The sequence below is a fragment of the Astatotilapia calliptera genome, chromosome 20 (genome assembly GCF_900246225.1).
Source record: "Astatotilapia calliptera chromosome 20, fAstCal1.2, whole genome shotgun sequence".
Taxonomy (NCBI): Eukaryota; Metazoa; Chordata; class Actinopteri; order Cichliformes; family Cichlidae; genus Astatotilapia; species Astatotilapia calliptera.
The window spans coordinates 10,635,644-10,707,732 of record NC_039321.1 but is presented as its reverse complement, the minus strand read 5'-3'; the positions used below and the strand labels follow the sequence as shown (position 1 = coordinate 10,707,732).

Below are 72,089 nucleotides of genomic sequence, written 5' to 3'. Positions count from 1 at the left end.
TATGTAGGTGATACCCAACTTTATCTATCCATGAAGCCAGATAATACACACCAATTGGTTAAACTGCAGCAGTGTTTTAAGACATAAGACCTGGATGACCTCTAATTTTCTGATTCTAAATTTTAATAAAACTGAGGATTTTGTAAATGGCCCTCAAAATCTTAGAAATACAGTGGCTAACCAGATTCTTACTCTGGAGGGCATTTTCTTGGCTTGCAGTAACACTGTGAGGAACCTATCAGACCACGTGTGTTTTGTAACATGTATTTGTTGTAAAATTTCAATATTCCTTTGTTCTGCGGCTGGTGTGCACTTACAAGCTCTTGGCCCGAGGTAGTGAATGCCAGGTGCTGGATCAGTAAAGTGTGTGGTGCTGATATTATATGCAAAATCAAAAACTGCTACAGTGTCTCGGTGTCATCCAGGTGAGTAAATCCCAAAAAGTTGATTCTGTGCATCTAGCATATATTGCAAGTGATTTCTTTGCACAGTGACTGAAGCAAACCTACTGATTAAACAATGGGCTGTGAGGTCAGTTTCTTGATCATTAATATGCAAATTGTCATGACTATTGATCAACAGCCACTGATTAACCACTGATTTTGTTCAAATAAAATATGAAACTCTCATATGAGAAGGATGAAGTAAATATACAAATGTTGATACATACAGTGGGGCAAAAAAGTATTTAGTCAGCCACCGATTGTGCAAGTTCCCCCACCTAAAATGATGACAGAGGTCAGTAATTTGCACCAGCGGTACACTTCACCTGTGAGAGACAGAATGTGAAAAAAAAATCCATGAATCCACATGGTAGGATTTGTAAAGAATTTATTCTTAAATTGGGGTGGAAAATAAGTATTTGGTCACCTCAAACAAGGAAAATCTCTGGCTCTCACAGACCTGTAACGTCTTCTGTAAGAAGCTTTTCTGTCCCCCACTCGTTACCTGTATGAATGGCACCTGTTTGAACTCATCATCTGTATAAAAGACACCTGTCCACAGCCTCAAACAGTCAGACTCCAAACTCTGCCATGGCCAAGACCAAAGAGCTTTCGAAGGACACCAGGAAAAGTATTGTAGACCTGCACCAGACTGGGAAGAGTGAATCTACAATAGGCAAGCAGCTTGGTGTGAAAAAATCAACTGTGGGAGCAATCATCAGAAAATGGAAGACATACAAGACCACTGATAATTTCCCTCGATCTGGGGCTCCACGCAAGATCTCATCCCGTGGGGTCAAAATGATCATGAGAACGGTGAGCAAAGATCCCAGAACCACACGGGGGGACCTGGTGAATGACCTGCAGAGAGCTGGGACCACAGTAACAAAGGTCACCATCAGTAACACACTACAACGGCAGGGAATCAAATCCCGCAGTGCCAGACGTGTTCCGCTGCTGAAGCCAGTGCATGTCCAGGCCCGTCTGAAGTTTGCCAGAGAGCACATGGATGATACAGCAGAGGATTGGGAGAATGTCATGTGGTCAGATGAAACCAAAGTAGAACTTTTTGGTATAAACTCAACTCGTCGTGTTTGGAGGAAGAAGAATACTGAGTTGCATCCCAAGAACACCATACCTACTGTGAAGCATGGGGGTGGAAACATCATGCTATGGGGCTGTTTTTCTGCCAAGGGGACAGGACGACTGATCCGTGTTAAGGACAGAATGAATGGGGCCATGTATCGTGAGATTTTGAGCCAAAACCTCCTTCCATCAGTGAGAACTTTGAAGATGAAACGAGGCTGGGTCTTCCAACATGACAATGATCCAAAACACACCGCCCGGGCAACAAAGGAGTGGCTCCGTAAGAAGAATTTGAAAGTCCTGGAGTGGCCTAGCCAGTCTCCAGACCTCAACCCCATAGAAAATCTGTGGCGGGAGTTGAAAGTCCGTGTTGCTCGGCGACAGCCCCAAAACATCACTGCTCTCGAGAAGATCTGCATGGAGGAATGGGCCAAAATACCAGCTACTGTGTGTGCAAACCTGGTAAAGACCTATAGTAAACGTTTGAACTCTGTTATTGCCAACAAAGGTTATGTTACAAAGTATTGAGTTGTATTTTTGTTATTGACCAAATACTTATTTTCCACCCTGATTTACGAATAAATTCTTTACAAATCCTACCATGTGGATTCATGGATTTTTTTTTTTTCACATTCTGTCTCTCACAGTTGAAGTGTACCTCTGGTGCAAATTACTGACCTCTGTCATCATTTTAAGTGGGGGAACTTGCACAATCGGTGGCTGACTAAATACTTTTTTGCCCCACTGTAAATATGCAGTAAGTCCAAGCATCAAGTTAAGTGTACACATGACTTGTTTAAAACACGTGTATGAGCTCAAACAATTGGTAAAACAAGTCTGAACAACGTTGGACACGCCTAATGCATGAACATAAATAGCAGTTAAAAACTGGAAACACAGGACGAACACAACACAACGGACCTTGAGTGATTGTTCCACAAGTATTTCTTGTTTTATACTCAAGTCTTCCTGATCATCATGTTTTCTGTTTCCTTTTTGTTGTGAAATCAGACACAACTTAAAGATGCTCAGGAGAATATTTTCATAGCCATTTAATCAGGTGAAGAAACTGCAGAAAGCTGAAGTAAATATTGGTTTGAAAGAGTAAAAGGTAAGGCAGACTGATTACAGCTAGCAACAAATAGTTTTTCAGTGATTATTTTGTACTGTTGAAAAAACAGAATTGAACAAAGTTGGACACCTAATGCATGAACCAAAAAATGATGTAGAAAAACTGGACACACAGTATTAATACAACACTTAAATATTCAGGCACTGAAGACACCAAGTGAAGTGTTTTAGGTGTAATTTTGTCCCATTCTTACTGTAAACAAGTCTTAAGGTGGGTAACAGTACGGGGTCTTCGTTGTGGCATTTTTCACCTCAAAATACGCCACACATTCTCTATTCGAGACAGGTCGGGATAAACTTTTACATGATGGCTCAGGACAAGTTTAGCTCTTTTTAAATTACTGTTAATCTCCACAAACTCAAGAATTCAAGTCAATTTCCACAGCTATGGGCCAGTTATTTTTACAGTTGACATTTTTATTCATTGATTCAGCACACAACCATTAGGCTGGGCTATTTAGATGCTTTTCTCTTTACTTATTAGTAAAATGATCAGGGGAAACTACTGCACTTTTGCCTAACAACAATTTTTATGACAGCTATATTTAACTGTACTTTCATACACTGACACTCAATTCTCTGTCTAGAGGACACTGGTAAGCTAATGCTGTCGTAAACAAACAGCAAGATCCTGCTGGCAGGCAAAACCCTAAAATGAGTTCTATTTTTAAAAGTGTTGACAAGAGAAAGACAATGAGCTGCCTAGTTAGTTAGGACTATAGTATGATATAATATAATACGCTCAAGTTATTCCTGTCCAGTTATTTACAAATCACTATCTATTACCCACTCCATATTGTTTTCATTTTTTTCATAGTATTGGGTTAATGTGCTGTCCCCAGTATTTCTAGTACATTTTGTTTGTTCATACATCCTGCAGTGATATTGATGCTGTCTGTTGTGGTAAAGGGAGAGCTGAGTGTAAAACTGAAGCTCTGAATTTACCATTACCTATGGTCATGAGCACTGGATAGTGACCGAAAGAACAAGATCGCAGATATAAGCAGCTTTGTCCGAAGGGTGGCTGGCAGACAACTGTCAGGTGTTTGGCCATCTGGGAGGGCCTCAGAGTAGAACCGCTGCTCCTCCACATCGAAAGGAGCCAAATGAGGTGGTTCAGCATCTCATTATGATGCCTCCTGGGTGGGGTATTCTGGGCATGTCCCAGCGAGAAGAGGCCCCGGGGCAGACCCAGGACAAACTCAAGAGAATCTATCTTTTGGCTGGCCTGGGAACACCTTGGTGTTCCCCCGGAAAGGCTGGAGGAAGTGGCCCAGGAGCGGGAGGTCTGGGTTTTCTCTGGTTAGGCTGCTGCCCCTGCGACTTGGCCCAGGCAGGCAGAAGGAAATGGATGGATGTCCAAACAGGGACTCAGAAATACGCCCTATCTAGGTGGACTGCTGCATCTAAACTTTCTCCCAGACTTCTCTTTCTTTCTTGCCTTCACAAACCATATTTAATGTCCTGTTCAATATCTAATCCAAAGTTTATTCAGCATACAGACTGGAAAATCTGGGATTGATCCACTGACTTTTCAATTTGTAGGCGCTACTACCTGAGCCACAGCCCTCACAGACGCTGCAGGAATTTAGAAACTCCTCTTAAGTCTGCAGGATACCAATGACCAATGATGTTGTAGACAAGTGAATAAGGAACTGCATTTTCATTTCATCCTAAAGCACATTAGGCCCGACATCTGTTTTGAACACATGGGAAATGTGTTTGTTTATGTGGTAAACAAAAAAGTGTGAAACAACTCAAAACATATTTTAGATTTTTCAAATAACCAGGCTTTGCTTTGAATACAGCTTTGCACACTCTTGGCATTCTCTTGATGAGCTTCATGAGGTAGTCACCTGAAAAGGTTTTCCAGCAACCTTGAAAGAGTTCCCAGAGATGCCGAGCACTTGTTTGACCTTTGGCCCTTACTCGGTCGGTCTCATCCCAAACCATCTCTATTGTGTTTAGATCAGGTGACTGTGGAGTCCAGGAAACCAAATACTAAACATACTAAACCAACTACAGGCAATCTAGAAATAATGGCATGTCGCTGTTGGTGCTGCTTCAGTGTGCCATTTTGCAACTTCCTGCAATTTTAAAATTACATTGATTGATTAAAGTCATATTTAGTTTTGTTTTATAAATTCTCTATTGTTTGGAGGAAATAATCCTTTTGCTTGGAAAATGGAACAAATGTACAGACCTATTTGAACTGGAAGACACTCACCTTCTATCAGTGTTTGCACAGTGTACCTTATGATTGCACAGTTCTGTGTTTCTCTGTCTCTGTTTTTGTATCCAAGGGTGTGGTGCTCCTCCCTCCCAGCTACCTGTTTGCACACCTGTCACCCACAAGGAAGAGATACACAGAAGTGCGTGATAATAAGGCACACTGTGCAAACACTGGTAAAAGGTGAGTGTTCCAGTTCAAATAGGTCTCTACATTTGTTCCATTTTCCAAGCAAAATGGTCCAGAAACAATTGTAACTTGAGCCTATAATGTTTAACCCTTTAAGACCTACCATAGAACCAAGTCCACCAGAGCTTATATTATATTTTTACATGTTGTAGAGCCATTTTTGGGAGCATTTCAAGTTGCTATACATCAATACAACCATTATAGCCCAGATTTTAATAATATGTATGCATTAAGTGCATAGTAATTACATAAATTGCAAAAAAGTGCAATAAACTACAAAAAAATTGAAAATCGTTTTTGTTTTTTAACATATATTTCTAGTTAGAGAAATTTAAGAGGCTTATCCCTCAAAACTGTAAATACAAAAAAGTTGCACAAAATAGTTTCCCACCACAGGAAATTTATTTTGACTGTCTTCATAGTTTTATTTTTGAAATACACCAATTTCTATACACTGCAGGAAAAACGAAAATAAATATTATAGTGCAAATTTGCAAAAAAAGCAGCATATGCATCAAAATAAACTATTTCCAGCAGTGCAATATGACTTCTAAGCATCCCAGAAACGACACAGAAAGTCATAAAGTCAAAGATAACTTTTAAAAACACCAGTATAAGCTCATGAGGCCCTGATCGTAAAAAAAAACTACATTTCCGCGAAAATGACGTCACTTCCGGTTTCGGGCAGGTCATGGCGGACATGCAAAAGTTCGCGCTGACGTCTATTCCAACATAGGAAGTGTTATGAACAGCTGATCGGATCGGCAAAGCGTGTTTCTGGAATATTATGTTTTTGTTGCTGCAAGCGCTGCAAAGCTATATGTGGAAGGAAACTGTGACCATGGACAAGCTGATGGCATAAGATGTAAGTACAACTCCTCCGGTTTCATATGCAAAAAAAATTATTGCGCTAGCTTACGTGGTTGCAGAGCTACCGGGATTTAAAAATAGTTACGCAAAACAGAGCGTGCCCGCTCCGACCGGCTTTAAAGGGTTAACACACTTTGCACTGCATTGTCCATCCTCAGGATGTTTAAAGTAGTCATTTTTTTGCTTAAAATTCCTTCAAATATTAGGTTTGGGCAATCTAATCCAGTGAATAATATTCTGGCATTGTAGCAATTTCCCCTAAACAATTAGCTTAAATAGAGGATTTATAAAAACAAAGCAAGATGTGACTTTTATCAATTTATTTGTAAAAGTGCAAAAAAAGTCACAAAATGTACTGCAAGACATTATAATTTAAAAATATTGTGTCACAATTTTTAGCACTACAGAAAGAAAATTGTTGAATGATTCAACAGTTTGCTCCTCCTTGAATCGCTACCTTTTTGTGGTGGAGGGGTTTGTGTGTCCCAGGGATCCCAGGGGCTATGTTGTCTGGGGGCTTTTGCCCCCTGGTAGGGTCTCCCATGGCAAATTGGTCCTGGGTGAGGGACCAGACAAAGAGCGATTCAGAAGACCCTTATGAAAAAAACATCGAGGGAACAGTTTACCCTGCCCGGGATAGGGTTACCGGGGCCCCGCCCTGGAGCCAGGCCTGAGGAGGGTGCCCGAGGGCGAGCGTCTGGTGGCCGGGCACAGCCCGAAGAGGAGACATAGGCCCATCTTCCCCCAGGCCCACCACCCGCAGGAGGCGCCATAGGGGTCAGGTGCATTGTGTGCCGGGTGGCGGCCAGGAGCGGAGGCCCTGGTGGACTGACCCTCAGCTGCCAAGACTGGCAATAGGGACATGGAATGTCACCTCTCTGGTAGGGAAGGAGCCTGACTTAGTGTGTGAGGTTGAGAGGTACCGGCTAGATATAGTCGGGCTCACCTCTACGCATGGCTTGGGCTCTGGAACCAGTCTCCTGGAGAGGGGCTGGACTCTGTCTCAGTCTGGAGTTGCCCCTGGTGAGAGGCGGCAGGCTGGGGTGGGTATTCTAACATCCCCTCGGCTTGCTGCCGGTACGTTGGGGTTTCTCCTGGTGGATGAGAGGGTTTGTTCCCTGCGCCTTAGGGTCGGGGAACGGGTCCTGACTGTCATCTGCGCTTATGCGCCGAGTGGCAGTTCGGAGTACCCAGCCTTCTTAGAGCGGTGCTTTGTTATTGGACTTCTGTGCTAATCACAGTTTGGCCATAACGAACACCCTGTTCGAACATAAGAGTGTCCATAAGTGCACGTGGCACCAGGACGCTGGACAGACCTGGTGCACCTAAACGTGTAGTGAGGGTGTGCTGGGAACGTCTAGCAGAGGCCCCAGTCCGCGAGATCTTCAATGCACACCTCCGGCAGAGCTTCAACAGCATTCCGAGGGAGACTGGGGACATTGAGTCCGAATGGACCATGTTCAGCGTCTCCATTGCCGAAGCTGCTGCATTGAGATGCGGCCGCAAGGCGGTTGGTGCCTGCCGTGGTGGTAATCCCCGAACCAAATGGTGGACACCAGAGGTGAAGGGAGCCACCAGGCTGAAGAAGGAGTCCTATCGGGCTTGGTTAGCCTGTGGGACTCCGGAGGCAGCCGACAGGTATTGACAGGCCAAGCGGAATGCGGCTCGGTCAGTGGCTGAAGCAAAAACTTGGGAGGAGTTCGGAGAGGCCATGGAAAAAGACTTTTGGACTGCCTCGAAGAGATTCTGGCAAACCGTCAGGCGTCTCAGGAGGGGAAAGCGGTGCTCTACCTGCACTGTGTATAGTGCTGGCGGAGCGCTGCTGACGTCGACTGAGAAAATTGTCAGGCGGTGGAAGGAATACTTTGAGGACCTCCTTAATCCCACTGACACGTCTTCCGAGGAGGAAGCAGAGTCTGGGGAGGAGGAATGACCCGCCAATTTCCGGGGGCGAGGTCACTGAGGCAGTTAAACAACTCCTTGGTGGCAGAGCCCCTGGTGTTGATGAGGTCCACCCCGAGTTCCTGAAGGCTCTGGACGTTGTAGGGCTGTCCTGGTTGACACGCCTCTGCAATGTTGCATGGAGATCAGGGGCAGTACCCGTGGACTCGCAGACCAGGGTGGTGGTCCCCATCTTTAAGAAAGGGGACCGGAGGGTGTGTTCCAACTACAGGGGGATCACACTCCTCAGCCTCCCTGGGAAAGTCTATGCCAGGGTGCTGGAAAGGAGAGTTCGTCCGCTAGTCAAACCTCGGATACAGGAGGAACAATGCGGTTTTCGTCCTGGTCGCGGAACACTGGACCAGCTCTTTATCCTCTCGAGGATACTTGAGAGTGCATGGGAGTTTGCCCAACATGTGTTTTGTGTACTTGGAGAAGGCATTCGACCGTGTCCCTCGGGGTGTCCTGTGGGAGGTGTTGCGGGAGTATGGGGTGTCTGGCCCATTGCTACGGGCCATTCGATCCCTATACAACCGTTGCAAGAGCTTGGTTCACATTGCCGGCAATAAGTCGGACTCGTTCCCGGTGGGTGATGGGCTCCACCAGGGCTGCCCTTTGTCTCCGGTTCTGTTCATAATTTTTATGGACAGGATTTCTAGGCGCAGCCAAGTGGTGGAGGGCTTTCGCTTTGGTGGCCTCAGAATCTCATCTCTGATTTTTGCGGATGATGTGGTTCTGTTGGCTTCATCGGGTGAGGGCCTCCAGCTCGCACTGGAACGGTTCGCAGCCGAGTGTGAAGCAGCGGGAATGAGGATCAGCACCTCCAAATCTGAGGCCATGGTTCTCAGCCGGAAAAGGGTGGAGTGCCCACTCCGGGTCGGGGATGAGTTCCTGCCCCAAGTGGAGGAGTTCAAGTATCTCGGGGTCTTGTTCGTGAGTGATGGGAGAAGGGAGCCGGAGATCGACAGACGGATTGGGGCTGCAGCTGCAGTAATGCAGACACTGCACTGGTCCGTTGTGGTGAAGAGGGAGTTCAGTGTAAAAGCGAAGCTCTCAATTTACCGGTCGATCTACGTCCCTACCCTCACCTATGGCCACGAGCTGTGGGTAGTGACCAAAAGAACGAGATCGCGGACACAAGCGGCAGAAATGAGCTTCCTCCGAAGGGTGGCTGGCCTCTCCCTTAGAGATAGGGTGAGAAGTTTGGCCATCCGGGAGGGGCTCAGAGTAGAGCCGCTGCTGCTACACATTGAAAGGAGCCAGCTGAGGTGGTTCGGGCATCTGACAAGGATGCCCCCTGGGCGCCTCCTGGATGAGGTGTTCCAGGCATGTCCCACCGGGAGGAGGCCCCGGGGCAGACCCAAGACACGCTGGAGAGATTATATCTCTCGGCTGGCCTGGGAACGCCTTGGTGTTCCCCCGGATAAGCTGGAGGAGGTGACTGGGGAGAGGGAGGTCTGGGCCTCTTTGCTTAGGCTGCTGCACCCGTGACCCGGCCTCGGATAAAGCGGATGAAGATGGATGGATGGATGGATGGATTCAACAGTTTAGTAAACTTAATAACTTACCTAGAATTAAATTGAATGAAATTTAAGATTCCCTTGTTACTCCCTGTGGCACTTATAGTGTTTTCAGTTATTATTTTTAATAAATGTGTCCAAATCAAAGATGAGTTACTCACAGTAAGCAGTACAAAGGCCTCTAACGTTGTGTTGTTTCCGGGCGCTTGTGAAGTGCAGTTAGCTTCTTTAACCTGTAGATGTGAATCAGGTCAGTGCCTGATGCTGTGCAGTTCTTCATAGTGGAGACTTTCTTGCATGTCTCCCACTGTGATGGTTACTGGATCTTGTTCAGTGAGGTTGCTATGCTCTGCTTTTAGATCCACTAGCCACTGAATATTGTTGTTGTGTTTCCTCCATTTCCCACATGCTCTTCCAGAATTGCGAGCCTTGGTGGAGTTGTTCTCATATTGTTCCCCTGCCAATGAGTGTACACTGTGGATCATTAAATGGAAAACACCTGATTTAAACAGTTCTGTTTAGTTTTCCGGAAAGTTCATGCTAATGCAGCAAGTTGAAGATTTTAGCTAGCCTTACTGTGAAACAAACGCCTGTTTCATTTGGATTTAGCAGCTAAAGCTCCTGGGCAATCTCAGTCCACGAGGGCCGGTGTCCCTGCAGGTTTTAGATGTGTCCTCGAACCAACACAGCTGATTTAAATGGCTAAATTAGCTCCTCAACATGTCCTGAAGTTCTCCAGAGGCCTGGTAACAAACTAATCATGTGATTCAGGTGTGTTGAAACAAGGTGAGATCTAAAACCTGCAGGGACACCGGCCCTCGTGGACTGAGATCAGTGAAGTCACTGAGGGGTTATGTATTTCACTGCGACCTGCTTCTGCCATCCTGACCATTGTAGAGGAAATTTTAAAAAAATACACGAGTTGGGTCAGTCATACTCTGAATAAGCTCACTACACTTCTTAAAACTGAAACAACATTATCTGATGAGGGTATTGCCAAGCTTTGTGAGGCGGTCAAGGGATCCAGGCTGTTTTCTGTATGTCATAAAGGGCCACTGAGGACAACATACTCCAGAACACAGACCTTCATACACATGTTGAAGTATGTGGAGTCCAAGAAATTTTTTTTAGGATAAAGTAAGAATAGAACAGATCATTTTGCATACTATGTACCTCTAAGAGAGACTCTGAAATATTTGTGGCAGAGATGTGTAACAGGTGAGCTATCAGCTGAGTCTTCATCAGATGTACAGTGTGACATTAGTGATGGTCAGATATTCAAAAGTTGTAATTTTTTTTTTTTTTTACCAAAATCCATTATGTTTCAAATTACTGCTATACCAAGATGCCTTTGAAGTTGTTAATCCTGTAGGTAATGGAAATAAATAGATAAAACTATAGTTAAAGGAACCTTGTTTTGCATGCTGGAGATAATTCGGGCTCACATTGCACTGGTGGCTTCTCCTTTAGTCATACACATCATTTCTGTAGATACTGTTTAATGACACAATCTGTTTTTCAGGGTGGTGATCCAAATCAGTGTGGAGCAGAATGCACCATAGAGATGTACAACTCTCCGGTTGAACACCTCAAGACTTAAGGTACACCAGAAGGAGTAAAGTTTGAGTCAGTTTTCAACTGTTTAAAATATTTTCACATTTGTCAGCCTGGTTTGCCATTTTGATTAGGGCACAAGATTTTTATGGCATGTCATATGATGTTGTGCTGTTTCTTAAATTTTTTGGTGAAAAAAAATAATGGTTTTTGGAGTTATGTAATAACGACAGGAGAGGTCTCAGTGTCTCACTCCAACTTCATTAACTGACTCAAAATTTGTCTGAACACAAACTGCACTTGTTGGTCCACTGTGATGTATGTGGCTGAAAAAAACAAATTGCTGTTATTTTTAGGTTGTACAGTCCTGATCAAAAGTTTTAGACCATTTGAAAAATGGCAAAAAATCATATTTTGCATGGTTGGATCTTAACAAGGTTCCAAGTAGAGCTTCAACATGCAACAAGAAGAAATAGGAGTGAGGTAAAACATTTTTTGAGCACGCAATTTATTAAAAACAACGCTTAAACTGAAAAAGGCTGTTTTACAGCTGATCAAAAGTTTAGGACCACACATCCAAAAAACATGGGTATACCCCCAAAACAGAAAGTTCCAAACTTGAACTCAGTAATTAATTGGTCCGCTGTTCTTGTTGATCACTTCATGCAAGCGTTTCCATGAGGCGAGTGGGAACATTTCTCCAAGTGGTGAAGACGGCCACACAAAGGGCGTCTACTGTCTGGAACTGTTGTCCATTCTCAGTTGGATTTAGATCAGGGAAAAACACAGGATGGTCCAAAAGAGTGATGTTATTCTCCTGGAAGAAGTCCCTTGTCCTACGGGCATTGTGAATTGTAGCGTTGTCCTGTTGAAAGAGCTCCTTCAGTGACAGACTGCTGCATCCTAGATGCATGAAGGAGCGTTTCCGCAGGTCCTTCCTCCCTGCAGCTGTCAGACTGTACAATCAAAACTGCTCCCAACAAACATAGATGTTTACATCTGCGCTGTAACTGCAATAATTTAATCAACCGATTCGCACTACAACCTGGTTTGCCTCTTATCTGTAGGCATTTGTATTTAATTTAATAACTGTACAGTACTCTGTTTATAGTAACCATTGTCCTTAATGTAAATATGTAAGAAAAATTGTGTATGTTTCTGCTCTGTGTCCTGTGTACTGTTTGTTGTATGTGTGTCTTCCTGGCTGCTGTTACAACCAAATTTCCCCTTGTGGGACAATTAAAGGATTATTCTATTCTATTCTGAAAAACCCAGTCGTTACCACACAAATGAGGGCCTTCAGTCATGAGGGATGCTCTCTGCAACATCTGGACATAGCCAGCAGCTTCATTGTTCCACTGAAGGAAAAAGCATCTCCCCAATCATTGTGGCGCCCCCTCGTCTGCAGGGCGAAGAAAACATCTCAGGTGGGACCTGTTTGTCATGTCAGTAAGGTTGGAAACCATCAGGACCATCAAGGTTGCATTTTTTTACAGGAGAAAAAAAAAGGTTATATTTTTTTCTCATCAGAGAATTGGTTTTTGAAGCCCTTCAGTCTCAGATGCCGTGTGATGCTTATGGGGTGCAGTTGGCACCACTAATGGCCTTAATTCAGGTTGAAGATTTTTTAGGTCTTCCACTTCACGTTTTTGTTCCATAACCCCCAGGATTATTTAAGAAATGACCGTCTTAACTGCATCCCACCTCAGCAGCGATGGCGCGCTGTGAGCGACCCTGCTTATGCAGTTCAACGAGCCGACCATGTTCAAAAAGAAATGTTTTTTTGCTTTTGCCATCAGAACATCCTGACAGTCTGACTACCTGACAGAAAATGACAATGAATCCACAGTTTTGCACAGATTTGGCCTTTTAAAGGCATGTGGTCCTAAATATTTGATCAGCTGTAAAACAGCCTGTCCCAGTTTAAGTTTGTGAAATGTAAGTTAAATGTTTTGTCTCACTCCCATTTCTGCTTGTTGCATGTTGTTGGAACCTTGTTAAGATAATATAATAATTTTGTGTAAATATGAACTTTTGAAAAATAAGGCATGTTTTGTATTATACAGCTCTTCTGTGCTTTGTCAATAGGAGATGTTAAACAAGCTTATTAAAATGTATTTTAACTGGTTTACTTTATATTAGTTTTTTATTTCAATGTAATAATTGTACAAAAACCAAAGTTCACTGTGAATTTTACATTTATACCGTTATGTATTCTGCATTATCACTATATTTCCCACGGTGAAATTCTGGCAACCACAGCTGCCAGTATTTTACTGTAAAATTAAACTTTTTAATATTTATTTTATACAGTTTCACTGTATTTTACAATGCAAAACTGTAATCAGGTTAATGGAGTGTTTGTTGCTTTTACATGAGTTACCATGAACAAGTTTATCATTCTTCATTGTGAATTTTACCGTTATATATTCTACTTTATCACTATATTTTCCACAGTGAAATTCTGGCAACCACAGTTGCCAGTAATTTACCGTAATATTCAACTTTTTAGGTATGCTACCGTATTATTTTATACAGTTTCACTATATTTAACAAAAACTGTAATCAGGTTAACGGAATGTCTGTTGTTTTCACATCAATTTATGTTTAAATTCAGTCATTTAATGTAAAAAAATAATTATTATTTAATGTGAAATTTGAGGTTACCAAAATAGGATACCGTTTTGTGTTCTACATTTACAATTTATTTTTCACGGTGAAATTCTGGCAACCACAGCTGCCAGTAATTCACCGTAAATTCTACAATATTTTTTTTTACAGTGTACTACAAAACATGCTTCTTAGACACAAGGTATTTTTACCTGTTGTTTAACACAGGTCAAAATAAAGGACAAACAATGCATATGCTTAAGCAGTGTTACATCCCCCAGGAGGATGTCTCTTCTCCCTTCTAACCCTTTGTTTTGTCTAGGCTCCACCTCCTCTGTCCTGATTGGATGCTGCGCAGAGTCTGGCTAATTGGTAATCAGCAGAGCACTACTTAAGGCCTGTGGAGCTGTGCTTCTGTGCCCTCTGGCCATTTTGGTTGCCATACCTGTGCAGGCTTGCATGCCTTTGTAACTTGTATGAGCATGTTCAGACTGCTTGTAGGGGAGAGCTGCCTTTTGCTTTAACACCCTGTTTTCTCCTGTTCATGTGTTGTTAGGTAGGTTATGGTTATAGGTTGCATATTTTGTTTCATTGAATTCAATTCAATTTTATTTATATAGCGCCAAATCACAACAAAAGTCGCCTCAAGGCGCTTCATAGATACAGAGAAAAACCCAACAATCATATGACCCCCTATGAGCAAGCACTTTGGCGACAGTGGGAAGGAAAAACTCCCTTTTAACAGGAAGAAACCTCCGGCAGAACCAGGCTCAGGGAGGGGCGGGGCCATCTGCTGCGACCGGTTGGGGTGAGAGAAGGAAGACAGGATAAAAGACATGCTGTGGAAAAGAGACAGAGGTTAATAACAGATATGATTCAATGCAGAGAGGTCTATTAACACATAGTGAGTGAGAAAGGTGACTGGAAAGGAAAAACTCAATGCATCATGGGAATCCCCCGGCAGCCTACGTCTATTGCAGCATAACTAAGGGAGGATTCAGGGTCACCTGGTCCAGCCCTAACTATATGCTTTAGCAAAAAGGAAAGTTTTAAGCCTAATCTTAAAAGTAGAGACAGTGTCTGTCTCCTGAATCCAAACTGGAAGCTGGTTCCACAGAAGAGGGGCCTGAAAACTGAAGGCTCTCCCTCCCATTCTACTTTTAAATGCTCTAGGAACAACAAGTAGGCCTGCAGAGCGAGAGCGAAGTGCTCTAATAGAGTGATATGGTACTACAAGGTCATTAAGATAAGATGGGGCCTGATTATTTAAGACCTTGTATGTGAGGAGCAGGATTTTGAATTCAATTCTGGATTTAACAGGGAGCCAATGAAGGGAAGCCAAAACAGGAGAAATATGCTCTCTCTTTCTAGTCCCTGTCAGTACTCTTGCTGCAGCATTTTGGATTAGCTGAAGGCTTTTCAGTGAGTTTTTTGGACATCCTGATAATAATGAATTACAGTAGTCCAGCCTGGAAGTAATAAAAGCATGAACTAGTTTTTCAGCGTCACTCTGAGACAGGATATTTCTACTTTTAGAGATGTTGCGCAAATGGAAGAATGCACTCTTACATATTTGTTTAATATGTGCGTTGAAGGACATCCTGGTCAAAAATGACTCCAAGGTTCCTCACAGCGTTACTGGAGGCCAAGGTAATGCAGTCCAGGGTAAGAATCTGGTTAGATACCATATTTCTAAGCTTTTCAGGGCCGAGTACAATAACCTCAGTTTTATCTGAATGAAGAAGCAGAAAGTTAGCGGCCATCCAGGTCTTTATGTCTTTAAGACATTCCTGCAGTTTAAATAATTGGTGTGTGTTATCTGGCTTCATGGACAGATAGAGCTGGGTGTCATCAGCATAGCAGTGAAAATGTATGCTATGTCTTCTAATGATGCTGCCTAAGGGAAGCATGTATAATGTAAACAGAATTGGTCCTAGCACTGAACCCTGTGGAACTCCATAATTAACCTCAGTGTGTGAAGAGGACTCTCCATTTACATGTACAAATTGGAGTCTATTAGATAGATATGATACAAACCACTGCAGTGCAGTACCTGTAATACCTACAGCATGTTCTAATCGCTCTAATAGGATATTATGGTCGACAGTATCGAAAGCTGCACTGAGGTCTAGCAGGACAAGCACAGAGATGAGTCCACTGTCAGAGGCCATAAGAAGATCATTTGTAACCTTCACTAAAGCTGTTTCTGTGCTGTGATGAGCTCTGAAACCTGACTGAAACTCTTCAAATAAACCATTCCTCTGCAGATGATCTGTTAGCTGTTTGACAACTACTCTTTCAAGGATTTTTGATATGAAAGGAAGGTTGGAGATTGGCCTGTAATTAGCTAAGACTGCTGGGTCTAGAGATGGCTTTTTGAGTAAAGGTTTAACTACAGCCAGCTTGAAGGCCTGTGGTACATAGCCGATTATTAGAGATAGGTTGATCATATTTAAGATTGAAGCATTAATTAATGGCAGGACTTCTTTGAGCAGTTTTGTAGGAATGGGGTCTAAAAGACACGTTGATGGTTTGGAGGAAGTAATTATTGAAGTTAACTCAGAAAGACCAATTGGAGAAAAAGAGTCTAACTTAACATCAATGGTACTAAGAGTAGCTGTAGATAATATTACATCTGTGGGATGATTATTGGTAATTTTTTCTCTAATGATAAAAATTTTATTTGTGAAGAAGTTCATGAAGTCATTACTAGTTAACGTTAAAGGGATGGTTGGCTCAATAGAGCTCTGACTTTTTGTCAGCCTGGCTACAGTGCTGAAGAGAAACCTGGGGTTGTTCTTATTTTCTTCAATCAGTGACGAATAGTAAGATGTTCTGGCTTTCCGGAGGGCTTTCTTATAAAGCAGCAAACTATTTATCCAGGCTAAATGATGATCCTCTAAATTTGTGACACGCCATTTCCTCTCCAGATTACGAGTCATCTGCTTTAGGGTACGTGTTTGAGAATTATACCACGGAGTCAGGTACTTCTGATTAGAGACCTTGGTTTTCACAGGAGCTACAGTATCCAGAGTCGTACGTAGTGAGGAGGTGAAATTATTAACAAGATAATCGACCTCTGTTGGGGTAGCGTTCAGATAGCTGCTCTGCTCTGTGTTGGTACAGGGCATTGAAGATGATAACAGTGGGTGGATTATATTCTTAAACTTAGTTACAGCGCTTTCAGAAAGACATCTACTTTGATAAAGTCTACTCTCCACCGCTGTGTAATCAATTATTGTAAATGTTATCAGGAAATGAGCAGACAGGAGAGGGTTTTCAGGAAACACTGTTAAATGTTCAGTTTCTATGCCATATGTTAAAACAAGATCTAGAGTGTGATTTAAGTGGTGGGTGGGTTCTTTTACATTTTGAGAGAAACCAATTGAGTCTAATAACAGATTAAATGCCATGTTGAGGATGTCATTTTTAGCATCTACATGGATGTTAAAATCACCCACAATAATTATTTTATCTGAGCTCAGAACTAAATTAGATATAAAGTCTGAGAAATCAGACAGAGACTCTGTATAAGGCCGAGGTGGACGATAGATGATAACAAGTAAGACTGGTTTCTGAGTTAAGTAAGTTTCTTTTATTTCTACATCAGGGATGTTTTGTTTGTTATGTTGGCCTTGGCTCTCCCTGACGTTATACCTCAGTCTGAACCCCAAATCTCATCACCAGCACTAAATAAACCTTCTACACTTACCATCTTGGCTCCTCCTTCTCTATCCACCTTTATGTTCGTCCCTTCAACCCCCTAGACTAGCCAGGGGACGAAACAAGCAGCATTTTTCTATTTGTTGGTTCTTCCTTAAGTTGCAGTGCATTTGACCTCACAGGCCCACTGTAGAAAGTACTACAAATACCTATATAATGATATCACTGTAAAAATACAACAAAGGAAGCACCAAAGGTCCTTTCTTTATTATTTGGAGAATTGGAACAGCTCTTACAATGGCTACCACACAGGTTACCTGTCTTATTTAGTAATGAAAAAAATGAACTATTTGAACACACCTTTTGTCTTTTATTGTTGATTAGATTTTGTTTTGTTGATTTCTTTAATTGCTTTCTGGTTTGTTTCGTGTTGGGCCAAAAAGGTATGTTGAAACACACATTCATTTCTAAATAAGTTTTGTTTGCATTGGAAATAATTTCAGAGAATCATGTAGGGCTGTGATCCAAAGTTGTTCCACAAACTCAGTGTCTTACGCTTTCATTTATTTGGTTGAATGCAAAATGCTGGGTATTGACTATATATTTGGGTTTCAAAGTACACATGTAAATGTTTCCACATTCAAATCCATTTTCCCTATTTGCTCCCTTTCAACACGCAAGATAACCTACACACACACAGAGTTTGTAGGGTGTGTGTGTGTGTGTGTGTGTGTGTACTCTCTCTGGCAGTTGATGAGATAACATGACACTTGAAGAACATGAAGAAGGTTCTCCCCAAATACTATCAGCACATCTCCTTCCCCACAAGAGGTAATCAAACACTGGACCACTGTTACACTCCATTCAAAGACTAAAACAGGAAAAACCCAGCTTCCAGGGTTATTTACAAATGGGACAGTGAGGCTGAGGAGGTCCTGCAGGACTGCTTTGACACAACTGACTGGCAGATATTTGTGGATGCAGCTGATGGCAACATCAATGAACTCACAGACTCTGTCATTGGATATATTGGAAAGTGCATGGATGATACCATCACAAAAACCACTGTCCGCATATATCCAAATCAGAAACCCTGGGTAAATAAAGACGTTCACGCCAAGCTAAAAGTGCGGACCTCTGCCTTTAACTCCGGGGATGCTGATGCATGTAAAGCAGCCAGGTATGACCTCCGAAAGTCCATAAAAAAGGCCAGAAAGGACTACAGGGACAAAATGGAGTCCAGCTACCACAGCTTTGACACCAAGCGACTGTGGAATGAACTGCGCTGCATCACTGACTACAAGAAGGACAACACAGGCAGTGTTCAGCCCACTGCATCTCTCGCAGATGAGCTCAACAACTTCTATGCTCGTTTTGACGCAGACAACAGAGACAACATCCTCTACCCTCAGGAGGACAGGGAAGCTGTAACTTTAACTCTGAAAACAGAAGCTGTGAGATGGACTTTTAAAAAGGTCAATCCTCACAAAGCTCCAGGACCAGACGGCATCCCAGGCCGGCTTCTCAGAGTGTGTGCCGACCAGCTGGCAGAGGTGTTCACCAACATCTTCAACATCTCCCTGAGGAAGTCAGTTGTCCCCACGTCCCTCAAAGCATCCACCATCATTCCCGTTCCCAAAAAATCAGTGGTCTCCTGTCTGAATGACTACCGTCCTGTTGCACTGACATCCGTCATCATGAAGTGCCTCGAGCGGCTGGTCAAAGGTCACATCTGCTCCTCCCTCCCTGACACACTGGACCCTCTTCAGTTTGCCTATCGAACAAACAGAGCCACAGAGGATGCCATCGCCCTGGCAACGCACACCACCCTCACTCACCTGGAGAAAGGGAATACATATGCAAGGATGCTCTTCATCGACTACAGCTCGGCATTTCACACCATCATCCCCTCAAAACTTGCCACGAAGCTCGTCGACTTTGGGCTGGGAACACCGATCTGCAGATGGATTCTAAACTTCCTCACAAACAGGCCCCAGGTGGTGAGAGTTGGTAAGCACACCTCCTCATCACTCATCCTAAACACAGGTACGCCACAGGCTTGTGTGCTTAGCCCCCTCCTATATTCCCTGTTCACACACGACTGTGTTGCTAAACACGTGTCCAACATCATCATCAAGTTTGCGGATGACACAATCATAGGCCTCATCACAGGCAATGATGAGACGGCCTATAGAGAGGAGGTGACGGCACTGTACGAGTGGTGTCTGGAAAATAACCTGACTCTCAACATCAGCAAAACTAGAGAAATGATAGTGGACTACCGGAAACGACCAGTCAGGGAACACCAGCCCATCCACATCAACGGTGTCAAGGTCGAAAGGGTCAGCAGCTTTATCTTTATCTTCAGCGATGCCTCCGTAAAGCACACAGCATCATCAGCTGTTCTCCTTGTTACCATCTGGCAGACGTTACAGGAGTCTGTCTGCTCGGACTACAAGACTTAAAAAAACAGTTTCTACCATCAAGCCATACGACACCTCAATCGCAACACTTAAACACACACACACACACACACTCCACAGGACGCACTCAGAAGCTACCCTGCAGCTTCACAAGTACTCTGTATAATTTGCACTAGTCACTCCACTTTATTGATATTTATATTTAAAAAAAAGTGCACTACTGTAACAACTGCCACAAAAAACAAAAACTTTTGTACTGTTTAGTTTGTACTGCTGCTCATTCCTGCGCAATATCCCATCTGCCCCCCTCCCCCCCTCACATTCCTATTTAAGATTTTCTTTATTTAATCACTAGTGTGTGTGTGTGTGTGTGTGTGTGTGTGTGTGTGTATGTATGTGTGTATGTGTGTGTATATATATATATTAGGGGTGCAACAATACACAAAATTCACGGTTCGGTTCGATACTTTGGTGTCACGGTTTGATATTTTTTCGATACAAAAAAAATGTTCATGCCTTTTTAATTTGTCATTTATTAAATTTTCACGGCACATTCCGCACCACATCTCTGTGCGTTCATCATTTGTTTGAAGCCAGCTCACCTCCTGCAACTACTTTTCCGAGAATACATGCTTCTTTTGTGGTTCGGACTCCTTCTGACATTTCTTTGGAGGTGGAGGAACATCACAGTAATTGCTTAAAGGAGCTTGCTTCTTCGACATCTTTAACGCTGTGTTCACACCGAACGCGATGGACGCGAATAGAGCGTCAGGTTTACATGTAAAGTCAATGGAAAGGCGCGATGACGCGCGATTGCGGGTCCCGCGAAAATTCGGAAGCAGATTTGCGTCGCGAAAACGCCAAAACGCGTGAAACGCGCGTCAGTGTAGCGCGTCAGGCGCGTTTGACGCGCGAATAAAACCACGCGCGTGAGTTTTTGTGTTGCACTTTGTGCATACGCGCGTTTCGCGTCTACCGCTCGAGTTGGAAAAATCTGAACTCCAGCGTCAAATCGCGCCGCGACAACCAATCAGGAGCCTGGTGACGTGGCTGTTACCTAGGTCAAAGGGGCAGATCCAGCCAAAGCCTTTCATACTTCAATGGAGGGGAAGGCTAATCAATGCGGTAGCAAACAACTCGGAGCTGTACAACACCAGCTGCTTTCAGTACCGAGACAGGAATAAAAAGGACCGAGCTTGGAGGAAGATATGTGAAGAGATCGGGCAACCTGGTAAGTTCATTCATTTCTCTTTTGAAAGTTTTCACTGACCCGGGGAAGCCGCACAAAAGCTAGCAAGCCACCGCTATTTTCCCACTTACGTACAAATACCGTTCTGCTTTTATGCATGTTGTCATTTAGGAATATATTTTATTGTTTATTAATAAACAGTACACAGTGGTCCCGCTGTTCATCCGTCACTGCTTTGCTTTTTCGCTGATTTTTTATTGCACAGTACAGCATTGCATTCTGCAGCCTGATTGACAAATCTCCTGCGCTTGCCAAATTTATCACGTTTGGTTTTGATAACCATCGCGTCCAATAGAAAAAACAGCACAAAAACACCCATAACTATGAGCCTCATTCGGAAATAGACACCTGCACCGTGAGGGAAAAAGGCGCACGAAAGTGGCGGGCAGATGAAGACAAACCGCGGCATAATAATACTTTTACGTTTTGCAATCTACAAAGGTTTGCACTTTGAGAATCAATTGTGAGAACTGTGACCAGGGGCTAGTTATTCTGAGAACCCCTGCAATAAATGAGGGACCACTGTCTACTCTACGATTATTATATCCAACCTGTTAACATTTAATACTGTATTGATAGAACCAACTGATTCTGCAGCAGAGCATCCCCAGTCCCTGAGCTCCTGCTGCTGCACCCACAGATATGTACAGCAAGCACTGATACCTTTTTAGTCGGTGGGATTCCCTTGTGATCACCTTTACTAAATATCTACAACCAATCTGATTATATCCTGTTATTGTTTTTGTTCTTTTTTCAATGTTGAAATTAAAATCTAGTAGCAGCCTTCTCATTTCTTTGTGTTTTGTGCTGTTTTACAGGCCCACAGAGGAGGACGGCTCCGAGGCAGATGAGGGACGGGTCCCAGGACGGTCCATCGGCGGTGGAGCTGGCCATCCTGGAGTCCCTGAAGAGGCCACACCAGTCTCCAATGGAGCATTTCCTCCTCAGCCTTGTTCCTGCTCTGGAGAGCAGCTGGTCCTTTTTATTCCTGTCTCTCTGTAAATTCTTATATTTTATATATTTATGTTTAATGTTTTTCTGTTTGAGACTTTTAATATTATTTCAAATAAATGTTTATAATGACTAATGTCTCAGTTCTACTACACAGCAAATGTTGGCACACAACTTGACACATGTAGAATTTATTTCATATTATACTAATGACAAAATATACTGATACAGTGGGATGCAGAAGTTTGGGCAACCTTGTTAATAGCCATCATTGTCCTGTATAAATCGTTGGTTGTTACAATAAAAAATGTCAGTTAAATATCATACAGGAGACACACACAGTGATATTTGAGAAGTGAAAAGAAGTTTACTGGATTTACAGAAAGTGTGCAATAATTGTTTAAACAAAATCAAGCAGGTGCATCAATTTGGGCACCACAAAAAAGAAATGAAATGAATATTTAGTGTATATCAATGTGTGTGTCTCCTATATGATATATGGGGTGCCTTTGTCTGGATGTGCTTCCCATCCAGAGCTGCACAGCACAGAGGAAAGTTCCAGCGCTCCTGGAATCCCTCTGTGATGGAGCGCCAGTCTCCAGGTGAAGGCACAGCCATGAAGTCGTCCACTAGACAGTCCCAGATGGACGTCGCTGCCTGGGGGGTGATCTGGCTCACCGTGGACACACCGACTCTGAAACTGAACGCGATGGTCCTGAAGGAGTCCCCGGTGACAAGGAACCTGGACAAAATTGTTCAAAATCAGTATTATGTGTACTGCAGTTACAAAATACATTATTCAAATTCCAAAATACTTTTGTGATGTCAGATATAAATCACAAAACTTAAATCTTACATAAAACATTTTGTAATTATAAGGATAATTACAAAATGTATATTAGATAATATCTAAAACAGTTGTGTTTTGTTTTAACTTTAACATATCATAATTTGATTGGTAGCAACTTTCACTACAGTGAGCCAATCACTCATAATTCCTAAACATGTCAATCAGGTAGGAATGAAGTGAGACATTAATAGAAATAAAGAGTTGTGTGTTGACATGTAGCCCTTTCCTTGCTTAAATCATTAATATTTTTGAGAAATTAATCTGTGATAAGACAGCTTATCAAGATAGAACCATGTAACTAGAGATGAACCAAACTGTTCAGTTTTATCTAACTCTGTTTTAATAAAGGCTGTGACCCCTGCTATAGAGTCTGACAGCTGCAGGGATTATATACAAATATTCAACTATCCCAGAATTAAACCAGGTCTAAATAAAAAGGAGTGAGTATCACTACAAGGTTAACTCAGTGGTGCTAATGCTACAGTTTGATATCAGCAAACACCGAGCGCATACATTGATGTGACACCACAGCCATGCTATCATTCAAACACTGATAACAGCATAAATCGAATTAAATCGGGACTTGATGAGAGCTTCTGAGTATCACTAGAAATATTATAAACAGTCGTCTTTGTACCACAGTTTGCTTTCAGTAAACACCGAGAGCATTCACTGTTAGCATAGCACATCCATGTTAGCAGTGTATAACTGGATGGATTAGCATATTAGCACAGATATCAATAAAGGACTACCGTATTAAATAGTTTTACTAACCTCAGGCAGACGGACAGGCGCTCTGCAGGTGGGATTGAGCGCCTGTAGTTGGTGTTTAAGCGGGCGATGCTGGGACCGACGAGGGAAAGCAGGTCCTCAAACTGGCCGACGGTGATAGCGCTGGAATCGGCCGTCATCCAGGCGCAGCTCCTGGAGCAAGTGGTGAAACTCACCAAACTGCTCATGCCTCTGGAGGACCTGATGGACCCAGGTACGGCGAGGACGTCTTTTACGCCGCTGCTCTGCTCTCCACAGTACATAGAGAAGGGAGACTCTCTCTTCAAGCGCTAGCTCGATAGCTGCCATCTTGCAAAGATACCAGTCTGGCACAACTCCCTCCCACATTCCTCCCACATTTCCGGTTCACGCGCGTCAAAATATCATATTTTGACGCGCGATGGATTTTTCTTGGACACGCGTTGAGACGCGAATGTACACGCGTCAAATTAGGGGCGTTTGGGGCGTTTTATTCGCGTCCATCGCGTTCGGTGTGAACACAGCGTAAGAGTTCTAAACAAATGTCTGTCCTCCTCCTGAAAATCTTATGTATGTAAACACGCGTTGCAACTTCTTATCTTGTGCCCGTTTTTTATTTTGACAGCGAATGCGCACCTGCGGACCACTTATGTGCAACCCTGGTTATTTCGCTTGTGATATTGCAGCCACAGAAATTCTTTTGTCCATGAAACCATAAAGCTGCGCTTTCTTTTTGCCTTATAGTCTGATTTGTCATAACTTTTCCGTTTTGTGGTAAGCTTTTCTTTGGCTGTCACTTCTTCACCCTGACCTGTCTTATTTGGTCTTGCTTCCCGTGAGCTAGCCAGGGAGCACAGCCGTTTATTGACATCTGCAGAAGAACACTGCCGCTAGCTAACTGCTCAGCGCAGCAACAGCACAGCAACAACAACAACACCACACAGGGCGCCCTCTGACCCCGGAAGGACACACCGTCGCAGTGATAGGGTGTCACCCGTCACTATGGCAACATAAACAAAACATAACTGTACAAACAGAACCCCGAACAGCCCTGACCCGCTACATAGCCCCCACCTAAGGGGTCAGTCGTCCCCGACGACCCCATTACGCCACAAAGTCCTGCAAATGTCCAGGTGCCTTCTTTTGGCGCACTGGCCGCTCACGACCGGCGGGGGAAAAGTCACTCGGGTCAGAACATGGGGTGCCACCATCATCCCACTTCTGACACCAATGTGGCGAGCTCAGACAAGGAGGAGACGGAGGTATCGTTTGGTCTTGCTTCCCGTGAGCTAGCCAGGGAGCACAGCCATTTATTGACATCTGCAGAAGAACACTGCCACTAGCTAACTGCTCAGCGCGGCAACAGCACAGCAACAACAACAACACACAGGGCGCCCTCTGACCCCGGAAGGACACACCGTCGCAGCGAGAGGGCGTCACCCGTCACTATGGCAACATAAACAAAACATAACTGTACAAACAGAACCCCGAACAGCCCTGACCCGCTACAATATATATCCTGCTGCTTTTACACACGCACTCACATAACGCTCAGCGATTCTCTGCGCGATCAACCTCTCATATGTTTAAGCTTGCTGCGGGAGATTTCACTTGTCATGTTTGCATAGTAAGCTAAAGATTGATAAGACGATGTCAGAGGAATTGGTGCGCAAATTATCACCACTCACCAATCCGTGCTGTCGCTCTCTATACACAGTGCGCGATTGCAAAGTGAAAGCAAAAAACAAGCGCAAATTCAAACGCGATTTCAATATGTCACATATTGACAGTGGCTCACCGATGCCAATGACATAATTACCCAGCTACATTTCCGAAAGAATGCAAAAGCATTGACATATATTTTTCCTTCCTACGATAGGCCGACGGGCAGGGCAGAGATAGATTTTGGTAGCCCGACTGGAAAAATCGCTAGCCCAACGTCCCGGGGCTAGCGATATTGCAAGCCCTGTATCTGATTGAGGAATCACTCATCTTTGGAAAAGAGAGTTTATTACAGAGAAATGTCTCTTTCCAAAATAAAAGCTATACTATCCGCTTCTTCTGGGCTATATTCTCAGCAGCATATTAAACAGCTGTCTAAATGACTCGGCTAAAGTTAGTAGCATGCTTGCTTGTTTTTTTTTCTGCTTCCACTTGTCTTTGCACTAGGATGATGTCGGCGTAAATGTGCAGTCATATTCGTTGTCGACTGGGGCAAAGAGGCAGGGACAGAGAGGACCTTCAAGGCAACACTGTGTAGACTGGTGAAACGCTCTTTGTTTTTTGACCAAAAGGTGAGTTCATCACAGTCACGGTCATTTATGCTGTCTAGGTACTTGCTTATTTGTGCATCAGTGCTTATTTGTGCATCAGTGCTTGAGTCCTGGCTTGTGCTGCGTTGCAACCTAAATGCTTTGTAGCGTGAAAGAAGATGTTGTTTTGGGGGTGGCGCTGAGTCACTATCTGATAATTCTGTGTCTTCTTCTGTTGGTGCTGCCAGTGCATCTCTGTCTACCTCTGTGATCAAAGCACAGTAATTTTAAACCTATCAATGAGGGCAAGTCTTTGCATACAAAATAACCTAATCCAATCCAGTGTGACACATTTATAGATCATTAGGCACAACTAGTAATAATGAGAATACTGGAGTGTTCAGGGTTGCAAGACCTTAAATAACAAGAACAGAAAAACAGTTGAATGAAATCTACAAAAGACTAAATGTCTGTGCATTAACTTTGCATATTGCATTAAGCCTCCTCATGTCAGTCAGCTATCAGACACAGTTGTATTGACAAGAAACGAACTACTCAATAAAGTCTGAAGTTACACCAATACAAAATAACTGTGTCTAATAAAGACATGCTATAGTAGCCCCTACACACTAGACTGGTTCAGTAGGGCAACATAGTAGAAAACACCTAAACCGTGATAACTAGGGGTGCAACGATACACAAAATTCACGGTTCGGTTCGATACTTTGGTGTCACGGTTCGATATTTTTTCGATACAAAATAAAATGTTCATGCCTTTTTAATTTGTCATTTATTAAAATTATAAATATATATTTTAACTCAAAAGTACAGTTTTTAAATTTAACCCTAACCCTTGTGCGTGTTTTTTATTTTGACAGCGAATGCGCACCTGCGGACCACTTATGTGCACCCCTGGTTATTTAGCTCATCATATCGCAGCCACAGAAATTATTTTGTCCATGAAACCATAAAGCTGCACTTTCTTTTGGCCTTATAGTCTGATTTGTCATAACTTTTCCGTTTTGCGGTAAGCTTTTCTTTGGCTGTCACTTCTTCACCCTGACCTGTCTTATTTGGCTCAGCAGAACTAAAATATATATCCTGCTGCTTTTACACACACACATAACGGTCAGCGATTCTCTGCGCGATCAACCTCTCACATGTTTAAGCTTGCTGCGGGAGATTTCACTTGTCATGTTTGCGTAGTAAGCTAACGATTAATAAGACAATGTCAGAGGAATTGGTGCACAAATTATCATCACTCACCAATCAGTACTGTCGCTCTCTATACACAGTTCACGCGATTGCAAAGTGAAAGCAAAAAAACAAGCGCAAATTCAAACGCGATTTCAATATGTCACATATTGACAGTGGCTCACCAATGCCAATGACATAATTACCCAGCTACATTTCCGAAAGAATGCAAAAGCATTGACATATATTTTTCCTTCCTACGATAGGCCGACGGGCAGGGCAGAGATAGATTTTGGTAGTCCGACTGGAAAAATCGCTAGCCCCAGGACGTCGGGTTAGCAATTTTGCGAGCCCTGTATCTGATTGAGGAATCACTCATCTTTGGAAAAGAGAGTTTATTACAGAGAAATGGCTCTTTCCAAAATAAAAGCTATACTATATGCTTCTTCTGGGCTACATTCTCAGCAGCATATTAAACATACCCCATAAGAAGGAGAATCATGTGCTAACGGCTGGCTAAATGACTCGGGTAAAGTTTGTAGCATGCATGCTTGTTGTTTTTGTCTTTGCACTAGGATGCTGTCAGCGTAAATGTGCAGTCATATTCGTTGTGTTCCCACTAGTGCTTTCAGGTTAACCTCGTTAAAATGACCTTAACGCCACAACACGGCAAATCTCCGTTAACGAGCTACCCCTGATAGCCCCGTGCATGGGGCTAGACGGCCAACACGTTAACGAGCTAACTGCGCTAACACACTAGCTCCCACCCATGTAATTGAGCATTGCGTGGCACATCCAACATACTGTTTTACTTTAGTCCATGACGCGCTTACCTTCAGGGTCATACGTCACATGAAAACCAAAATAATTCCAAACGCCAGATCTGAATGAGGGTGGGGGAGGTTCAATTTGCCATGTTGCAAGGAGAGCTTAACTTCTGTCTCGCTAGCTTGCCCTGCGCTCTTCCTTCTGACTATGCTGTCTGTGTGGAGCGCTCAGTGGATCTGCGCTCGACAGTGCAGCCTAGGCGGAGTAGTTGAACGCAGATTCACTGAGCACACAGACAGCATCGTCAGAAGGAAAGTTGATAAAATAAATTACAAATGTTGTATTGTTCGATACATATGCGTACCGAACCGAAAGCACTGTATCGAACGGTTCAATATCGATACGAATATCGTTGCACCCCTAGTGATAACCACATCAAACATGATAATTTTGTTGAATCAGTCAAAGATAGTCATAGTCAAAGATCTTTAAGTTCGATTTTAGAACTTTATGTCATGGTCCTGGGTCGGTGACCCAGCGCTTTTAGTTTATTATCATTTTCTAGTTTATTATGATGATGATTATTATTGTTTGAGTTCTATGTGTTATATTCAGTCTGCCTCTGAGTCTGCGTCTGTCTATGGTGTCACCCGTCTGTTTGTGAATCTGTCTGTTTAGTTCTGTGTCTTGTTTGGTTCCACGTGTCTGAGTTTCCTGTTTTATTGTGAAGGTCTCTGTCTGATGTGAGTGTGTTCAGTTTACGTTTCCCCTGTCCCGTCAGCTCTGATTCCTCCCAGCTGTGTTGCCCTCGTGTCGCTCATCCGCTGATTACTGGTGTGTGTATTTAAGCCTTGTGTGTTCTCCTGCCTGTTGCCGGTTTGTCTGCGTCAATCTGCATTACTCTGTGGTCCTCGGCATTACTCTGTGGTCCTCGGTGTCCTGCTCTTTTTCTATCTCGCATCCCTTTGTCGTATGCTCCTAGGTCTGTTATTTTAGTTCTCCCAGTTTAGGTGTCTTCAGTTATTTTGTCATGCCCCACTGCTCGTTTGCCACTACACCAACTTGTAAATAAACTTCACTAGCATTTTCATCCACTGCTTGCATCTTGGGTCCTCCTTCCTCCACACCACACGGCTCGCCTCCTCAGCCGTGACACTTTAGGACTCAGTTTTGCCATCCGTGCTATATGGACCAGAGCCATAGACCGCTCTGATCTGGGCTTCACTGTCAAGAATGCCACAGTTAGCCTAGCAATGTTATAGGGACACTCTTGAAACACCTGTCCTTCCTTACGAGTCAGCAACCACATAAATATGCCCATTAAAGTCGATAACAAATCACACCATACCAGCCCTTAAATTGCTCACTGAAATGGTTTCGATATACTTCTGCTCAATGAATATGCCAAAATACCTAAAGTTAGTGAAAACTGTTTAAGTAGCTGATAGCCACTGCTAGCGGTAGCTACCTGTACTTAGCATGGAACGTTAGTTACAATCTTCACAAGAAAAGTTAAGTCTGCAGAGACAGTTGCAAACAATCTGTCCCTAAATAATTTATACCGCGCGAAGAACACATTATAAATAACAATATTACATAAACATGACCTGGTCATCTGAGGTTGGAAAGAGTTTGAAGATGGAAAGATGGCTACTGGCTAGCTTACCTTTGAGGGTGTTTGCACTCCAGGTGCCTGGTGAAGGTTGAGGTAGTCCCGGCTGTCTCGGTCAAGGAGACTTTGCAAAATCTGCATTTTGCCGAATGCTTCTTTTTTGCACTTACCGAAAACTGTGTTCTATGAACGCAAACTTTATGAAAAAGTTGCTGACATTTCTGGAACTTACTGACTTGGTTTACTGCTCAATCTAACGGGTTGCATTTAGTTGTGTTCGAAGGGCACAAAAGGCAAAATAATAATATGCCACAATATGGAGGGATTTGAGCATAGCTGAGGCACTGTGTGCCACTGTGTGAAAGCTGATCAGCGAGAGGAGCCTGACTTAAAATTCCTGACTTAAAATTCTTGCTGATGCTACAGCAATAGGACAGTTTTTGTAAAAAAAATGCCTTTAAGTCAACAGACCCTGAATCGACAAAAAGCCCTAAGAGTGATCCCACAGCTGAGGATTCTTTTGGGATTGGTTTTACCTGTAGAGTGAAACCATTCCGAGAGTAAGTCTACCCTGTTGGACCAGGAGAGTATGTCTTGACAGGAGGTGCTAGTTGGTCCATGTAATGATGCTAAAAGCCAGCCTAACATTTTATATACACCTCCATTGTTATATAGGCTGTCCTCACCAAGCTAAAATTGCCAACAGTGTTTGCAGTGCAACATTATTGGTATTAAATAATATTCAAGTCATTTTTTGCTTTTTATATTTGAGCTAACTATTGCTATTCAAATAACCATGTTTACTATTCTGACCTAGGCTTTTCAAAGCTGGACAGATCACTGGATACTTTTGCCATATTGCCTACTGTCTATTGTTTTTTGTTTTTTTCAAAGGCTAAGAAAAGGTTACAGAATACTGAAAGAGGGAGGCTAGTAGCTGAGCAAGCTGAGACTAGAGGAAAATAAACTTAAAAGTACAAAAAGCCTTTTTTTAAGATTGTTTATTATGTTCGTACTAGGCCTGTAGAAATATGATAAAGGCAACTGGATTTGTAAGCCAGCCAATGTGCACTGATGCATTTTTGATATATTTAAGCCAGAAAAATTAAGGCCTTTTATTATTTTTCCAAACCTATTTTGAGTCCCGAGACTCGGGTGTTTGATGTCATTTTTTTGGTCATAGGTTTTCCTTTCTAATACATTCACAATTATTTCTAATAACAGGATTATAAATATTTGATTGAAAATAAATAATAATCCTACACACAGGTGTCACAGCAGTAATGTAACAATGTGGAATTGGGCAATCGAGAGGAGTGAAAGTGCCACATCTAAAAACAGAGAGACAGAAAAACAGGATGAGAGCAAGGGGTGGAGGAGAATGGTAAAACACTAAACAAATATACCAGTATATAGAGAGAGGAACTTGATGACACATGAAGACTGTTCAATCGCCATAGCCAAGGTAATTAAAACAGACTATATTACATTGTAGGTTGTAAGATCGTAGTTCAGTGGACTTCTTCGCTGGATCGTTGAGTAACCTCAATTCTCTGGACCTGGCTCTGTTTCCCGATGTTTTTTCTCAGAAGTGTAGCGAAATGGAGCAGAGCATGAGTGTCTGAGTGGAGTGTGGTGAGCCAGAGCATGGAGTGTGTGTTTTGGACCCCATTTCCTTCCCTTCCCTGGAGCCCTGAAAATCCCTATCCCCGCACTGTTTATAGTTTCACCTGGTGTTATTGTAAATAAACTTGTGACTTTCATTCTGAATTCAGCTGGTCTACGCCTGACTCTGTTCCTTGTGACACTTTATTTGTTTGAGTCTCCTAAACAAGCAGAGAGACACGCCAGCTGTTTTTTTTTTTTTTAACTTAAATAATTGTCTTCTGTCTAAAAAAAACCTCAAGCAAACACTGCAGCATCACTGAGAGTTAAAAACTGTCTGAATTCTTTCATTTTTAATAAGATGATCATTGTGGCTGCTCTACCAGTTGTAACAAAAAAGTTTAACATCCACGCATGTATAAGAAACGGGATTATGTTATGTTGTGACTGAGGCATTTCTTAAAAATTAAAACATGCAGCTCTGCTATCACATTGGACATGAATGAAGACAGAACACTAAACAACAGTGAAAACTGAAGGGTTACTGAAGTTGGGCCAACTGGCATATTTAAGCACAGGTTAGGATTTTTATTTAGATGCGCATGGCTCTTGTGGTTCTCCATATATAATGGTATGCTACATGAACTATGGTTAGAATAATATAAACAAATTAGCACAGTGAAACTGGAGGATGAAGAGTACATTTTTTCCCCTCAAAAGTTAAGGTGAGTGTCCCCAATGTGAAGAGACGAATGTAATTGCATGGCAAGAAAAAGATGCTGAAAACGGACCAAACTTACTAAAGTCAGGAGAACAACGGAGATATTCTATCCACAATACAAGGTTAGTCATTGAAACACTGCTGCATGGTTTAAGTTACTCGTTATGAAAAATTCCTGATCCTTTGATCCGTTGAGAGAGTCAAATGAAGTTATTGGAAAACGATCTGGAACAATATGGCACCTTCCGAAATGGGACTAGATCATGAGTTATGTGTGAAGGAAAGCAGAGTGATGAGCGGACATCTTCAAGAAGGTGCGGGCCTTTGAGCGAAAAAAAAAGTGAGAAGCTTCATGGTGAATTTCAACCACAGATGTTCACAACTTCTCACAGACTGTCAAGGAGATAGTCCTGTTCACACACTTGAATAAACGTCTTGTACTTTTTGTCATATCTTCTCTCATAGTAGCTACCAATCACAGCTATATTCACTTCTGCTTACAATCATGAGCTCTTCACAATTAAACAGGATACTTTTAAAAGTGAACCATATGTAATGCAAATTCTTTTAAAATTATTAAACACATTGTAGTCCTAAGCGGAATTCCAAAACACACTAACCGTTTTAATAGGAACTGCTTTGAAGAAGCTGTTTTCCTTACTACTCAAAAATCCCATTTAAGCTTTAAGACAATGTAAGGGAGAAAAAATGGCAACAGGGAAATCATCAAGTTGCCTGACCACTACCACTACTACCTGTGACCAGTGAAGGGAATAACGGTGTTACAAGTAACGGCGTTACTAACGGCGTTACTTTTTTCAGTAATGAGTAATCTAACTAATTACTATTTCTATTGTTATAACGCCGTTACCGTTACTAACACGAAAATGCATGGCGGCCGTGTTACTATTTTTCAACAAACAGACAGTTGAAGCTGTCTTCAGCTTTACGCACCTTATATAAGTTGCACGGAAGTAGCTGTAAGCAATCTGGGCACTACAACTTTAAGCAGCTGCGTGCGCTGCTGCAGATGGCAATCACTTTCTGGCAGATGATCACTTTTTGGCACAACACCCGGAGCTCAGGGGGCAAAACAATCGCACGAGTGCTGCTGTTTGACTGAGGAAGAATAAAGCAGTCGTGGTAAGCCAATCACATGACCACTTCAAGATGACAAAGTAACAAGGTGATATATATCAGTTTTAAATTGTGTTGATAGGCCATGTAAAACCAGATTCATGATAAACAATATATACCCCATGTTTTTTCCTGAATAGTTTCATCGTGTTTACTGTCTAAGGGGAGCGCTAGCAAGCACTCTCTGTTTATGACCAAAAAACCAAAAAACAGCACTTTCGTGTTGGTGGAAAAATGTACTATGTCGACCAATCAAAAAAATTATAAGGCAACATGACATTTGGTTGTTTAGGAAGAGGGGGAAGTTTTAGGAGTGATGGCGAGAGAGAGAGAGAAAGAGAGAGAAAGACAGCAGAAAAAGAGAGAGAGCGAGTTTGGAGATGTGAGAGATTTGTGACGTTTAGCGTGTTTGGAGTGTGTAGTTAATGTGTTGTCTTGTGTAGTTAGTGTGTAGTGTTGTGGATAGTTTCGTGTTGTGTGTCAGAACAATGAGGTGACTGCTGTCTGCAGGTATCAGGCTTGTGATGTTCTCCTTTATAGTGGACAAAAATATTTTTTTGGAGTGGCACAAATAGTTTGCGTGGCATCTTACTGAATGCAGAACAGCTGATTGTTCTGTAAATAATTTCAAATGGTTATAAAAAAAAAGGGTAAAAGGTAAATGGCTGCAAATAACTTTGCTGTTTGCAGAACTTTTGCATAGGATTTTAAAATTGACAATTTATATTTACATTTAAATATAAATGTAAATATATATTTAAATATATATTTAAATCGGCCCGGGGGCCGATGGCGCGATATGGCAGCCTGGCTTCTGTCAGTCTGCTCCAGGGCAGCTGTGGCTACAACCGTAGCTTGCCTCCACCAGTGTGTGAATGTGAGAGTGAATGAATAATGGCATTGTAAAGCGCTTTGGGTGCCTTGAAAAGCGCTATATAAAATCCAATCCATTATTATTATTATTATTAAAGTTATGAAATGTGATTCAGTAAACATGTTTGTGGTTGTTACAGTAAAAAAATATAACTTTCTACTCAGATTTGTGTTAATACAGTATGTCAAAATGAAAACATGACTGTAAATTCGGACACATGAGGTTGTGCTGAAAAGTATGATACCAAACAAGAAAAAATAAATAGTTTTTAAGGTGAAATGTAGAGGTAAAATCAAAAGTAGTTAAAAAATGGACAATTATACCCTGGACCCCAGAGGGTTAAACACTTCTTTTTAAGTAACGCAATAGTTACTTTTCAAGTAATTAATTACTTTTCTTGTAACTCAGTTACTAACTCAGTTACTTTTTTGAAGAAGTAACTAGTAACAACAATTAATTACTTTTTCAAAGTAACTTGCCCAACACTGCCTGTGACACAGGGCTTGGTCTTGTTTAAAGGCCAAAAACAAAAAGGGTTTCTAAAGTTTTTTATCTTAAGTGTCTCCCTGGACAAGTTCAATTTAAAAGAGGATTTTAGCAGTTTACAGGAAACTGACTTGTTTTTTAATAACTTTGTCAGCTCCTGTTTCTCATCTCCTCATTATACACTGTGTATTTAGTCGCCCTGTCTATCTCTGCCAGTTGTCAGATCGTCTGTTCATCTTCCCTCATGGTTTTAGGTCTCAGGTTTTCATGATCCAGCTTTTTTCTTGCTCCACATACCTTGTGTTTAGTTTGTTCCCAGATTAGTTTTTGTTAGTTTGATCTTTGTCTCCCTCTGTCTTCGCGTCACCTGGCCCTGCTCCGCCTCTGCCAGTGGTTTGTCCTCCCCCTGTTCTATCAGACGCAGATGATTTAAGAATCTATAATTTAGTATCAACACTCTTGATAAGACCTTGAGAGAGATTTAATTTGCATAAAAGGCAAAGAAAAGAAAAACAATCATATATTGGCCTCAAATGTGTTTCTCAAATGAGATGTAAAACTCTCATCTGAGAATGCTAATGTTAAAAAAAATGTATATACACACTAAGCATAGATACAGGGGACTTGCTTAAAAACACATGTATGGGATCGAACATTTGGAAAAACATAATTGAACAATGTTGGACATACCTAATCCATGAACTAAAAACAAAGCAGCAGAAAAACTGGACACACAGGATGAACACAACACAAGAACCTTGAGTGATTGTTCCACAAGTATTTCTTGTTTTATACTCAGTCTTCCTCATCATCATGTTTTCACTTTCCTTTCTTGTTGTGCCATCAGCTACAACATAATGATACTCTGTACAATATTTTTAAAGCCATGTAATCATGTAAGCAAAGAAGGAATAAAAAGAACTTCAGGAAACTAAAGTAAATAATTGACTGAAAGAAAATTTGGGAGGCATTCTTTCAACACCGGGGTGGGCAGTAGAATGATTACAATGACCAATAATTTCTTATTTTTAAAGTGATTATTTTGTATTGTTGAATACAGATTAAGTTGAAATGCTGTAAGATTTTACACTGGAGACTATATTTTGTTGTCAGTATTACTCAGTAGCGGTTTTAGATACGGGCGACACGGGCGGTTGCCCGGGGCGGCATCGTGGTGGGGGGCGACATCACGGGCATCGGCGTCAGTCAGCGCATATTGGGAATGACATACGCACCGATCGGTTTTCTATTGCCCATTTGCTGGGAGTAAGGGCGCCCTTTGTTTGCGAGGTGCGCCTGCTGCTTGCGGCGCAGGGAGGAGGGGGCGGCTGGGAATTCTCTGACCGGCTGGAGCAGCATCTAATAACCAACTCGCAAAATAAAAACAAACCAACAAACACGAAAAAAGCGGACATTATGATACAGACTTATAATTTGCACTGATGTTTTTTTTCGAAATTCCTTACGCAAAAAGTGAGCGGAAGAGCCCTTGATGCGCCTGCTTGCTGCCGAAGTCAAAGTAATCTTTATTGTCATCTCCGCCATATACAGTCCAGTATATAGAGAGACAAGACGACGAGGCTCCAGTTACAGCAGTGCAAGTAAACAAACAGTAAATATAAGAAGAGTAAGAAAATAAATATACACTTTAGGACTGGGGTAAAGGGATCAATAACAATTTAAATTTTATAATTTACAGTTTGATGATTTAAAGTCTCACACAACCCGTCGAAAGGGGAGGGGGTGGCTGCTTCCAAATAGAGCACATTTCATCATAATGTTGTAAATCCAAGCCCATTATGTATTCATGATTTGAATCCTGGGTTGTGTGAAATCTCAGAAATGCACCCTAGACAAAGTAATTCTGTGAGCTAAGGTGTAGGTCTATTAGGTTATGTTGTGGTGATCCTCGGGTTGAGGGATGGGTGTTCATACTGTAGTGCAAAATTAAAACCAATGAAAGATGGACAAGAAAAGTTCAGAGCCAGCAGGTCCTCAGTTTAGAAAAAAGAGAAAAGAAGAGGAGTTACAAAATATCATTCCATTCATTTGTTTGAAAAGGAGGCGGGTTTTCTAAACAAAAGCTTCAATAAGCATCTCGATCTTATCCTGAAGATTGTGGGATACTGTTTGTCCGTGATTTGAAGAGCCCAGTGCGTGCTCCTGATGAAGGGAAAACCAATTCTGCAGGGGAGACCTACCTTGGCACTTGTGCAGGTGAAACCAAAGGGCAGATATGCTTCACCATATTTTCTAGTGTTTGGCTTAGAATGAAGTTGGTTTGGAAACATATTCAGCGATGCTTCATCTTCTGATTTGCATTTGTGGAGGCGCCCCGTGCTAGCAGTGTCCAAGCATTGTTTTTTGGGTTTTTTTTTTTCCTTTTCATACCGCGCTCCCCCTGCAATGGCTCTGCGGGCCCCACACTTTGGAAAGGTCTGTCCAGTGTTGCCAACTCCTCAGTAAGGAAAACCGCTATTGGCTGTCCTAAAAGTCGCTAAATGATGTCATCGCCTAATTTGAATAATTGGTCACGCTGATATAATTGTAACCTATGTAGTTGGAGAGAGAAATAACATTGTGGAAGAGACATAAAGTGAGTAAAAAATGTCCTAAATGCATTTAGAGTTTATTTAGAACTACAGATTAATTGAGTTACTTTGTGTGTGTGTGTGTGTGTGTGTGTGTGTGTGTGTGTGTGTGTGTGTGTGTGTGTGTGTGTGTGTGTGTGTGTGTGTGTGTGTGTGTTTATAAGTAGTTTTAAACCTCGTGATCCACAAAACAGCATAACAGTAAACTGACTGCGTTACAGTCAGTGCGGGAGCAGCGGCTTCGCTCATGCGCGATTCATTTGCAGTTCGGATGCATAGGCGTGAACATCTTCTGCCCTGATAGCAGCTGGGGGAGGACTATCCTCCGCCCGTGAGCGCTTTGGAACGGGCGGCACCCGCTGCTTGTTGAGAGTAAAAGCGATACCCGCTTTCACATCAAAAAGTCGTCATAAATAAGTCTCCAATAACACCAGAAAAAGTCGCCAGATTTGTTGCTAGTCGCTTTTTAGAAAAAAAAAGTCGCTAAGGGAGTCTGAAAACTCGCTAAATATAGCAACAAAGTCACTAAGTTGGCAACACTGGGTCTGTCCTATGCACAGGTAAGTAGTCAGTGATGTGAGCACCACACCCATAGATACACATACACAAATAGAAAGACAGAAGACAGAGGGGAGGAGCATAAACACCAAATACATGTTAATATAAGGAGGAGAGCTTGATGTACATAGCAGTCAGAACTTGACATCAGCAACAGAGACATCCTTTTTGTGCAGACTGAAGTTCATCACCATGGCCAAGGTAATTAACACACACTTAAACAGTAACATAAGTCATGATATTATGAAGCAGGTGCTGGGTTGGGGGGACTCATAAGAATTATTTTTTAAATTTTATATTTTATTTGTTTTCATATTTCTATATTGTATATAGTTTTTTGTTCAAGATGAGTATGCTAAAGCCTTTTAACTACACTTCAGTCGGATTAGTGACGGTTAATTTTCCCCAAAAAACTCGATATATTGAAATATGTTTTTGTATTTGAGTTTTCTGTCCAAGTACCCCATTTTGTACTTGCTTCATTTTCCAAGAAAAGGAGTCTGTGAATGGATATTTTTTGGACACCAAATGCGCTTAGGTGGATGAATTTGGTTATTTTCAGATCTGCCCAATCAGACCACTGCATTTGGCAACAAGTTTGTTCGTAGCTCAAAACATGCAGTGGTACTGAATATACAATGATATGTAAATAGTAAAATAACTATTTTACCTTGGAGACACAGCTAGATGCTGCTTCAGGTCATTTAGCTCATTAAATGTGGTCCCAATTTTGGCAACAAGAGCTCAAAGTGCCCTACTAACATCCTGAAATCCTGAATCATCAGCATTTGCATTTTCTGTTGTACAGTTCATTTGCTGTTATAGTGTTCTTGTTATGGATAAAAAGTGTCTTTTTTGTTTCAAAATAGCTGATAACTATTCGCTTATACCTGCCAACATCTGCGAACAACTATAGTTCTATAAAGTTGTTCTATATAGTGTGTAACTGTTAATATAGAGCGTTATTAAATTTATTGCTAATGCAATCATATGTCACATTGACATCCCTGGAAATTTTAGATGGTACTTATCATCAGAAAGGTTGTCGACCCCTGATATAAACCGTTTTTAACTCTCAGTGATGCTGCAGTGTTCGTTTGACTTTGGGATATGAAGCCGGCGGTGTTTTGGACCCAGATTACTAGGGATGGGATTTCTGGCTCTTTTTAGAGAACCGGCTCTTTCAGCTCGGCTCCCAACCGGCTCCCAACCAGTTCTTCAGGTTTTTGTTGCTTTAATTTAATTATTAACAACAATATAAAATTATCTACAAAAAGGAATTACTAATGTAAAAAAAAAAAACATGGTTTTATTTATATATGTTTGTCAGGGGTTTTGACATTTTTCACAAGTAAGAGAAATAAGACACTGCAGACCAATTCAGAGATTTTTAAAACATGCGCATGGGTGTGTGGCTCTGAGCAGACACACACACAGAGTGCATGCCTTGTTCCTTTATTTATAGGGTAAGAAACTGATTACATAGTGCTTCCTCTTTTCAGTTACAGGAGGAGAGGTTAGACATTATCTCAACTTAATTGACCTTTCAGACTGGGGTAAAGAATACAGAAGTTTATCATGCTTATCTGACATCACAGACACTAAAAAAGAATGCATTGTGTTTGTGTTAACAAATAGACTCGGTTATGTGAAAATATATGAACACTAGAAAATAAAGCACACTTGATTATACTTGATTATATTATATTTCATAAAAATCCTCTGACAATGTTTATTTGTAAATATATACGGTGGCCCCTTGAGACACAGCACGTACAAACTCCAAAACACATTTCTAGCATTAACTGAACTTCCAAAACAGAGCTACCTAGATCACTTAAATTACACAATTGAAAGCATATGTGTATTGTTTGTGTCTTTATACACAAGCACTCATATATATTCAAATAATTTAAAAAAAAATGTTCATTTACCTGTTACTACCACACACCAAATCCGGTCGTTGGTACTTCCTGGCTTGTGTAGCCACTAGGTAACAAAAGCTCAACATTGCGCCTAGCGTCCTGGAGCACTTCTGTTGTGTTTTGTAGTGATGTGCGATACCACTGATTTCCTTTCCGATCCGATACCAAGTAATATTCAGGGTGGTATCGACGATACTGATCCGATACCGATACTTTATACAAAAAAACGTATTTTATTTATTGTATCTCAAATTATAGCGTCATAATGATTACAGGACAACAGATTACTTGTTCTTATCACTTAATAAGGCAGAGTTCATCATATAGAAATAAAAAAAACTGAAGTTGTGCTATTTGAACACCTTGCCTGCCTGCAGCACTAAAGGACTCCATGAGAGCATCAGCCTCAATGCTTACAGTATCAAAAATATTCAAAAGGACAAGGATAAAATATCAGTTAGATTTCCTCGTGGGAAAATACCTTATTTTTATTCAAACAAGTTGCCATTGCCACAGTAGAAGGCATGATCCTACAAGAACATTAGCCTAGCATCAGCCTCAATGCTTACTTGCCACTGTTTAAAAAACACTGAATTAAATATAAAAAGACTGAGACCTGCTACCTGTTCTTGGGTAAGAGTTGGAAATAGTCTAATTCTTTTTTGTCTTGTTGTAATGTTATGCCCTGTTCTTTTTATTCACTAAGGTGTTTAATGATCCCATCCATGGCCACATCGAGTTACATCCACTTCTTGTCAAAATCATAGACACCCCTCAATTCCAGAGACTACGAAACATCAAGCAACTTGGGGGGGTTTATTTTGTTTATCCAGGAGCATCTCACAATCGCTTTGAACACTCGATTGGGTATGTCCACTGGTTTGCACACATTTACACCTAATTATAATAAAAATCCAATTCAAGGGACAGACTGCTTTATCAACTTTATATACTTGACATCAGATTTTTTTTACTATTTTTAGCAGTGTAGTACTGTACCAACTGAAAACAATTAAGCCAACGTTCTAAAAAGTGTGTGTCCTACATTTTACTGTACAGGGAGTGCAGAATTATTAGGCAAGTTGTATTTTTGAGGAATAATTTTATTATTGAACAACAACCATGTTCTCAATGAACCCAAAAAACTCATTAATATCAAAGCTGAATGTTTTTGGAAGTAGTTTTTAGTTTGTTTTTAGTTTTAGCTATTTTAGGGGGATATCTGTGTGTGCAGGTGACTATTACTGTGCATAATTATTAGGCAACTTAACAAAAAACAAATATATACCCATTTCAATTATTTATTTTTACCAGTGACACCAATATAACATCTCCACATTCACAAATATACATGTCTGACATTCAAAAACAAAACAAAAACAAATCAGCCACCAATATAGCCACCTTTCTTTGCAAGGACACTCAAAAGCCTGCCATCCATGGATTCTGTCAGTGTTTTGATCTGTTCACCATCAACATTGCGTGCAGCAGCAACCACAGCCTCCCAGACACTGTTCAGAGAGGTGTACTGTTTTCCCTCCTTGTAAATCTCACATTTGATGATGGACCACAGGTTCTCAATGGGGTTCAGATCAGGTGAACAAGGAGGCCATGTCATTAGTTTTTCTTCTTTTATACCCTTTCTTGCCAGCCACGCTGTGGAGTACTTGGACGCGTGTGATGGAGCATTGTCCTCCATGAAAATCATGTTTTTCTTGAAGGATGCAGACTTCTTCCTGTAGCACTGCTTGAAGAAGGTGTCTTCCAGAAACTGACAGTAGGACTGGGAGTTGAGCTTGACTCCATCCTGAACCTGAAAAGGCCCCACAAGCTCATCTTTGATGATACCAGCCCAAACCAGTACTCCACCTCCACCTTGCTGGCGTCTGAGTCAGACTGGAGCTCTCTGCCCTTTACCAATCCAGCCACGGGCCCATCCATCTGGCCCATCAAGACTCACTCCCATTTCATCAGTCCATAAAACCTTAGAAAAACCAGTCTTGAGATATTTCTTGGCCCAGTCTTGACGTTTCAGCTTGTGTGTCTTGTTCAGTGGTGGTCGTCTTTCAGCCTTTCTTACCTTGGCCATGTCTCTGAGTATTGCACACCTTGTGCTTTTGGGCACTCCAGTGATGTTGCAGCTCTGAAATATGGCCAAACTGGTGGCAAGTGGCATCTTGGCAGCTGCACGCTTGACTTTTCTCAGTTCATGGGCAGTTATTTTGCGCCTTGGCTTTTCCACACGCTTCTTGCGACCCTGTTGACTATTTTGAATGAAACGCTTGATTGGTCGATGATCACGCTTCAGAAGCTTTGCAATTTTGAGACTGCTGCATCCCTCTGCAAGATATCTCACTATTTTTGACTTTTCTGAGCCTGTCAAGTCCTTCTTTTGACCCATTTTGCCAAAGGAAAGGACGTTGCCTAATAATTATGCACACCTGATATAGGGTGTTGATGTCATTAGACCACACCCCTTCTCATTACAGAGATGCACATCACCTAATATGCTTAATTGGTAGTAGGCTTTCGAGCCTATACAGCTTGGAGTAAGACAACATGTATGAAGAGGATGGTGTGGACAAAATACTCATTTGCCTAATAATTCTGCACTCCCTGTAAAGGGTGGCACATTTAGCAGGTGAGCTTGCAAAAGCTCTGAAGGTGAAGCAGTTGGAGCAGATCAAGCCACTGGAGGAGTTGAAGGAGTTGAAGGAGTTGAAGAAGTTGAAGAAGTTGAAGCCTGAGTATTTGGAACAGTTGAAGAAATTGCAGAACTTGACGCCTCAGGATTTGAAGGAGCTGCAGGAGTTGATGCCTGAGGATTTGGATAAGTTGAAGAAATTGCAGAATTCGAAGCTTGAGGATTTTGAGAAGTTGAAGGCTGAGGAGTTGGAGGATTTAGAGAAATTGGTAGAGTTGGAGAACCTTGATTTTACGAAGTTGGAGAAGTTGAAGAAATTGCAGAACTCCAAGTCTGAGGGTTTGGAGGAGTTGAATCCTGAGGATAAGAAGATGTTGCAAAGGTTTAAGCCTAAGGATGTGGAGAAGTTTGAGAAGTTGGAGAGGTTAGATGAGTTGAAGAAATCACTCATCAGTGACCAAGATGTTCTCTGTGTGCAGATTGCCGGTCTTTGTCATGACCTAGGTAAGTAATACACATACTTTTTGTAGCATAAGTATTATGTTGCAGATAGTCATCATAGGGTGTTATTAAACATGAAAGTCAAATGAAACCATTCCCATGTCAAGTACTATGTTGACTTTGACCACTGATGTGGCTAGGACTAACAAAGTCTTAAATGAAAGCAGAAAATAAAATCCATGTATTTAACAGGATCAACATTTAAGAAGTTATCACAAATCACTCTGTTGTTCATATCATATGTTTATTTTGTCATATAAAGGACATGGGCCCTTTTCTCATTTTTTTGATGGGATGTTTATGGATGCAATCAAAAGAGACAAAAAAGGCAAAGCAGACAAAGAAGTCACAGACAATGAAAAATGGACGGTAAGAGTTTGAAATAATAGTTGGAACATATATACAAATTTAAATAATTAAATTAAAAAGCGATCTGAGCTTTAGAGGCAACTGGTTTTAAACTTTGAAGAACTATGTTTCCCGGTGCTATGGTTCTTAGTTTCTGTAATATTTTGGAGTTTTGATCCCTTCGTTAATATAATCATGTCTGAGTTTCTATTTACCTTTTTCCTGCTTTTCAGTGTTTACGGCTAAGATTTTTTTTGTTTCATTATAATTAGATTTGTGTTTGTTACCTTTATTGTTCTAGTATGTTGATAATCTTTTGGTATTTTTCCATTATTATGGCGAGTGTCCGTTTTATCTCAACTTTGTTATTCCTGCCTCTCTGGTGTTCTTGTTGTGTCTTGTTTTGGTGTGTGTCTTTTCTCTGTGTTATTTCTTGTTTTATTATAATAGTTAAATTGATAGGTAATAGTATCTCTTCTGCCTTGCTTTGAGTTTTACTTCCCCTGTGATTGTCTTGATTGTCTGCACCTTTATTTTGTTTCTCCTAGCTGTCTATCTTCCTTAATCACCCTCTGTCTATAAATTAAGAGAGGATGCAGGGTCATCTGATCAAACGCTAACTATATGCTCTATAGTTAGGGCTGGTTTAGGTGACCCTGCATCTGCTGCAATAAAGCTAGGCTGCTGGGGCTTCTCATGAATGAAGAATATATCTTCTTCACTGAACTTTTTTCACTCACTATGTGTTAATACACCAATCTGCATTTAATCATTACTATTAATGGTTCTTGCTCTCTTTTGCCCTGTCTTCCTCCCCTCACGCCAAAACTGGTTGCAGCAGATGGCTGCCCTTCCCTGAGCCTTGTTCTGCCAGCGATTTCTTCCTGTCAACCCCTTAAAACCTTAAATATGATATTATTTCCAGAAAATTCAATTTATTTTTTTTAAATGGAGAGTTTATTGATACATTTGACAATTTTTAAAAAAAGATATTAAGTACATTTCAATTTTCAGATGTGACTTCCATTGTATTTCCTACATCTGTCTTTTTTTAATTACTTAAAATGTGTTCTCAGAGAGAGAAAAAAATCACACCGACGATGGTAGAAGGCTCAAAAACTCAAAAAACTGTTTCTATCAAATATGACACACTAGGCATAAAAAGACGTGGTTGATGGGGTTTTCTCTATATTATTGTAGTATTTTTACTTTATAATATAAAGCACTTTGAGGTGACTCTTGTGATTTGATGCCAAACAAAACTGAATTGATCATAATTTATGGAAGACATGGTTTTATTTGGTGTCTAGTCTGTATTTGAGTCAAATCCTGAACTGAAAAATAAAATCAGAGTACCTACTCTCACTCTCAGGGTATCTCAGCCACCTTTGTCTGGGCCCTGTGGTGTAAGGATGCTCTTAAGGGTGTAGGGTGGTTGTTGTTGGGTTTAACTCAAATCAAATCTTTTCTTATCACTTACCAGTTAATGGAAATGACTAGAATTTATATTGTGGCATTTCTGGTCCAACTGACTACTCAAAAAATTCACATTATAAGCTGTTATTCTATTCACTGCAAAAACTCTAGCAGGCCCAACGAGAAATCCATACAGAGTAAATATATGTCAAATGTAAAATTATAGCTACACTGTAAACCCAAAGAAGTTTGCAGAATGTAAAAAAATTGAGGCTACTGTTTGCCTCAATCACATGTAGTACTGCTAAATTTAAAAACTTAAGTACATTTCTTCAGTTCAACAGTATTTTCTTAGCCATGACCAATAACACACTGCAATGCCAAAATTTTAAAAATACTAAAATAAATCATTTTAAAAAGAACATAAGATGCTAAAGACATGATGTGCAGTTTTGAAAATCTCAATTGCAGATTTGATGACCCCAACACTGATCCCAACAAAGAGGGGAAATACCTCCAACATTCACAAACATTTGACCATGTAATTAATTTGCACGAAGTTAATGTCTTTGGTATGCTGCTTAGAGATGCTGGTGACAATGAGCAAATGAGAATTGAGAATCAAGAAGGAATCGAATCAATAAGTGATATTGATAATGGAAATGGAATCGCTAAATTCTTATCAATTCTGAACCCTATGTACCACTGTCCTTCTTGTAGTCCAGTGATTGCAACAAAAATTAAACAAAACAACAAAAAATAAAACAAGATACTGTGGTCTGATACAATCACCCAGACTCTTGAGTCTCTTAAGTTGGGGAAAAATTTACCAGCATTCAGACTACCGTACTCTGAATTAATACAGTGTCATTCAGTCCCTTGGTAATAATTGTAGTAGTAGGTTTAGTGCATAGGTCACTTAAAACATTACCAACAAGGTCATCAGCAACAGTTCTTGGGAGATCTTGTTTGATTTTTAGTTACAACTCTGTATTTTTGTAGTTGTTCTGAGTGCAAACTACTTATGGGTAGATAAAAACAGATGATCTGTGTTCTAGGCAGTAATCGCTTCAGAGGCCACTGAACCCGAGTGACAAATGGAAGCAAGGTTGAGATGGTTTGGAAATGTGGAGAGAAGGAATAGTAGATATAGTGGACAAAGGATGATGAAGATTAAGCAGTAAGACATGAGAAAAGCAAGAGGAAAGCAAAAAAAAAAAAAAAAAAAGTGTTCTAATGCTAGAATTCAAAATTTCAGTTTGAGTGCGGGTGTCCCCAACTTTATAAACAGTACACTTGCATAATGACTGAAACTAGCCCACTGATGAACAATGGCCATTAATATGCAAATTGTCATTAATGCTGATCAACCAACAACCACTCTTGTCTTAACAAAGGAATAGAGTAACATATATGTTAAATGTACTTTAGATACTAAATCTATGCACTAACTTCAAAATTTAGTATGATTGTCTTGTCCACAATAATAGAGGGATATGAGGGGATATGATGTCTGAAAGGGATCACTTGGTAAAGTTATTTTATTTTATGAAGGGCTCTTTCGTTTGCTTGTTTTTGGCTTTTTCATTTTGTATTGCTTTTAATTCAGATATTGTACATTGGCTTTGTAAAGCAAATTGATGCTGTTTTTTAAACGTGCAATAAAAATAAGGTTTGCATGCTTGCTTTTTTTTCCATTTTAACCTGTCGCCACTAAAGCATCCACCTGTGTATTCTTTCAGCATGAGAAGGCCTCTATTGAAATGTTTAAACACCTACTGGATCAAAATGGCTTAAAAGAAGTGATGAAGAAATATGGACTGAAAGTAGATGAAGATGGAACTGACCTGGTGTTTATTGAAGAAATGATTAAGAAACCTCAGGATGAAAAACCTCAGAATGATGCAGCTCAGGATAATGAACATCAGAACAATGATGCTTCCAAGAAGGTACTGGTCAATTGGGTGAATTAAGTATTATCTTTCCTACAGAAGTCAGTGTCTAATGTCTTGATGCATGCTCAATCATTCAGCCAAGAAAATCCCAAAAAGTTGATTCTGCTCATCTGGGCATAGCGTTTTCAGTGGGAGGAACGTTTCATCACTCATTCAAGTGACTTCTTCAGTCTTAGTGTCTAATGTTTGTCTTTTGGCTTTGTCTCCACAGTGGCCATATAAAGGTCGAGAAGAGAAAAAATCCTTTCTCTATGAAATTGTGTCAAACAAGAACACCGGGATTGATGTTGACAAGTTTGACTACTTTGCCAGGTAAATCTTGCTTTACAAAAGAAATATTCATATTTTGATGCAATGCGCAAAACTACTTTATACTGTTTTCTGCTTTCAACTCGTTAGTTTTATGATTTACTATTTGTAGCACACTTCGTGGTTCTTTGAAGAGTTTACCATAAGTTGATGAGGGTTTTTTTTTTTAGGTTTTGTTAAAATTTATTTTCTTTTTTTATTTGCATATTTCCTCTCTCCCATCTCAGGGATTGCCACCACCTGGGCATTCCGAACAGCTTTGACCATCAGCGCTTCGTCATGTTTGCCAGGGTGTGTGATGTGGAGGAGGATAGGAAAAAAACTAAGCACATTTGCTCTAGAGACAAGGTATTGACTTTTGCTTTTTTAACATTTATTTTTAAGGAAAAATTAATCTGAGTAGCTATAACTAAACTATGGCTGTCAACAGGAATCTGCAAACCTGTATGACATATTCCAGCAAAGGCTCTCGATCCACAGAAGAGCCTGCCAGCACAAGATAAAAATGGCAGTAGAAATTATGTGAGTACCTAGAGTTCCATTTTCAATACTACACAACATTTAGCTTGTCTGAAGTTGTGCCCCTGAAGTCATATGTTGCGTCATTTTATCTAGGCTCAAAGATGCCCTCATACTAGTAGATGACCATCCAGACTTCAAAATTAAAAGTTCAAAAGGGGAGATGCTAAATATCTCCCAGGCAAATGGTGACATGGAGGCATACACAAAGCTGACAGGTAGTGGCTTCAATCTGTGTTGTGTATAAATTATAAATTGTTTATCCATACACTTTTTTTAAATTTTATTTTAATTGTATTTATTTTTCTCATTCAGTTTATTTCAGATAAACCATCTCCAAATACAAATTGTAAAAGATTACGGACAACACTCAAATAGGACTGTTTCTTTTGACTGACACTTTTAAATTAATTTAACTGTATATTGATTTAAACTACTGTTGTCTGCAGATGGGCTTTACTCTGTTACATTATATTTAGTAATGTTTGCTATAATAATTCAGCTGGGTTTTTTGTGATATAAATTCGTATAAATAACTTTATAAGGCATTACTGATACATTTGTGAAACTGAACTAAATTGATCTTGTTTGAACTGACTTAACTTCCAATTTATTTCTGTGTTTACTCTGAAGATCATGTGTTTGAAAGAATACTCCATTACCAGGAAGGAAGGAAGGAACCTTCCTCTGAGGAAGAAAGGAAGAAAGAACAAGATTTGGAGCAGGCAAGAGAGATTCTACAGAGGGTCGAGGAAGAAAGGAAGAAAGAACAAGATTTGGAGCAGGCAAGAGAGATTCTAAAGAGGGTCATGGAACGGGACCTGTACCGCTGTGTGGGTCAAGCCAAGGTATGCAGTTATGTTTTTATGTGCCTGTATTAAAAGCCCAGTATTCACACTGAATGGGATGCATGGATGGAGGAAGGGAGGGAGGGAAACTCAGAACCTGAACTTACAAAGCATACAATACTACTTTCCAAGAGTCGTTTTCATGTAAGTACTAAAACACCAAGCTGTACATTTATAGATATATATTTTCTGAAGAATGTTTTGGAACAGCTCAAATGTGGTGGGTGTGAAAACTCCTGTGTGAAATAGAGAAATTGAGAAAAACATTATCTTTAAACATGTGGTTTCATGTAATTGTGCTTTCTGTGTGTATTCAGTAATGAATAAATCCTTTTCTTTGCCCTCCTTTTCCAATTCAAGAAAAAATCAGGAGAGGTAAGAAAGCAAGAATGAGAACGGCTCTTTAAACAAGATTAGCTAAAACAACAGTAACAACACTGATGTTCTCTCCTCCATCCTTCAGGAGATAAAGGAAAGGTTAAAAAACCTGGTTAACGACATTCAGGAGGACGGGAAAGACAGAGATGAAGTTAATGTTGGTTTTATTAATTCATCAAACTTTTAAAGTCTTGTTTTTTTTTTAATTAATTTCCTTTAAAATATGTTTCAAACTTCCACTGGTTTATTATTTACATATGAATATAAACACAGGGTCTCTGTTGCATTTCATTTTAGAATGTCACTTTGACATATAACATGGGAAATGAGAAGTCCATCACTAAAGAATATTCTTATGACAAGGAGAACTCTAAAACACCAGAGGTGAGAACTATAACCCTCATTTACATGCACTGTGTTCTTCTTTTATGCTTCTCCATAAAACAACTTCGACTTTGCCATATATCATTTTTATGCTGCTGTCCCTTATGTCCGGTGTCCAAGGAGAATGATTCTGAGAGCATATCAGTCTACGTCCATGTGTAAACGGGTATTTTTGAAAACGCAGCTTTTCTATGCGTTTGGGCCTTTCGTCCACACGTCACGCTTTGCGCCACATTATTGTTGACATGAGATTAATTTCAACAATGGTGGATAAAGACAAGATACTGTTGCTGTTAATTGTACTTACTGCAGTTTTTCCACGCTTACATATACTGCCCCTCCATTTAGAAAGATAGAGGTGTCAGAGTGAACTTCGGACGTGGCTTCTACATTCAACACAGACTGGCCAACATTTCTACACAGCTAGGATTTGGCATGTTCTTGACAGCATTTGACTTTGTTTTTTGCATTTACATGTGGACAGAGATATTTTTTCAAAACTGCATGTGTGGACAGGATTTTCTTCTTTTTTTTTTTAAGTAAATGGAAAATCTCAGTTTTCAAAAATACCAGTGTACTGTGGACTCTTACTTTCATACATGCCCAGGCTTGTCTCATACACAGTCTTGTAGTCTTTCATGATTCATCAACAAAACTTGGAATATAATTTTCCTTTTCTGAAGCTAGGCGAGTGTGTTGTTGAAAGGAAAACTCACAAGTTAATTATAGCCAAGCTGCTGCTAGGGGAAAAAAACAATACAAAATCAGTCTTATAGGTTGATGACAGTACATGTGGTGTTATTCTGACACTACCTTATCACACAGCCCTCTGGGAACTAGAACGTCATACAATACTACCTTCCAAGACTCATTTTCTATGTATCCTCTAAAACACCAAGCTGTAAATCAATATTTATTGTAAAAATCCTTTTTAAAACAGAGAAATTAAGAAAAACATTATCTTTAAATATTTGGTTTAATGTGATTGTGTTTTCTGTGCTAAATAAATCTTTTCTTCTCCCTCCCACTTGCCCCCTTTCTCAGGACAAGAAAAAAGAAAAAAAGGAAGCACTTGAGGTAAGAATGAGAACAGCTCAAGACTAAACAAGATTAAGAAAACAATAATAATAACACACACTGTTGTCTCTTCCATCCTTCAGAAAATTAAGGAGGATTTGGAAGGTAAACTGAGTGAATGCTCTCCTGATGACAAGTTTGAAGTTATTGTGAGTTTTATTAATTCATCAAACTTTTCTTAAAATCTTGTTGTTGTTTTTGTTCATTTTATTTAAAATATGTTTTAAACCTCCACTGGGTCATTATTTACATATTATGAATACAGGCTTCTCTGCAACATTTCATTTTAGGATGTCACTTTGGACTATGGGATGGAAAATGATGACCCCCTCATTAAAGCATATTTCTATCGCAAGGATAACCCTGATAAAGGAGAACCAATCCCCAAATCAGATGTGAGAACTACAGCCTTGATTTCCATATGCTGTGTTCTTTTTAATGCACCTCAATAAAACAACGTTGGCTGTGTAATATGTAATTTTTATGCTGCTGTCCCTGATGTCAGGTGTTCAGTGTCCTCCCAGACTGGTTTTCTGACGAGATGCTTAGGGTTTACTGGAAGAATCCTAAGGAACTAACAGATGAACAAATAAAAACAAAAGAGGAAGAATTCAAGAAAGTCTTCAATGACTGGTGCAAGGAGAATGGTTATAAGGTATTACTTTATCTATAGGTATTACTACATAATAAGCAAACTGATGCAAGTGTAAGCACGAGTTGAGATTGCATTTCATGACTCTTGGTGTGACTAATAAGCTTTATTTATAAACACAGGATCTAAACAAGGAAGTCCCCAGCGCTGGTCGAGCAACTTCAGGAAATGAATGAATGAATGAATGAATATGTCAAAGATTCAGTTATCAATTTTTTTTGTGCAACAGTAGAGATTTTAATATAGGTGTTTTGAATGAGAAAAATAATGTTGTTTGATTTTTTTTTCATTGTTTGATTTAAATGTTAACTATATGATTTAGACTAGATGTGAAATTTTATCAAAATATTACATATTGAATGATTTTTTTTGTGATTTGGACTAACTGATACTACTTCCTTTAACATGTATCAATATGAAATAAGCTCTTGATAATCTAAAATAAAAAATTTATTGTAATGTTTTGACTACATATTGCACGTTTTCACTAGAATCAAACTAAATAGATCACCTCGTTTCAATACATGCAGTTTTGGGTACTGTTGTGATTTGGTCATTATCTGAAAATTCATTATTTATCATATCGTCTATCAATGAAAATCTATAAAAGTTAGAATCTTTCAGCTGTTTTCCTGTTCTGATTCGTTTGCTGCTGATTTCTGGTAAATTCCAAATAAAGCTAATTTTCTCTTATGTTTTGTGTCACTGTGAAGTTACAGCTCTTACAACATAACATTTAACACACTGTCTGTCCTTTGGGTGCTGCCTGAAAAAGGTAACCAGAATGCCAAGGTGGCTGGAGCTGAGGTGGTAGAGCAGATCACCTACTAATCGGAATGCTTTTTTATCTTGCTGCTACCCCCCCAAAAAAACCCATCTCCATAGAGACTCTGTCAGCTCCCAAAAAGACAAAAAACAAACTAAAAACCAGCAACAAACAATTTAAACATAAACAATCACAAAGAAAGAACAATACAGTATCCACATCTGAACCAAAGAGTAAAACAGTGAAATGTGGATTATTAAATATTAGGTCTCTCTCCTCCAAGTCTCTGTTAGTACATGACTTAATAATTGATCAACAAATTGATTTACTCTGCCTTACAGAAACCTGGTTGCAGCAGGATGATTATGTCAGTTGAAATGAATCAACACCCCCCGAGTCATTCTAACTACCAGAAACCTCGAAGCACAGGCCGAGGGGGCGGTGTGGCAGCAATTTTTCACACCAGCCTATTTATTAATGAAAGACCAAGACAGACTTTTAATTCATTTGAAAGCCTGATGCTTAGCCTCGTCCACCCCAGCTGTGAAACTCAGAAACCAGTCTTACTTGTTATCATCTATCGTCCACCTGGGCCTTACACAGAGTTTCTGTCTGATTTCTCAGACTTTATATCTGATTTAGTGCTGAGCTCAGATAAAATAATTATTGTGGGTGATTTTAACATCCATGTAGATGCTAAAAATGACAGCCTCAACATGGCATTTAATCTGTTATTAGACTCAATTGGTTTCTCTCAGAATATAAAAGAACCCACCCACCACTTTAATCACACTCTAGATCTTGTTTTAACATATGGCATAGAAACTGAACATTTAACAGTGTTTCCTGAAAACCCTCTCCTGTCTGATCATTTCCTGATAACATTTACAATAATTGATTACACAGCGGTGGAGAGTAGACTTTATCAAAGTAGATGTCTTTCTGAAAGTGCTGTAACTAAGTTTCAGAATATAATCCACCCACTGTTATCATCTTCAATGCACTGTACCAATATAGAGCAGAGCAGCTATCTGAACGCTACCCCAACAGAGGTCGATTATCTTGTTAATAATTTCACCTCCTCACTACGTACGACTCTGGATACTGTAGCTCCTGTGAAAACTAAGGTCTCTAATCAGAAGTGCCTGACTCCGTGGTATAATTCTCAAACACGTACCCTAAAGCAGATGACTCGTAATCTGGAGAGGAAATGGCATGTCACAAATTTAGAGGATCATCATTTAGCCTGGAGAAATAGTTTGCTGCTTTATAAGAAAGCCCTCCGCAAAGCCAGAACATCTTACTATTCATCACTGATTGAAGAAAATAAGAACAACCCCAGGTTTCTCTTCAGCACTGTAGCCAGGCTGACAAAAAGTCAGAGCTCTTTTGAGCCAACCATCCCTTTAACGTTAACTAGTAATGACTTCATGAACTTCTTCACAAATAAAATTTTTATCATTAGAGAAAAAATTACCAATAATCATCCCACAGATGTAATATTATCTACAGTTACTCTTAGTACCATTGATGTTAAGTTAGACTCTTTTTCTCCAATTGATCTTTCTGAGTTAACTTCAATAATTACTTCCTCCAAACCTTCAACGTATCTATTAGACCCCATTCCTACAAAAAGAAGTCCTGCCATTAATTAATTCTTCGATCTTAAATATGATCAACCTATCTCTAATAATCGGCTATGTACCACAGGCCTTCAAGCTGGCTGTAGTTAAACCTTTACTCAAAAAGCATCTCTAGACCCAGCGATCTTAGCTAATTATAGGCCAATCTCCAACCTTCCTTTCATATCAAAAATCCTTGAAAGAGTAGTTGTCAAACAGCTAACAGATCATCTGCAGAGGAATGGTTTATTTGAAGAGTTTCAGTCAGGTTTCAGAGCTCAGCACAGCACAGAAACAGCTTTAGTGAAGGTTACAAATGATCTTCTTATGGCCTCTGACAGTGGACTCATCTCTGTGCTTGTCCTGCTAGACCTTAGTGCAGCATTCGATACTGTTGACCATAATATCCTATTAGAGCGATTAGAACATGCTGTAGGTATTACAGGTACTGCACTGCAGTGGTTTGTATCATATCTATCTATGAGGCGACTTTTGTTGTGATATGGCGCTATATAAATAAAATTGAATTGAATAACTACTAGACTACAGAGTACTGTAAACATTTATTTGTGTAATTTAAAGTACCTCATGGGCTAACACACTGAATCAAAACATAGATTTGAGGGAAAATGTACAGCTTTCATACGCATACAATGCCACCTGAAATAACTTTTCAATAAAAGATTTTTTAACTAGCTTTAGTTTTCAGTTTTCAGTTTTATTTGTCATATCAGAATCAGAATCAGAATCAGAATGGGTTTATTGCCAGATGTTGAGGTTTACAACATTAGGAATTTGCTGCGGTGCTTCAGTGCAAACAATAAGAATTAAAGTGCTATGTAGAAAGAAAGATATGTGCATGAGATATACATGAGATATATACATGAGAATAAGAATTAAGAGTGCTACGTAGAAAGATATATACATGAGTGCAGGTGGTGATCAGTGCCAGACATGAAATGATGCAGTGACACAGCGTAGGGTCATGTGTTAGTGGCGGGGACAGTCAAGTGGTTATTGTTCATGTGTCCAACAGCAGAGGGGAAGAAACTGTTCTTGTGGCGAGAGGTTCTGGTGCGAATGGACCGGAGCCTCCTGCCTGAGGGGAGCAGGTCAAACAGACTGTGTCCAGGGTGAGAAGGGTCAGCTGAGATCCGGGCTGCATGCCGCAGTGTCCTGGAGGTGTACAGGTCCTGCAGAGATGGGAGTCTGCAGCCAATCACCTTCTCAGCAGAGCGCACAACACGCTGCAGTCTCTGTTTGTCCCTGATAGTGGCTCCAGCGTACCACACGGTGATGGAGGAGGTGAGGATGGACTCGATGATTGCAGTGTAGAATTGCATCATCGTCCGTGTTGGCAGGTTGAATTTCTTCAGCTGCCTCAGGAAGTACATCCTCTGCTGGGCTTTCTTGATGACGGAGGTGATGGTGGGCTCCCACTTCAGGTCCTGGGTGATGGTGGTACCCAGGAAGCGGAATGAGTCCACAGAGGTGATGGGGGTGTCAGTCAGGATGATGGGGGGGAGTGGGGCTGTGTGCTTCCTGAAGTCCACAATAATCTCCACTGTCTTCTGGGCATTCAGCACCAGGTTGTTGTGGCTGCACCAGGACACCAGACGTTCAACCTCCCTCCTGTAGGCAGACTCATCCCCGTCAGAGATGAGCCCAATGACGGTGGTGTCATCTGCGAACTTGATTAGCTTGACAGACTGGTGGGTGGAGGTGCAGCAGTTGGTGTACAGGGAGAAGAGCAGAGGAGAAAGAACACAGCCCTGAGGGGAGCCGGTGCTGATGGTCCGAGAGTCCGAGACATTCTTCCCCAGCCTCACGTGCTGCTTCCTGTCCGTCAGGAAGTCAGTGATCCACCGGCAGATGGGATCAGGCACATTCATCTGGGAAAGCTTGCCTCGGAGATGGTCTGGAAGGATGGTGTTGAAGGCAGAGCTGAAGTCCACAAACAGGATCCTGGCGTAGGTTCCTGGGGAGTCCAGATGCTGCAGGATGAAGTGTAGGGCCATGTTGATGGCGTCGTCTACAGACCTGTTGGCTCTATATGCAAACTGCAGGGGGTCCAGGAGGGGGGCCGTGAGGGTCCTGAGATGGGAGAGAACTAGGCGCTCAAAAGACTTCATGACCACAGATGTCAGAGCCACGGGTCTGTAGTCATTTAGTCCAGTGATCCTAGGTTTCTTGGGGACAGGGATTATGGTAGAGGACTTGAAGCAGGCAGGCACATGACATGCCTGCAGTGAGGAGTTGAAGATGCCAGAAAACACTGGGGCCAGCTCGTTTGCACAGTGTCTGAGGGTGGCAGGAGACACACCGTCTGGGCCGGGAGCTTTCCGAGCATTCAGATTCTTAAACTGCTTCCTCACATCTGCTTCATGAATATGAAGAGTTGTGGTCGGAGGAGGTGGTGTGAAATCCTCTTTTGTGTGGGGTGAGGAGGGGGGTGTTGTAGGTGAACAGTTTGAAGGTGGTGATGGCTCTATGGAGGGGGGAGAGGTGGGGGAATGAGTGTCCAAAGTGCCTCTATTGTTGGGGTCGTTGGAGGTGTGAAGGCTGCCTGATGGCTCGTCAAAACGACAGTAGAAGTCGTTGAGGGTGTTGGCCAAGAGCAAGTCATCAGTGGAGTGGGGGGTTTTAGGCTTGTAGTTTGTGATATTCCTAAAACCTTTCCACACAGAGGCCGAGTCATTCTCTGAGATCTGCTGCTGCATCTTCTCAGAGTGCTGATGTTTGGCAATGTCCACTTCCTTAGTGAACTTGTACTTGGCCTCTCTGTAGCAGTCCCTGTCTCCGCTTCTGAACGCCTTACTCTTTTCCAGCCACAGCTTTTTGAGTTTAGGGGTAAACCAGGGTTTGTCATTGTTATAACTCACCCTGGTGCGTGATGGCACAATGCTGTCCTCACAGAAGTGGATATAGGAGGTGACAGTGTCCGTAAACTCGTCCAAGCTGTTAGAAGCAGCCTTCATTGTGTCCCAGTCTGTAGACTCCAAACACGTGCGAAGCTCCTCCACAGCCTCGTTGCTCCACAGTTTTTTGGTCCTCACGACAGGTTTGGAGAGCTTCAGCCTCTGTCTGTACGCGGGGATTAGGTGGATCATGACGTGATCAGAAAGTCCGAGTGAAGCGCGCGGCACCGCGCGATAGGCCCCGCTGATCGTGCTGTAGCAGTGGTCCAATGTCCTCTCCTCTCTGGTCGGGCATTTAATATACTGCTTGTATTTCGGAAGCTCATGGCTCAGATTGGCTTTGTTAAAGTCCCCAAGAGCAATGATGAGAGAGTCCGGGTATGTCCGCTCCGTGTGGAGAATCTGCTCTGCGAGTGCGCACTGAGCTGCTCGCGCATCCGCGTCTGGCGGGATGTAAACAGCGGCCAGGATGAATGAAGCAAACTCCCGCGGAGAATAAAACGGTTTGCAGTGAATAAAAAGATATTCCAGAGAGGGAGAGCAGTGCTGAGCAATCACTGTTACATCTGTGCACCAGCCACTATTGATGTAGAAGCAGACACCTCCACCTTTGGTTTTACCGGAGAGAGCGGCCTGCCGGTCCGCGCGCAGCAGATGAAAGCCCTCCAGCTTGAGCGCGCAGTCCGGGATGTCCTCACTGAGCCACGACTCCGTAAAACATAAGACACAGGAGGAGGCAAAGTCTCTGTTCATGCTTCTCATCAGGGCCAGTTCGTCTATCTTCGTCTATATGCAAGTTAGCACAGGGTCAACATTGCAATGAAATCTGTTTGACGAGCAGCAGTCACTCAGCAGCATGGTACAGTAGGAGAAAATATAATAAAATAAAAATGATAAGAAAATAGAAAAATAGTAAAGAGCAAAATATTAGAAAGACATGGTAAAAGAGAAAAGATGACTAAATATATATGTACAGATGGGATATTGCACAGGAATGAGCAGCAGAAAATTACAGTATTGACTTTTAAATATAAATATCAATGACAATAAAGTGGAGTGACCAGTGCAGATTAAACAGAGTACTTGTGAAGCTGCAGGGTAGCTTCTGAGTGCTGTGTTGTGTGTGTTTAAGTGTTGTGGTTGAGGTGTCGTATGGCTTGATGGTAAAAACTGTTTTTGAGTCTTGTAGTCCGAGCAGACAGACTCCTGTAACGTCTGCCAGATGGTAACAAGGAGAACAGCTGATGTGCTGGGTGGCTGTGGTCCTTGATGATGCTGTGTGCTTTACGGAGGCATCGCTGGAGATAAATGTCCTGAATGGCAGGAAGCCTCGTGCCAGTGATGTGCTCTGCTGCCTTCACCACCCTCTGTAGTGATTTACGGCTGCTGGCAGAGCAGCTTCCCTACCAAACTGTGATGCAGCTCGTCAGCAAGCTCTCAATTGCACACCTGTAAAAATTTGAGGTGATGTGATGTTGGCATTCATGCTAAACTTCCTCAGCCTCCTCAGGAAGTAAAGCCGCTGGCGAGCTTTCCTGATAGCAGTGTCTGTGTGAAGGGTCCAGGAGAAGTCCTCAGTGATGTTGACTCCAAGGAACTTGAAGCTGCTGACCCTTTCGACCTTGACACCGTTGATGTGGATGGGCTGGTGTTCTCTGACTGGTCGTTTCCGGTAGTCCACTATCATCTCTCTAGCTTTGCTGATGTTGAGAGTCAGGTTATTTTCCAGACACCACTCATACAGTGCCATCACCTCCTCTCTATAGGCCGTCTCATCGTTGTCTGTGATGAGGCCTATGATGGTGTCATCCGCAAACTTGATGATCAATTTCATTTCAATTTCATTGTACCTGTGACAATGACAATAAAGAATATTCATTCATGATGTTGGACTTGTTTAGCAACACAGTCGTGTGTGAACAGGGAATATAGGAGGGGGCTAAGCACACAAGCCTGTGGCGTCCCTGTGTTTAGGATGAGTGATGAGGAGGTGTGCTTAGAGACATCCTGAACCAAAATGGCTACCATAGCATTCTGCAGTGGCCTCTGGTATGCACCTAGTTGGTCAGGGGTTCATCCTACAGCAAGATAATGACCCAAAACACAAGTCCAGGCTATTACAGATCTATCTTAGGAAAAAAGAACAAGAAGGCAAGCTTGACAACATGGAGTGGCCAGCACAGTCTCCAGACTTAAACCACATCGAGCTGGTTTGGAATGAGCTGGACGGAAGAGTGGAAGCAAAGCAACCCAGAAGAGCCACACATTTATGCAACAGTTAGGAAGACCTTTCTGAAGAATATTTGGCTTCTGATGTAGAAAGAAGGGCATAAACACAACTGTTATATCTGTTAAAGGCAGCTGCTTTGATGAGTCAGAAGATTAGAAAATGTTTGTTTATAAATAGATTCTATGATTTATTTTTTAACTTAAAAAGTTGTTTATTTGTTTACTTTATTCAGAGAACAATGAGAAACTGAAGTGTCAGAGTTTCAATAAAAAACTGGAAGAACTGGTAAGTTCTCATACTTGACCAGTATTGAAAAATTACAATTACATTCATTGACTGTTTCCTTTCATATCCAGAATGCATGTTGTGCAAAACTGTAATCTTTGGTCATTTAAACATTTACAGCACTATGGAGAAGCACTTGAACATCAAAGATTTAAACAAGGTGATGTAACATGAAAGTATCTTCTATAATATGGTCTTTGGTCTTTGGTCTGTGGTCTAACTTACTGTTGTGATTAGCACTTCATAAAAATGTGAATTCATAATATATGTGTATCATGTGTATATTTGTCTATGTAAGATATCATTTGATGATCTTTTTAGGGAAATACAATCTTTATATTTAACTCACCTTAGACATAACGTCAGTAGGCTGGCCAGCTGCCAGTGCCTTGGTCAAAGGCAAGGTGACAGAAAATTTGACCTAGCATGAGACAGTGTTTACTCACCAAGAGGTGAGTGCTGAACGAAAATCTGAGACCAAGTCCTCCAAAACCCTCTAAGTTTGTCTATTTTTTGTTCATTTCTCTTCACACAGGTGTTTAATGATCCCATCCATGGCCACATCGAATTACATCCACTACTTGTCAAGATCATAGACACACCTCAGTTTCAGAGACTACGAAACATCAAGCAGCTTGGGGGCGGTTATTTCGTTTTTCCAGGAGCATCGCACAACCGCTTTGAACACTCAATAGGGTATGTCCACTTGTTTACAGTCAGATACACTAGTAATGCTTTTCTTTCAGTGCTGCATGATGAAGTGTGTGTGTGTGTGTGTGTGTGTGTGTGTGTGTGTGTGTGTGTGTGTGTGTGTGTGTGTGTGTGTGTGTGTGTGTGTGTGTGTGTGTGTGTGTGTGTGTGTTTTGGTGACACAGGGTGGGGCACTTGGCAGGAGAACTTGCAAAAACTCTGAAGCTGAAACAGCCAGAACTCGACATCAGTGAACGAGACGTCCTTTGTGTGCAAATTGCAGGTCTCTGTCATGACCTGGGTAAGTGCTGCACGTCTTTCACTCTAATAGCATCAAGTTTATAATACTAGCCAGTGTAAAATAAAACATGCCTCTTAAAATGAAAAAGGCAAATGGTCAGTGTGTGTGTGAGAGAGAGAGAGAGAACTATAACAGGAGGCATTAATTATTATTATTATTTTTTACATTTGTTTCTCCATGAAGGACATGGACCTTTTTCCCATCTTTTTGATGGAATGTTCAACCCCGAAGCAGACCCAGAACATAAAGACTGGAAGGTAAGAAAAAAAAATTTTCTACTTTGAGACGCGACATAATGGCCACCCACAAAAATCAAATATATTTGAAAACACTGTCAGATGCCATCTTGAGGAAATAAAGTACACATGGCACTAAATGATAGAAACAACACAGTGTTAACAATTATCAGCACAAACAAACAAACATCATTTTCTGCTAGAAGAAGCCATACCACTGTTATGTCCACGCTCATCATGTCAAACTCATAAAAGTTGAGAACCTCTGGTTAAAACTGGAATACTGACACTAATTACCTCTATTAAGAGATGGTCATGTGCTCAAATTTGATTCTGTATGTTGTATCTGATCATTTTAAACTTTCAACCATTTGAATTCTGTTCTTAATATAAACAGTAATAATGTATCTCTTGCAGCATGAGGATGCCTCTTTAGAGATGTTTGATCATCTGGTGGTGGCGAGTGATCTGGCACAAGAGATGGAGCGTTATGGACTGATACTCCCACCTGACCTGACATTTATCAAGGAGATGATTAAACCTCTAAAGATTGATGACGCTGAGGTACTGGCCAGTTACTGTCTGAATATTATGAAACCATTCGTTATCATCGCTGTCACGAACGTCAATTCTGGTGTCGTCTCCACAGTGGCCGTATGAAGGTCGAGATGAGAATAAATCCTTCCTCTATGAAATTGTGTCAAACAAGCAAAATGGGATTGATGTGGACAAATTCGACTACTTTGCCAGGTGGGACTTGTGTTGATGACAAACTCAGTATTTCTATCTACAGCAAGTCTTAAAGGTGTTTTGGAGGGTTTACCATAATAAATGTAATTAAATTGATGCATGTCCTCTCTCCTATCTCAGGGACTGCCACCGCCTGGGCATCCGGAACAACTTTGACCATCAACGCTTCATCATGTTTGCCAGGGTGTGTGATGTGAATGGGAGGAAGCACATTTGCTCTAGAGACAAGGTGTGGATCCCTGCTTTTTATCAGTTTTTAATGAGTAATTCATTATCTGATTGGCTGTGACTAAACTATAGGCGATGGTCTCAACAGGAAGTGGCAAACCTGTATGACATGTTCCACACAAGGAACTCTCTCCACAGAAGAGCCTACCAGCACAGAGTGACCAAGAGTGTAGAAATTATGTAAGTACCAACTGTGTAATTCTATTGTAAGACAACATTTATTTCATCTACAGAGTTCCCATAAAGTCATATACTGGGTCTTTTTTTTTATCCAGGATCAAAGACGCCCTCTTGAAAGCAGATCAGTACATCCTGACTAAAGGTTCAGGAGGGACAACGTTCTGTCTCTCCAAAGCTAAAACTGACATGGAAGCCTACACAAAGCTGACAGGTAGTGGAAAACATGCTCTACATATTTCCTTTTAAAAAAATACTAAAATGTCTATACATACATGTTCTGTCAAGTGATTTGTCTTACTTTGAAATAATTCTACTATCTCATTGATTTTAAGTGTTTTCAGTGCAAGATAGATAGATAGATAGATAGATAGATAGATAGATAGATAGATAGATAGATAGATAGATAGATAGATAGATAGATAGATAGATAGATAGATAGATAGATAGATAGATAGATAGATAGATAGATAGATAGATAGATAGATAGATAGATAGATAGATAGATAGATAGATAGATAGATAGATGGATGGATGGATGGATGTTGTTCTGTCAAGTAAGTAATTTAATTATTTTTTTTGTTGTTGTCCCGTTTGGATCTTTAGCCATCAGAATTGTTGTATTAAGGCCAAGAAAGATGCCAAGCGGATTTATTTTACCAAGTGGATCATCATGGCCTTGCCATATTGGTCCATTTGATTGGCCTTTATTATAATTATGAATTTATTTTCGGTTGCTACAAACGGGACAGACATGACTGGGGGATAGGACAGGGAGAAAGAATGAAAGAAAGAGGGAGAGAAAGAAAAACAGAGGGGAGAAGAGACGGTGAGAAAGGGGGGAAGAAAGAAAGAAAAACAAACAAAACACCTGGATCACCTGTATGGAGAAAAAAAACAGAAGAGAAAACAAACAAAAAAAGAGCAACTTGCCTGTCCAAAACATGAAATGGACACACATGCAGACGTTGCATTGCCAATAATCTTATATAATTCAAGAATTCGGTAGTGAACAAAAACATATAATATGTATGTAAAAATGTATGTAAATGAATTAACGTCTGTTTAAATGCTTACCAATGATTATTTTCATGTTGGTTTGAAGTTGAAAAAAAAATCTCACTCTGCTGTTACTGCAGTTTATTGCAACTTACTGCAACTTCTGCATTTGTGTTGTTGTTGTTTTTTTCACGCTTTGGAGATGCACAGCGTGAAAAAAAAAACTGTTGACTGGCGTGACTATTACAGGATTTGCCATGATGTCAGGTTGATTCTTCAGTATGACGGATACGTCTCTACTAGTTTATAGTAAACTGTAAATTTATTTATTTAATACTGCAGTATTACTAATGCTTTGCTTGCTTTATTGCTTGCTTATTTTGCTTTGTTTATTAATGTTAATCAATTTTTTGTGTGTCTTTCTTTATATGACATTACTGATGAAGTTGTGAATGTTTCTTTTGTTTACTTGAATTGACCTGATCTTAACTTTGTCTGTTTACTCTGCAGATCAAATGATTGAAAGAATACTCCACCCTTGTTCTTGTTCAAATGAATTCACTCCCTCTCTCCTCTGGAGGAAGCAAGGATGATTCTGCAGAGGATCATGTCTCGAGACCTGTACCAGTTTATGGGTGAAACCAAGGTGTGCAATCAGGGATGGACTGGGACAAAAACTTGGCCCAGGCTTTTTTGGCCCACCTACCTCTGCATATCACCTTTAAAAACTATTTATCTTGCTTTGTTATCGTTTAGTATCATTTTTTTCAGCAAAACCTCATATTTCTGAATTTACAGTTTTTCATTTTGACACAATTACTCAATTAATAATTGATCTAAAATCAGACAAAAAAAAAAATCTGACTAGAAAAGGTTATATTTTTTACTCTAACAACCACAAACATGTTTAACAGATCATAACTGGAAATGTAAATATAAATTGTAAATTTATAAACAAACGACAGTTATTGCAAATAGCTATTTGCAACTATTTGCAGCCATGGCGTTCTTTTATAGCCATTTCAAACTATTTACAGAACAATCTGGTGTTCTGCATCAAATAAGATGTACATTTTTCCACCAATAGGAAAGGGGTGTTTTTTATTTTATTTTATATTTGTTTGGTCATAAGCAGAGAGTGCTTGCTAGCGCTGTCCTTAGATGTAAATTTGACAATAGCATTCAGGAAAAATGCGAACATTTTTTTTATCATGGCTCTGGTTTTACGTGTTCTTGTCAACACAATTTAAAAATTAGTATATAGTCTGAATACCTCACTTTACACACAAAAATGGACACTGAGGCTTGTCTTGGGTTCACATGACATCTTGTTGCTATGTCATCTTAAATTGGTCATGTTACCATGGTTTACTAGTTTTCTTTCTCAGCCAATCAGCAGCACTTGTGCAATTGTTTCGCCCCCATCGCTCCAGGTAAGCTGTAGACAGCTTCAACTGTCTGTGTGTTTACAAATAGTAATGTGTCCGTGCAGCATTTTCTTTTTAGTAACGGTAACAGCATTCTAACAGTAGTAATAGTAAAGAGTTAGATTACTAGTTACTGAAAAATGCTGTTATTCTCATCACTGCTCTTCTCTTCCCCACCTCTCCACAGCTGGGGCAGCAGCTAACATGGTGGTTGATTTGACTCATTTTGCTGCATCTGCTAGTTTATTTTTATTGTTTTCTCTCAGGTGTGGACCAAAACAACTGCACCAAGACCCTGTGGCTCCATCAGATGATCTCATGACTCATTGAGTGACACCACTGACCAGTCAGTTGGTGGCATGAGGTCTGACCACATCACATTTTAGTACCTGCTCAGATCGCTTTGAACCCTGACTGAGCAGGCGCTGTTTTAGTACCTGGTACAAGGTACTATGACCTAATAGAAAACCCTGAAAACTGTGGCGAGTAGATCCAATTAGGTACTAATAAAAAGGGGCTTTTGGAGAAGGTTCGTTTATGGTATGAACATAATTCAAACTCGATCCCAACAGACTACCAGGTGTACATTGAGAGTTTGAACTAAAAAGCTTCTGTAAGATTTACATTAGAAAAAAGGGAGGAAATTACTGTAGATGTGCAAAGGCCTGTACAGGCTAGTATCTAGCCGTAAAATAAATGGAAATTGTCCTCTGGGAAATTCCTCCGGGAACTGCATGCATACTCCCGCCACATCAGGACTGATATTGTCATGCACCAGGAGGAATCCAGGACCCAATGCACCAGCATAGGGCCTGTAAGCGTGGGACTTCAACCCAAGATCTGTTGCATAACCTGTAGAGGTTTGTGTGTCTCTCCATGGATATGCCTCCCTAGACCATCACTTATAAACCCTCAAACTGGTCATGCTAAACAATGTTACAGGCAGCATCACATTTTCCATGGCTTCTCCAGACCCTTTCACAGCTGTCCAATGTGACCCGTTCTTATGCGTTCACCTCTCATCTGTGAAAAGTGCAGAGTTCCAGTGGTAGACTTGCCATTTCTGGTATTTAATGGCAAATGCGTGGCGCAAAAGAGCAGATACTGCTCTGGACGGGACCTTCTATGGTGCTTTCCTGCTCTCCTAGAGTTACTGCTGTTAATGCCCTGGATTCTCCTCCATTCTCTTGAGACTGTACTGGAAGACACAGAAGAACATCTGGCAGTGGCATGTATTAATGTGCCATTCTGGAAGATTTGGACAGCCTCTGTAGGGAACATGTATTGCATCAGTCTTCCAGTAGTGACACTGACCCTTGCCAAAAGCAAAACTAGCCAAAAGCAGTGAGCCAGCCTGACGCAGGGCTTATGCAGGGAGACAGACAACCATACCCACCTGCGGGTAATTTAGATTCCCCACTTAACCTAACCCCACTACTTACATGTCATTGGACTGTGGGAGGAAGCTGGAGTACCTGGAGAAAACCTCCAAAAGAACATTAAACTCCACACAGAAAGGTCCCGGCCAGATGCAAAGTTGAACTCAGGACCTTCTTGGTGTGAGGGAACAGTGCTAATCACCACGCCACTGTACTGCCCGATGTTCTCAATATTTGAGACAGAGTTAAGCTGAATTCATCGTAGCTGATCTTGATACCATTTTGAAACCATTTAAATCCATAATGAGTCATTCATAGTCACCTACATAATAGCTTATTAGCTCAGTTTAACCTGCATTTTATTTTATTGCTGTAAAAAATAAAGTTGATTACAATATTTGTGGTGTGTGAGTGCGCTAAAAAAGAGAGATGATGTGACTCTTCTCTCCCTTTCTCAGCTCAAGAAAGAAGACCAAGAAGAAATACAAGTAAGAGTGAAAAGTGATCATAAAAAGAGATCAGCAAAACAATGATAACACAATGACAGCACATGTTCTTTCCTCCATCTGTCAGAAGATGAAGGACAGCTTGGAAAATGAACTGGTTAAAGTCATTCCAAAAGACAACTTTGAAATTAATGTGAGTTTTTATTCTAATTATACTCAGTAATTAATTCTTAAAATCTTGGCTTTTGTTTTGTTTTTTTAGCTAAATTGTGTTGCCAACCTCCACTGAGTCATAATGTACATGAGAACATCAACACAGGCTGGTCTGTCACACTCTTCTTGTAGGTTGTCACTTTGGACTATGGGATGAAAAACAAGGACCCCATCAATACAACATATTTCTACACTAAGGCTAAACCTACTGAAGCATTCAAGATTCCCAGAGAACAGGTCAGAACTACTGCATGTCTTTGCATGAGCTGTGTGTTCTTTCTGTAGATGTCTCTGTAAAACAGCTTTTATGTTACTGTCCTTGTTGTCAGGTGTCCAAGCTTCTCCCAGTGTGCTTTGCTGAGAAGATCCTCAGAGTTTACTGTAAGAACTCAGCGAGTCTGAGAGATGCTAAGTTCTGCTTTCAAAGCTGGTGTCACGAAAATGACTTTCTAACTGAGGTAACACTTTATTCTGTTTGATGGCAGTGGGAGGCATTACCATGTTACAAGCAATGTGATGAGAACATAAAGAAGAAAGCTGCAGTTAAACCTGCATATAGTGTCAGAGCCTCGAGTTAGCATTACACTTTTGACCTTTTGGTTGTACTAATGAACTTGTCTGTGTCCTTTTATATCTACAGGATCGAGACAGAGCAACTCCATGAAATGAAGATGGGAAACACTGAGAAATTAGGTTTTTTGTGTTACTGCAGAGAATTAAAAACAGGTAAATCGACAAACTAAAGTAGTTTGATGATTAAATTATTTATCACACATTTTCACAATAATCAGACTATATAGCTCAACTTGGCTCAATGGTTTGGATAAAGGCTACTGCTATGATTTGAAAAATCATTATTTATTATATAACATGACATGGTCTCTACATGACAATTTACCAAAGGATAACAGAATCTTTCTGCTGTTTCCTCTTTAGATTTGTTTACTGCTGGTTTCTGGTCCATTCAAAATAAAGTTACTTTTCTCTTTGTTGTGTATTATTTTAAAGTAACGGCTTTTGGAACATAAGAGGGAACTATTATAAAGATACTATATTCTTAAAAATCGCATAGATTTCACTATGCTACTCATCCCTGCTGGCTAGTGTTGGAAAAAAGCATCTAGAATGCAAAACCTAATGGAGCCGGGTAGCACGAGCTCTCATTATGAAACTGACTTAACAGACATTTATAGCAATTTACATTGTATGTGATTTTTCAGTGGTCCATAGTGGTGCTCTTGGAGGAGTGGAGTTTAGGTAATAATTATTATTGTTCAGAGAGATCAAGTCCATTTGCTGTTAGCCCTTTTGCCACAGCTGAGGTTTAGACACCAGAAACCTTTGTAAACTTTGTAGGAAATGAAAGATTACAAGAACTGTGTTGAAGAGAGGCTGGACAGTGTCACAGGACAGCCACAAAAGCTTTTGGCACACTTTAGATATTGTGCTCCAACTTACGAGCAAACCAGGTGCACTGCAGTCACAAAGTTGAGAAGAATCTTTATAACATATATCAGACCACATGTGTTTTGTAACATGTTTTTGTTGTAAAATTTCAATATTCCTGTGATCTGTGGCTGATGTGCACTTACAAGCTCTTGGCCAGAGCTAGTGAATGCCAGGTGCTGTATCAGTAAAGTGTGTGGTGCTGATATTATATGGAAAATCAAAAACTGCTACAACCATCAGTGTCTCGGTGTCATCCAGGTGACCAAAAAGTTCATTCTGTTCATCTAGCATATACAGGGAGAGCAGAATTATTAGGCAAATGAGTATTTTGTCCACATCATCCTCTTCATGCATGTTGTCTTACTCCAAGCTGTATAGGCTCGAAAGCCTACTACCAATTAAGCATATTAGGTGATGTGAATCTCTGTAATGAGAAGGGGTGTGGTCTAATGACATCAACACCCTATATCAGGTGTGCATAATTATTAGGCAACGTCCTTTCCCTTGGCAAAATGGGTCAAAAGAAGGACTTGACAGGCTCAGAAAAGTCAAAAATAGTGAGATATCTTGCAGAGGGATGCAGCAGTCTCAAAACTGCAAAGCTTCTGAAGCGTGATCATCGAACAATCAAGCGTTTCATTCAAAATAGTCAACAGGGTCGCAAGAAGCGTGTGGAAAAACCAAGGCGCAAAATAACTGCCCATGAACTGAGAAAAGTCAAGCGTGCAGCTGCCAAGATGCCACTTGCCACCAGTTTGGCCATATTTCAGAGCTGCAACATCACTGGAGTGCCCAAAAGCACAAGGTGTGCAATACTCAGAGACATGGCCAAGGTAAGAAAGGCTGAAAGACGACCACCACTGAACAAGACACACAAGCTGAAACGTCAAGACTGGGCCAAGAAATATCTCAAGACTGGTTTTTCTAAGGTTTTATGGACTGATGAAATGAGAGTGAGTCTTGATGGGCCAGATGGATGGGCCCGTGGCTGGATTGGTAAAGGGCAGAGAGCTCCAGTCAGACGCCAGCAAGGTGGAGGTGGAGTACTGGTTTGGGCTGGTATCATCAAAGATGAGCTTGTGGGGCCTTTTCGGGTTGAGGATGGAGTCAAGCTCAACTCCCAGTCCTACTGCCAGTTTCTGGAAGACACCTTCTTCAAGCAGTGGTACAGGAAGAAGTCTGCATCCTTCAGGAAAAACATGATTTTCATGGAGGACAATGCTCCATCACACGCGTCCAAGTACTCCACAGTGTGGCTGGCAAGAAAGGGTATAAAAGAAGAAAAACTAATGACATGGCCACCTTGTTCACCTGATCTGAACCCCATTGAGAACCTGTGGTCCATCATCAAATGTGAGATTTACAAGGAGGGAAAACAGTACACCTCTCTGAACAGTGTCTGGGAGGCTGTGGTTGCTGCTGCACGCAATGTTGATGGTGAACAGAACAAAACACTGACAGAGTCCATGGATGGCAGGCTTTTGAGTGTCCTTGCAAAGAAAGGTGGCTATATTGGTCGCTGATTTGTTTTTGTTTTTGAATGTCAGAAATGTATATTTGTGAATGTGGAGATGTTATATTGGTTTCACTGGTAAAAATAAATAATTGAAATGGGTATATATTTGTTTTTTGTTGAGTTGCCTAATAATTATGCACAGTAATAGTCACCTGCACACACAGATATCCCCCTAAAATAGCTAAAACTAAAAACAAACTAAAAACTACTTCCAAAAATATTCAGCTTTGATATTAATGAGTTTTTTGGGTTCATTGAGAACATGGTTGTTGTTCAATAGTAAAATTATTCCTCAAAAATACAACTTGCCTAATAATTCTGCACTCCCTGTATTGCAAGTGATTTCTTTGCACAGTGACTGAAACAAACCTACTGATTAAACAATGGGCTGTGAGGTCAGTTTCTTGATCAATAATATGCAAATTGTCATGACTATTGATCAACAGCCACTGATTAACCACTGATTTTGTTCAAATAAAATATGAAACTCTCATATGAGAAGGATGACGTAAATATACAAATGTTGATACATAAATACCCAGTAAGTCCAAGCATCAAGTTAAGTGTACACATGACTTGTTTAAAACACGTGTATGAGCTTAAACAATTGGTAAAACAAGTCTGAACAATGTTGGACACGCCCAATGCATGAACATAAATAAAGTATTTCTTGTTTTATAGTCAAGTCTTCCTCATCATCATGTTTTTTCTTTCCTTTTTTGTTGTGCAATCAGACACAACTTAAAGATGCTCTGGAGAATATTTTCATAGCCATTTAATCATATCAAGAAAATGGGATGAAAGTAACTGTCACGGTTTGTGGAGACAGACCGTGCGGAGATGTGTGTGGTGGACCCAGGTGCAAACACAAGTGAGGATACGGGAGTGAACTTAAACAAAAGCGAGCCTTTTATTGTGGCTGATGATCACGAAAGAAACAAACAAGAATGAGGGCAGCACAAGAGCAGTAACTAAACAGAAACCTAAACTGGGAACAAACTATGGTAAGGCTATGGCTGGGGATACAAAAGACTGGGCATTGAAACACGGAGCGTGGGAACACAGACGATGCGACACAGATTACATGAAACACAGAGACTAAATACACATGAGGGATGATCAGGGGAAGTGGCCACACATGGGAGCACAGCTGACACACATGAACCTAACGACAGGACAGGAGAGGTGAAACTAAATACACTGACATTGAATACAGACTTTCAGAATAAAACAGGAAACTAACAGACACAAAGAACCAGACAGGACACTGAACTTGACAGGCAGACTCATAAGTAGACACAATAACACCATGGACAGACAAGGAACACAGAGAAGTGGGAGCAGGCAGGCAAAGAACAGAAACCTAACAAATGGCAAATCACAACAGAATACATACTCGGAATGAACAAAAGCATAAGGAAACAAAACACTGAGTCGGCAGGCTCAGGACCATGACAGTAACTTCAGAAAGCTGAAGTAAAAAATGTTGTGAAAGAGAAAATGGAAAGGCAGTAGACTGATTACAGCTACCAACAAATTATTTTTTCAGTAATTATTTTGTACTGTTCCTGCCCAGCGATCTTAGCTAATTATAGGCCAATCTCCAACCTTCCTTTCATATCAAAAATCCTTGAAAGAGTAGTTGTCAAACAGCTAACAGATCATCTGCAGAGGAATGGTTTATTTGAAGAGTTTCAGTCAGGTTTCAGAGCTCAGCACAGCACAGAAACAGCTTTAGTGAAGGTTACAAATGATCTTCTTATGGCCTCTGACAGTGGACTCATCTCTGTGCTTGTCCTGCTAGACCTCAGTGCAGCTTTCGATACTGTCGACCATAATATTCTATTAGAGCGATTAGAGCACGCTGTAGGTATTACAGGTTCTACGCTGCAGTGGTTTATATCATATCTATCTAATAGACTCCAATTTCCTCATGTAAATGGAGAGTCCTCTTCACACACTAAGGTTAATTATGGATTCAGTATTCATTGGATACAGGGTTCAATGCTAGGACCAATTCTGTTTACATTATACATGCTTCCCTTAGGCAGTATCGTCAGAAGACATAGCATACATTTTCACTGCTATGCAGGTGATATCCAACTTTATCTATCCATGAAGCCAGATTGTCAGGGGATTTTTAAGTTTTATTGTCATGAAATGCAACTGAGTGATATACTGATAAGTGTTTAATATTTCTGCTTATGCAAACGTCTTTCTATCATGAACTCTCTGAACAGTCACATCACAACACCACAATGAGTTGTGAAAACAAGCTGTTATTGTTAGATTAAGTTCCAGCAACTGCATGTTCTCTCCCCACGAGTGAAGAGCGTGCAGCCAAGCTCCTGTTTTATCTTTCCTTTGCCATGTGACATCACTTTACTGAAGTGTATAAATAAAGATGCAAGACAAGTGTAGGTGTGTGAGTCTTGTTGGGCTCTCACCCAACTTCACTACCTATTGTTTTTCATATTTTGGGTGTTAAAAAAATCTTCTGAATCTGTTGGAATGAACAAAATCAGAATACATTTTTCATCCATGCTTGAATTACATGAGCTAACAGCTCCAACTTGAGTTGCTGAACAGTTCTCAGCTCCTGCTTCCTTCATAGCAGGAAATACAATATTTGTCTATGATGTGAGTCTTCAGGTGAACCATTCGTTTTCAGCCATGAGTTGTATCAAAGTACTGTTAAACACAAGATTGCTACCAAAATAATCTATATAGCAACATTAAAACATTACCTACTAAAATAAGTATCCTAACTTGTCAGAGTTTTTTTTGGACCAAACACATATATGTAAGATATGTAAGTATATCATTAGACGTGAAACGTAGCAGAGGTGCAAGTGCCTGGCTTAAAACAGGACATATTAGCTGCATTTAACCTTCAGTTACTCTTTATATAGTTAGTTTGGAGTCAGACCATGTTTCTTTCTAGCTGACCGTCCTGTTGCTCCCACTGAAATTTATATAACCTATTTAAAATCTAAAACTTAAAATTGTTTTAGCCTACTGTTGTTGCCACTGTCCTGTTTGAAATGGAATGAGAGAAGCTGCTTATTTTGTCATATGTGCATGTGCCGATATTAAACCCAGGAACAACATTCAGGTAAAAATGAAAGAACAAATGATCTGTCAATAAATTTAATGTTGGATCAGTGTTTCAATATTTATATCTTTTATTAGATGTACATGTGGTTTGGTTATTTGCCTTTTGGTTGAAAGTACACCGAGAGAGGACTTTTTATTAGTGATCTTAATAATTTTTTTTTCATATTAATGTAATATTTTCATCTAATTGAATACAATCTATTTGTGTATGATTGTCAGTCCAAAGAGGGAGAGAGGAAAGAGGGGAACGTGAGGAGAAAGGTCAGGAAGAAACAGGGAACAGTGACCGGCACAACAGAAACTGTTAAACTGCTTGAGAGAGTTGACCACCAAAAAGTGATAGACAGATTTGCCAACCTGAAGGTGAGGCGACATAGGTTAAAATAAAATAAAAAATCTGCAGAGCCATATTAGTATCTGCAGTAAAGATCTTTTCATACATTGTATACATTGTACCATAGGCAAAGTTTGCCTCCATTTTCATCATTTTTTTTTATCAATATTTTGTACATTTGTACATTTCAAGGACTATTTTTGGAGTGTATTTTGTGTATTTTCTGTGTATTGAGTGTGTTGTATTATACATACACATTCAAAGTGAATCTCTGACAAAAAATGCACTCAGTTTACTTCTTACTCACTATGAGCATCATTCATTATTCTCCCCCAGTAATTAAGGTTAGAATATGTATTTTTTTTAAATTCCAATCCATTCTTCGTTTGCAGCATTTAAATAACCTTTATCCGATTTGATAGTTTTGTTACAGACTTTTAAAATAGTGTTTTGCTTTTCTTTCACAAATGTGGGATTAAATTGTGTTAAAATGTACAAAATAGTGATGTCATGTTTTGTGACGAGGACCCAGGCACAGAGAGACTTGATGAATGCGAACTGGGGCGAGACTCGGCCCAAAACATCGGCGCCCCAGCCCAAGCGACGGGGAAGCGTCCATTCTGGTGGCCGCCCGCGCATCCAGCGGCAACGGCGAAGCTGGTCCGGAGGTCGGCCGCGTAGCAAGCGGACACGGCCCCACAGGCATGGCCGTGAGCTCCTGTACACAGGCGGCTGGGCAGACGTCAGGCGCGCAGAATCGACTGAATCCGATACGGACCCGCCGTGCCGCCT

At 40.8% G+C, this 72,089-nt stretch overlaps 1 protein-coding gene and 1 pseudogene across 3 annotated transcripts; both read left to right on the top strand.

The window, feature by feature from the left end:
* Positions 1-37,377: 37,377 nt before the first annotated feature.
* On the top strand, positions 37,378-50,907 carry LOC113013852 (deoxynucleoside triphosphate triphosphohydrolase SAMHD1-like). 3 transcript variants are annotated; one of them, XM_026155060.1, is made up of 19 exons: positions 37,378-37,459; positions 39,890-40,050; positions 41,808-42,331; positions 42,591-42,697; positions 45,835-46,041; positions 46,259-46,359; positions 46,584-46,704; positions 46,787-46,878; positions 46,972-47,093; positions 47,509-47,589; positions 47,650-47,723; positions 48,084-48,098; positions 48,187-48,258; positions 48,399-48,485; positions 49,530-49,562; positions 49,646-49,711; positions 49,853-49,957; positions 50,068-50,217; positions 50,337-50,907. In XM_026155060.1, exons 1-19 carry the CDS (start codon positions 37,451-37,453, stop codon positions 50,388-50,390), a joined length of 2,181 nt encoding a protein of 726 aa, XP_026010845.1. In that variant the 5' UTR covers positions 37,378-37,450; the 3' UTR covers positions 50,391-50,907. The 3 variants fall into 3 exon arrangements, with proteins under 3 accessions (XP_026010845.1, XP_026010843.1, XP_026010842.1); XM_026155058.1 differs by having other exon boundaries at positions 37,380-37,459; positions 47,509-47,723; positions 48,187-48,252; XM_026155057.1 differs by having other exon boundaries at positions 37,380-37,459; positions 47,509-47,723.
* A 7,098-nt stretch (positions 50,908-58,005) lies between these two features.
* On the top strand, positions 58,006-65,611 carry LOC113013660 (deoxynucleoside triphosphate triphosphohydrolase SAMHD1-like; annotated as a pseudogene).
* The last annotated feature ends 6,478 nt before the right edge of the window (positions 65,612-72,089 follow it).

Coding starts and splice junctions, on each gene's coding strand:
- LOC113013852 (XM_026155057.1), top strand. Junction 40,051..41,807: donor CGCTTTGAACACTCGATTGG/GTATGTCCACTG, acceptor CTCCCTGTAAAG/GGTGGCACATTTAGCAGGTG. Junction 49,563..49,645: donor AAAAAAAGGAAGCACTTGAG/GTAAGAATGAGA, acceptor TCCATCCTTCAG/AAAATTAAGGAGGATTTGGA.